Source organism: Plutella xylostella, chromosome 22, assembly GCF_932276165.1.
Source record: "Plutella xylostella chromosome 22, ilPluXylo3.1, whole genome shotgun sequence".
NCBI lineage: Eukaryota > Metazoa > Arthropoda > Insecta > Lepidoptera > Plutellidae > Plutella > Plutella xylostella.
The window spans coordinates 7,562,677-7,634,765 of record NC_064002.1 but is presented as its reverse complement, the minus strand read 5'-3'; the positions used below and the strand labels follow the sequence as shown (position 1 = coordinate 7,634,765).

At 39.2% G+C, this 72,089-nt stretch overlaps 3 protein-coding genes across 3 annotated transcripts; 2 read left to right on the top strand and 1 right to left on the bottom strand.

Moving 5' to 3' along the window:
- Window positions 1-4,795: 4,795 nt before the first annotated feature.
- LOC105382061 (formylglycine-generating enzyme) lies at window positions 4,796-8,119 on the top strand. Its single transcript, XM_011551885.3, has 4 exons — window positions 4,796-5,454; window positions 5,862-6,033; window positions 6,319-6,478; window positions 7,955-8,119. Exons 1-4 carry the CDS (start codon window positions 4,890-4,892, stop codon window positions 8,102-8,104), a joined length of 1,047 nt encoding a protein of 348 aa, XP_011550187.3. The 5' UTR covers window positions 4,796-4,889; the 3' UTR covers window positions 8,105-8,119.
- A 19,641-nt stretch (window positions 8,120-27,760) lies between these two features.
- On the bottom strand, window positions 27,761-64,972 carry LOC105382086. Its single transcript, XM_038105457.2, has 9 exons — window positions 64,763-64,972; window positions 53,718-53,949; window positions 41,083-41,291; window positions 38,407-38,542; window positions 35,109-35,242; window positions 33,979-34,311; window positions 31,415-31,538; window positions 28,535-28,601; window positions 27,761-28,096 (listed from the first exon to the last, which is right to left on the bottom strand). The coding sequence occupies exons 2-9, from the start codon at window positions 53,788-53,790 to the stop codon at window positions 28,078-28,080; spliced, it is 1,095 nt and encodes a 364-aa protein (XP_037961385.2). The 5' UTR covers window positions 53,791-53,949; window positions 64,763-64,972; the 3' UTR covers window positions 27,761-28,077.
- On the top strand, window positions 41,767-43,201 carry LOC125490261 (formin-binding protein 4-like). The gene is made up of 2 exons (XM_048628914.1): window positions 41,767-42,279; window positions 42,319-43,201. Exon 2 carries the CDS (start codon window positions 42,358-42,360, stop codon window positions 43,108-43,110), a length of 753 nt encoding a protein of 250 aa, XP_048484871.1. The 5' UTR covers window positions 41,767-42,279; window positions 42,319-42,357; the 3' UTR covers window positions 43,111-43,201.
- Window positions 64,973-72,089: the final 7,117 nt, after the last annotated feature.

Sequence of the window (72,089 nt, the reverse complement as noted above, 5' to 3'; positions counted from 1 at the left end):
TGCGCCAATTTGTTACAAAATATGTAAGCCATTGTCTCACATGTATATCAAGAAAAAGAGTCCCAAGGGCACCACACCAACCACTAACCTCATGGGACAAGCCTGATTCCCCATTTAATACTGTTCACGCTGATGTGTTAGGTCCATTACCACAATCAAATGGTTACAAATTTGTATTTGTATTGGTAGATGCTTTTACAAAATTTTGTTTACTGTATGCAATGTATAAACAAGATGTAACTGAGCTTAAACGAGTGTTCAATGATGTTATCTCACTCTTTGGAGTCCCAAAACTTCTTATAACTGACCGCGGGCGCATGTTTGAATCGTCCCAATTCGTAACTGTGATAACTGAGCTTGGCTGTGATATTCACTACATCACGCCTGAGATGCACCAGTCAAACGGTCAGGCCGAGAGGTACATTCGTACCGTTCTTAATATGATTAGAATAGAAACAAGCCAAAACAATTCCACATGGTCCAATGTTTTGTGGAAACTTCAGCTTGTTTTTAATATCACCAAGCAAAAAACCACTCAAGTATCACCGCTTAACCTACTAATTGGATCTGAAGGAACTACACCCGTGATTAGGTCCCTAGTTCGTGATGTGGCCGTGGAACGGTCACAACCTAACCGCGAAGCCCTCCGAGAAATGTGCAGGACTCGAGCTAATGAACTTTTGAAGAGGAATCAGGAGCGCCAGGACGCGTATGTCAATCGGGACCGTCGTCCACCACGGGTATACAAAATTAATGATTTGGTATTTGTAATCAAGTTTTCGCAGTCAACAGGAAAGCTTGACCCAGGCATGCGAGGCCCGTATAAAGTAACGAAGGTGCTGCCCAGCGATCGATACGAGCTGAAGCTGTTGAGTGGGGGCTATGGAAAGACCACGCAAGCTGCGGCAGAATACATGGTGCCGTGGCGTGGAGAGTGGTGCCCCGATACGTGCGCAGCATTCTTTGCGAGTGAGTATGAACAGTGAGCATTGTGTAAACTGCGGGATATACGTGCTCTGATCTAGCCTACTGCGGCACACTTTTGTCTATTGCTAAATGCGGCACGCTTTTGCCTAGTGCGAACTGCGGGACGTATCTACGCATATTATTATTTTTGAATAAGCTAACGGACTGCGGGACGATTTGCCTTATTAAAATGAGAAAATCACAGATTGTTAGAAAGTATTAATTACGGGGGAAACACTGAAGATTTACAATTTTGTTTATTTAAACGCGTGTTGATGTGTTGATGGACGTACGTGATGGTGATGTTTGCTAAAAGATGAATGAGTTGAGTTACAGATTAGTGTGAAAGAGTGAAAGAGGGCCTTGAAAGTTGAAGGCAGTGACGGTTATAGAAGGGTAATAGTTAACACTTAAAAATGCAAATTCTAATACTAAGTTGTTTTCAGATGATGCTAACGAGGGTGACAATGCGGGGCCACCACTTCAACCTGATGACAACTCTTCAGCTCCAGCAGGGCCATCATCGCGATCCGATGATTGCTCTTCGGCTCAAGCAGGGCATCCTCCGCGACCTGATGACAGCCCTTCGGCCCCAGCAGGGCCGCCACTACGACCTGATGACGGCTCTTCGGCTCAAGCAAGACATAAAACTCCCGAGGACGGGATAGCGTCAGGATAGGCCGTATAAGTGTAGGGAGTAGAATTTTTGTTAACGCTGTCCACCCTTTACGCGCTCGCCTATATAAACGCCCCGCGCCAGACGCTCGGGCTTACTTTTCGGCGGCTCTCGGTGCGTGCGGTACTCTTGGAGTGCATAACGGGTTGGCAGCGGTTCGGTATCGTTATTTTTTATTTTACTTACTTTTATTTTCATATCTTACTGTGTGAATAATATTGCTGTGCTTAATTTGTGTATATACGAATGGCTTTTTGATTGTGTGATTAACTTAATTATTAGGAAATAGATCTAAGGTTTTGTTTTTCAATAAATTGTAATTTGTTTTATTGCTGTTTCACTTCTGATTCTAATAATATCTTTTCATGTTTGTGTTAATCATATACGAGTACAATAATTTTAGTGTAAATATACGAATGTTGATGTTATTGTAGATGTTACTAAATTTAGCCACAAGAACGGATACTTATTCATTTTAGTTGATCAAAAGGATAGGATATACAATAATTTTCATATCCCGAGAGTTTATTGATTTTGCGTTTTGACATCTATGAGATATATTTAGTATATTGCAGATATTGCAACAGTGATGCTTCTGAGATTATAAAAGTGCCGATACCAGCGGGTGTGCTCGAGCTCGTTAAGCAGTTCTTGAATATAGGGCGTCGAGGTTGCAAGCTCCGCACAACTTTTGAAAGTCTGCGCACTTTTCTAAACTACTTGCCTACAACTTGTTTTTCAATGAATATAAAATGTGTATCAGAATGCTAAGCTTCTTTCAGCACTTGCTTTTAGGTTTATTATATTAGAACACCTTTTCATCTGCGAGTACCATGCGATATTCGGTCGGTTCAATTTACCGTTTTTACTGCTGTATGGAGAATATAGTTGAATATTCTCAATCATCTTGACTTTAGTTTTACGCAGCACAATAAAACCAAGTCATTTGGAGTATGAGCCGTCTATCGTCTGGTTATTGAAATAGCAAGCCATGGCTTTTATGAGAACATAAATATCTAGCATTGAGCCCCATTATTTCTTAGATGAAAACGCGTTACAAATTTATACGAAGTAGGTTTTTTATGTCGTGGGTTTATTCGGCATTACACAAATCATTCGATTGAACAAAAAAAATACCTCGATTCAACAATTATAGTTGTAGTATACAAGGTAGCTCTGGCGAGATCGAGTCGCTTCTCAATCAAGACATTCAGGTTCGAATCAGTTCGATAGTGCTCTTTGGGATATGACTGTACGCTGTACAGTGACAAGGGCCGTGACCGAAGATCATCAATATTAAGTAGTGGAGGCCAAGTCCATTCACACGTGCATGCAACATATTGACCATAGATATATTATATAACTTGAATGTAGATTATGGGAACAAAATAATTGGAAACTATTTTCTTAGGTGACGAATAAAGCCTAATAAAATTCATGTTTGCATCTCTATCGCTTGGTATTGTTTTATACAGGGTTATTGGTAAGTAGACCAGATCATTTCAGGAGGTGATAGAGGAAAGCATTTCCAGTCGATTGAACCCAATAATGCATTATCCAAAACTTAACCATTTCTAAGATATTTAATATTTAAGTTTTTTTTTTAATTTTTGCCTAAATTTTATATTTAAAACCGAAAATAAAAAAACTAGCAACATTTCAATATTTTTTTTGGTGGTTTTGCATAAGTAACACCTTAATAAACTAATTAAAATAATCAAATGTGCATTATTTTACTTAAATTAGACATAATACCTCAAAATAGTTGATCATTTTGAAAAAATATTCTAAAACGCAAAAACAAATAAATTAAATTAAAATAGAATTTCATATAAAAAAAATTGTGCACTTCAGTTTAAAAACATGGTTTAAAACATATTTTAATAAGTTTATTAAGGTGTTACTTATGCATAACAATAAAAAAAAAATGGAATGAGGCTAGTTTTTTTTATTTTCGGTTTTAAGCATAAAATTTTGGCAAAAGATTAAAAAAACCTTAAATATTAAATATCTTAGAAATGGTTAATTTTGGATAATAATAATAATAATAATATAATAATAATAAAATAAATATGTGGGGACATCTCACACACGGCCATCCGACCCCAAGCTAGGCAGAACCTGTGTTATGGGTGTCGGACAGCTGATATATCTACACAAATACATAGATAGATAGATACTAAATATAATTATGAACACCCAAGACCCAATAATGCATTATTGGGTTCAATCGATTGGAAATGCCTTCCTCTATCACCTCCTGAAAGGATCTGGTCTACTTACCAATAACCCTGTATATATTTAGGAAAACATATTACACAAAAGCTTTTAAGGGTATTATAAATTAAAAAAGATTACTTCCTTTATCCATATTAAATTAACCAAATAACATTTGCATCAAACCTTCTGTCTTTGCAACCCGTATTAAGACCTTTTGTCCCAAGTATAGGATCGTCCGATAAGCGTTTTTCGAACACGAGGTTTGGAGTTGTGTCGAAGTTGGACCGCCTTGCAGCTGCTGCTCTCTGGCAGTTGGCGGGACGTGCCACAGAGCAGCGAGTGGGCTTGTTGGCTGTTTAGTTTCAGACTGATCACGATGTTGTAAGCTACGCTCTACGTGGATTAGTGCTGAAGTTTCTTGTCTGCGGACTGTTGGGTTAGCCGCTTTGTTTCGTACGAAATCGCGGACTTTCCAATTTGAACAAAACACTTTCGTGTTAGTAAGTAGTAAGTACTTAAGTTATTTACTCTAGCTTAGCTAAAACACTTGGCTATTTATCTAAGTTTTGTTTTTCTTAATTGCCGTCGTCTTTTTCACCAGTTATGGCAACTATCAGAACTTAGCGCTGCATAATATTATTATAATGTTGCTAGGAAAATGAATTGCTCCTAAACCTCTTACAGCAAATATTAATTTATTAGATCCAATTAATAATATATTATTATCGTTCATACGAGTGACTCAGCATAGTCGATGTTGAATACAAATGTTATCAACAATACCTGATCGTGATTAGCGGCACTATCGACGTGTTAACACCTATCTCAGTGTAATCATGACTGACAATAATATACTATCTAAGGAAGTTTATAGATTATACAATATGAAGTAAATCATTTTCCAATACCACTGACCCACATGGTGTTAAAAAAAAAAGTACTTATCAAAGATAATAATAATTACGTCTCACAATCGGATTAAAATGTAATTTCGTATTAGTCGCACCTCATTAGTCTAAGTTACAAAATGTATTTTCATATTTTTAATATACTTTTACTGTTTCAAATATCACAGTTCGTGATAGCTGATGGGGATTGTGGGTGTGGAGTAGGTCGCGAACATGGCGGTGATAAAAGTGTTTTATCCTCAATGATAGATGAAGAATCCTGCTCACTAGCTAAGGAGGATGTAGACAAAGAGAATGAAGACCAGAAGACTGAAGAAAAGGAGACTAGTGTGACCAAACCCGGCTTAGAACGAATGATACTGGTCCCAGCCGGGGAGTACCAACTGGGAACCGACGACGTCCTCATAGAAGCGGACAACGAGGGCCCAATGAGATTTGTTCAACTGGAAAGTTTCTATTTAGACAAATATGAAGTTTCGAACAAAGATTTCAGTGAGTTTGTGGAGGCGACCGGCTACAAGTCCGACGCGGAGACGTTTGGGGATAGTTTTGTGTTCACGTTGTTTCTGAACGGTACGTTCAAGGAGCAGCTGCGGGACTTCCGCGTGGCGGCCGTGCCCTGGTGGTACAAGGTGGACGGCGCCAGCTGGAAGAACCCTGATGGACCCGACTCTGATATTGAAGGTTTGTATATATTTTATTCATTTATGCTGAAAACCTTTGCCAATTTAATAAAAATAAAGCTTTTAAGTGTGTTACACTACTAACCCGTTTCAATATTGCTAAGTATGTCGTATTGTTTACATAACCCATCAGTCAGGATAATTTTACAAACATCTACTCGAATAAACTGGATAGTGTAACTAAAATAACAATATGTAATAGTTAACTACTCTCAATATCAATTTTTGTATGAACTTGTATAAGTAGGTACCTAATACACTCACGAGCAATGAATATGTTCCACCTGCCATTGTCGTTCCATATTTCACTGTATTTTTTCATTGCCCGTTATATAGTGTAGGTACATTACCGACCAATCTAAGCTAGGTCTTTTACCTATCACTATGTAATGTGTCCATCCCTTACAGACAAGATGGACTACCCGGCGTCCCACATGTCGTGGAACGACGCGAAGGCGTACTGCACGTGGCGGGACGCCCGCCTGCCCACCGAGGCGGAGTGGGAGGCCGCCTGCCGCGGCGGCCGGCGTGGGACCACCTACCCGTGGGGCGACAAGCTGCTGCCGGATAGGAAGCATATGTATGTTTTAATTTGTGACTGTAACTTAGTTCTTGCCAATAATCCACTGCTGGGTATAGCTTGTTTCAAGCTTTCAAGGAGCTCAACTTTGTGTTCGGCTTTCCTCATCAAATCACTACCGATGGCTTGTCTAAAATCATCGATGCAGCGGGCTGGAGGGCCTATAGAACGATCAAATTACCATTCATATTCTAGGATCTACATTCTATATAGTCTCTCTGTTATAGAGCAAATGATTTATCATTATTGTCACAATAATACCTACCTACACGTTCATACTTCCAGGTCGAACATATTCCAAGGCTCGTTCCCGAGCTACAACTCGGCGAAGGACGGCTACATCGGCACGTGCCCCGTGGATGAGTTCCCGCCCAACGACCTCGGCTTCCACAACCTCATCGGCAACGTGTGGGAGTGGACCGAGGACAAGTGGGACGATGAAGTCGTAAGTTTACTTAAGCTGAGTTGAAGAAAGGAGCTTTAAGATAATATCGGCCTTTCTGTCCGTATACTGTCAATACAAGGCAGCAATACAGGGTGTTGCAAAAAGTGTATACTAAGCCGAAAGGGGGTAACTCAGGGGGTCATTCTGAGCGACTTTTGTTCTACAAGTTTTGAAAATTCACGAAAAAAATCCTTTCCGATAGAAATTTCGGTGGCGTGACGTGGTGATGTGACTTTTTACTATGGAGAACGAACTTTTATTTTTGCGAATTTCGGAAACTCGAAGGATAAAAGTTGTTCAGAATGACCACCTCAGTTGCTCCCTTTCCTTAGTATACCCTTTTTGCAACACCCTGTGTATTTCTACCTTACTTTGACAGTATACGGACAGAAAGACACCGACTTAGCTTTAATGCCGACATTTGCTTACTGCCAGTTTCTATCCCTCGATTTATCCATAACTGGTAGTTACTTTCATACGATTTTGACAGATTGTTACTTTTGATGGTATGTCAAAATCCTATGAAAGTAACTACCAGTAATGGATAGATAGAGTTTAGAAACTGGCAGTTAAAGTTCGTTTCTGAAACTCGGCATTATAATAACTATAGTAGGTATGTTATTTTGAGAATAAGCAAATAAACGCTTATTTGACTTTCGTGTAGGTAGATTAATTTCCGCTCAGGATTATCCAGTATATTTTTCTTCTGTAAGTTATGTATTTATTTTACGAAAGGAATATTAAATTGTTGAGTATGTTTGTGTGGGTTGGCAAGTTATTTATATGTATAAAATGTTTGCGGATACATAAATATCTTCCTGTCCATATCTAATTACCTACTGCATCATCGATCGGTAGCGGTCATGAGCTCAGATGAGTTCGGACTTCTGCGTGCCAATTTAAAAAATGGCAACCATTTTGAATATGGAAATGCATTTTACGCCGCCCACCCATAAAGTCGAATTTTGATTTGACACATGACAATGCAAAATTTTATAATTTGAGTATGGAAGTAATAAGTACGGTGGCCTGCGCCTAAAAGTATACAGGCGGAGTTTTTAAGATAGCGATCTCAAGCTCACATGCTGCTCAAGCACATCCATATAAACACCACTGCTACACATCACACACAACACATCCCTGGATTTATAACAGATGTAGCTGGTCCCTTCATCATCAGGGATCGCTATTTTAAAAACTACGAATTATTATTTCCATGTTTATACCATAATTTTGCCTTTAGACTTTAGAATCACTTCCATAACGTAATGATAACCATTTGCCTGAGACGTTTGGCCACCTATAGCGAACTTGTTTTGACAACGATTTTCAAATCCTACTAGTATACAATTTGACACTAATTACTCATAGAACAACACGGACTCGGGTGTACCCTCATATTCATACTCAATGCTAATTACTACATAAATGCTACTCCGTATTGACTTAACCATAACCCCTTTGTTTCTCTCCCAGCCCACTAAGCGCGTGAAGAAGGGCGGCTCGTACCTGTGCCACAGCACGTACTGCCTGCGGTACCGCTGCTCGGCGCGCTACCAGAACACGGAGGACAGCTCCGCCGGCAACCTCGGCTTCCGCTGCGCCAAGTCCACAGAACAACAATAAATACATAATCTCTTACCCAATGTGTTTTTTTTGCTTCCTTGAGGCCTTACCGTCAAAACATAGATACATGCTAAACTCTGACAGCGTTGGATGCCTTATAAATTTATGTATCAAATTTAGATTTAAACACAAATTAAACAAGGTTTTTTTTTAAGACTGAAGAAAATAAAATTGTTCTGTGGCACAATCCTCTACCGGGCTTTCATTGGATAATAAGGACCATTTTTCAATGAACTCCAACAATGAACTTGATTTAGATTTAAACCCACGGCCTTGAGCATCGGAAGCATTTTTTTTACCTCACCACAACCTTGAAATTATTTAAAAAAAAAACTCTTAAATCCCATAATCATAACAACAGACAGAATGAGTCCACCCATCGATCTTCATTTGGCTTATAAGATAAATAAACTGATAAGTAATTTATTATTGTCCGTAATGCATTGAATTTTCAAAGTCATTGTTTTAAAATATTACCTTAGTACTTCCATGTTTCTTATCATCTTATCACGCATGATAAGTAGGTAAATCGAATCTATTTGTGTCCATTTATACTTTTGAATAAGATTTAGGAAGTAAAAAAATCACGCAAAAATATTCCGTGAAAAGAAAAAAGAACTTGCAACTTCTTTTAATTTATTAAAAAAAAAAAAAAAAAAAACACGCACTCACGCCTTGTACTAATGTACTCCCTTGCGGGGTAGGCAGAGGTGCATTGCTGCACCCACTTTTCGCCAGAGAGTGTTATGATAGTCCCAATGTAATAGGGGGCGGGCCTACCCGAGAACAAATATCTGTGTTTAAACAAATATCTGCCCCAGCCGGGAATCGAACCCGGGACCAGGCTCAGTAGTCAGGGTCACTAACCACTACGCCATTCGGTTGTTGCGTTGTTGTTGCCATTAATTTATTATACCTTTTTTCACGAGGAAAGACAGCTGATACAAACAAAAACTTCCCTTATTCGAATGTAATAAGGGTCCTGACAGATGTCTTTCCTCGTGAAACAAGGTATAATGAATATGAATAAAATCTAAGTACCTAGTTTACAGATAGTTTTATAAAATCAATCTATCTATACCGATATTCTTATAAAATTACCATACATTTAATAGTGTCAGAACTCAGATGGTACCTACCCATTGGACCCAGGGCTCTTCATCCCTTGTTACCACCCCCGCTGCCTCGTCACTTCCTGGAAGCGCTACAAAAGACGACGGGGACGCTAAAGGTTACACAGCACATAGTTATGTCTGTTACAGATACATTTTAGCTTTTATTGTTTTCTTTGTTTGCTATCATTAGAAATAATGTTATATGTTTTAGTTCGTGCTTAGCTAGACAGATATATACTGTAAAGGCTTTATTCATCTATGAAAAGACAACCAGAAGCAAACCTATAAGACAAATTATAAAAAGGGGTTTCGATAAAACACTACCTTTTTAACAAATTTATAAATATTAAATAAAAAGCACAGTGGTGTGACGACACGCCGGCAAAGAGCCAACGAGTGCCGATCTCAGTGATAAAATAAAAATATAGTGCAAAACTATGTGGCACTCAGCTAAATTGTAATTGAAATTTTTATGACTTGAACTTTTGATGGCATAAAGTCTTAAGTTTCTTTGAGTCTAATTTATAAGACGTCCACCTGCTAGACCGGAGTGAAGTTCGCTCATTAAAACTTTAAAAGTATAACCTATTTGAGAAATTACTTCACATTAATGTTATAAATAGGTAGAGCAATGGTGCCTGCTTCTTCGTTTTCCTCGAAAGGGGGAAGTTGTTGGAGACTGGACTCGAGCAAATAAGGAGATAACGACACATAAACGCGACATCAAACTTTTTACGTTCCCAGTTTAATACTTCTCGCGATAAACTTTAATTTAAGATAGTGAATCGTTTGATTAACTTCTTGGCCGTCCGCTCCGGGAATGAGAGTAAATGGGCACGCCGTTTTAAAGTTTTTTTATTTATTAATTAATTTAATTTGATTTAAAATAGATCGCTAGGTATATTGTTAAATTACAATCTTCCGCTGTATATACTTACTCAAAATCTATTTAAGTATACTTACTACTTTCCATACCAGGGTGAAAGCTCCTAATAAAAACAGATGACACCAAAAATGATATCAATATAGCAATGCTACTAGGAGAAGATATGTAAGTAAAACTATATAATGTTTTGTGTTTATGTAATCTTAAACTCAATTTTATAAATCTTGCTGTGAAACCTGTGTATGTGTTGTGTTAAGTAAATAAATGACTTATATATCTATAATATAATATTTTAAACCATCGTCACTTATAAAGTTCAAATAGAATATCTAAGAATTTCGGTCTCCCTTCAAACTGGGAATCAAAGTTTCTTTAATTAAACAGAGTAGGCAAGGCAGTTTCTTTTCCTTGCGTCACTAATCACAAAAGTTCAACTGTATTTTCCAAATGATTTAGTAGAATCGTCCCTTTCTGCTAATTTGCATAAAGTTTGGAATGACTTCCTGATAGGGCCCGCTGACAAATAGGAGACGTTGACTTGTAACTAGTTCAATGTAATTATTTGAAAATAAGGAGCGCTGTTTGACTTCAGTTCATAATAAAATGATCCACACCAGTTCATAGGAAGTAGTCCCGGGTTCGATCCCACGGCACGGAAATGATCCAAACATGTCGAAATATACATTTGTACCCTTATGGAAATCTACACATTTTGAGTCTAGGTGAATATTTGGATATAATATAGTGCATTCATTCGAAAAGTCGGTTTGGTTTGTACATAACTTATCATGTGAGTGTCCATAAAAAAGCGTATAAAAGTCATGACATGAGCTTATTGTTATAGATGTACATAAATGTATGTAATAACAATAGCGCCTCCAGGCGACACACGAACGCGTGAAGTTAATATATTATTATCTGGGTCCTCCATCTGAAGGGACAGGTAATTACTAAGGCAGATAAATTATTCGGACTTCATCGGGTGATTCCACGCACACATCCATAACCCAAATCCCTACCTAATAGGATCGGTTTCCGATTCGTACCTTCGAAGCCGTCTCAAAGGAAATACTCGAAAAAGTATTATGTGAAATGTACCCTTTTATTCGTAAATTATTTCTTACCCAGATACCTTATTCTGTCACGGGTTCGACTGTATACAGTGCGGGATACATTGAGCGTGACACCTCTAACTTTTTACAGACCTTATTTAGTGTACCGTAAAGGTTAAACTTCAACTGCAACTGTTATGCAAAGGGTGAATAGCAACTTACTTTACTTTCACATAAAACATTCACGCGGGCAACGGATTTCGTTAAAGTTTTCAGTTGTTGTGCGACAGAATACGGAAATGATACTTGACTCGACTAATTATGCTCATGCGAATAATATTCAAATATCATTTGCATAAGTACAAACGGGACTTGCTCCTAAAATACAGCTCCTGTATATAATTGGCTCGGAAATAAGCAGCGCAAAGTTAGGTTCGGCAAAGACAGTCGGGGGAGCGGCGTTCAATATTCATCAGGGCCTGATGATAATGCATTCGGTACAACAAAATGATGTATGAGTGCTGCTAATGGTATTGAATGTGCTTCAAGGCGAATTGTTTTAGCTCAGTGCCCGTAATGATAGCCGAAATATTGAAGGTGTATTCCATAATATTTTTTCGCTGGATTTTCGTAGATAATATTAATGATGACATGTACAAACATATTGTTTGGGAATTGGTATACAGTCGCCATTGGATTTTTGGTGTGTTTTTTAATACATAATGAATGACGTAGGTACCACAAGTCCTGATACACCCTAGTCTAGCTCTCGTATTTATCACAGACATCTTCAAGCACCATAATTAACATTCACAGTCATAACATTAGAAGACATAAAAAATATACTTAATTATTATAAATTTTCACTTTAGAGGACGGATTCAATCCTTCTTCTGTAAGCAGAGCTCCCGTGCGCACGTGAAAATGAAAACACGAGACGATACCGCGAGGCGGCAAACTCCATAAAGCCTTATTTACACGAGACGAAAAGTCTTATACCGCATGAAAAATGTCATATAACTTTTTCTTTTGTCGGTGTCGGTTATTCGAGTATGTGCATTCGACTGCGGGGCTTAAAGAGTAAGCTAAACTGCTAAAGAGTAAGCAAAAATGTTGGTGACAATATGGAGCGTAGCCTGTTTACTCTGCCGACCATGAAATTGTAATTAAACTTACTGTTAAACGGAAACCGGAATTAAAATTATTATGTACCGAGGTTGACGCATTTTTTTTAAATAACAAAAATACTAACTTCGTCGCTCTAACAGGGTGTAAATGTACCTACATGTTTTATAAACTTTATTTTACTAAACGGCGAAAAATATTAAGATTCACCAAAAAATATACAGGATGTTGTAAAATAGGTATAGAAAGCCGTTGTATAGGCATAAGTACCTACGTTAAAAAAAATCCTTTGCCTTGTAACATCCACAGTCCGTGGGGAATTGCACTTTTCGCAATAGGCAGCTTCATTTTCAGCGTTTACTCAGAATTCCCAACTCCAACTCCCGTATAATTCGTCAATTTTAGTTGGATCTTCTTTATAAGCCTATACAGGATGTTGGAAAAGGGTTATTGTAAGCCGAATGGGGTTATCTCAAAAATACAACGTTTACTTCATGTAACTATAGTAATTGTTGTAATACGTGGACTCAGATGACATTAAGTTGTTTTACAACAAAACTAGACTCACGCTTAACATATTATTATGTTAACCTACATCAATAGATACAATGCATCTGTAAACCCATTTTGATCCCGTTAAACCTGATTGAAACTTATTGTTGTAATACATTTATAAGTTACTTACGAGTGCACGACCTGAGTTACCGAATCTGGCTTACAATACCGCTCTTGCATCACCTTGTATAGAGCATCTGCTGTAGCGTCGAAAAGCGCCTTAATCCGACCAACATTGGAAGCGAGTCTTAGGAAATGAGGGACGCCCGACACCGACATTCATTAGCGTTATCGGCATCGGACATGTTCGGTGGAAATACAGAGGGAACTAGACGTTTTCTTTATTATCATAAGCAATTTATTTACTATTTACAGTGAGTATGTCTTGTATTTAAGTACAATGTATACCATCGCTCTTACGGTGAAGGAAAACATCGTGAGGAAACTAGATAGATAGATAGATAATTCTTTATTGCACACAAACACAGAAATTACAATAGAATATGCACAACATAGACGGTACAAATGGCGGCCTTATTACTAAGAGTAATTTCTTCCAGACTACCTCGGAGGAGAGAAATTATACAAAAGAAAAGGGGAAAGTGCAAAAAATTACAAACATAACTTATAAAAGGAAAAATTAACAATTATATAAAATGATCAAAGTCAAAGTCAAAGTCAAAGTATTTATTTGTAAACATAGGTTAGTAATACAATGGTCTTAAATATAAATTGTTAGTTTCTCTATGTTTTGCCATACTTATGGCGTACAAATTTATTTACAAGCAATTTATAAATTGACAAATATTAGAAAAAAATGTACAGAAAATCACAATAATTTTAAAAAAATAATAAAAGATAAAATATCACACAAGTCAAAGGTTCATAAAATAGTATTCAATTAAAAAAAAAACAAAATAATAGGCTAGTCAAGATAAAAAGATGTCTGGTCATTGAGGTATTGTTGAATTGAATAATAACATTTAATTTGAAGGATTGATGTCAGTGTAGTTTTAAATTTAGTTATTTCAAGTTTTCTTATAGACTCTGGCAACTTATTATATATCTTAGGTCCTAGACAGATGAAGCTCTTTCGTAGCAAGGTGGTGTTAGATGGCTCCGTGTATAACCTATCCCTATCGCGGCCTTGCCTATTATTCACACATGTCATAGTTTTAAAAAGGTTTGGATTTGATTTAATAAACATTGTCATTTCAAGAATAAATAGACATGGTAGAGTTAAAAGTTTGTACTTAATAAAATATGGTTTACAAGAATCAGTTTGTTTGAGTCTAAACATCGATCTGAGGCATTTTTTTTGAGCTTTAAAACAAATGTCTTTGTTTGTAGAGTTTCCCCAGAATATAATGCCATAGCGAATTATGGAAGCTACATATCCGTGGTAGGCAATGATAACTGTACTTATATCAACTACTTGTGTTAGTTTCCGAAGAGCATAGGCAGACCGACTTAGTCTTTTACAGACATGCTCTATATGAGCCCTCCATGTTAAATTGCTATCAATCATCAAACCAAGGAAACGTGCAACATTTGTGGTTTCTATTGGTACTCCCAAGCAGGTAACATTTACTGGGGATGGTATTATTCTTTGATAAAAATGCATCAATTTAGTTTTTTCTGCGCTTAAAATAAGGGAATTTTTTTCCAGCCATTCACTAATCTTTTGTAGAGATTCATTTATATCTCTCTCGTATTTTTTTGAATCGTTGCCTTCTACTATGAGAGTGCTATCGTCGGCAAAGAGGACCATTGGATATTTTACGCAGGAGGGAAAATCGTTGATATAGAGCAGAAACAGAAGTGGGCCCAATGTACTACCTTGAGGCACCCCGCGATTAATAGTTCTTAGTTTAGACTGGTACTTTATTTCATGCTTTGTTTGCAAATCAATTTGTGTTACTTCCACCAGTTGGTTTCTGCCGCTTAGATAAGATTCTAGCAGTTTCAAAGTATTACCTCGTATTCCGTAAGCCTCAAGTTTATTCAGAAGAATTCTATGATCAACCAAATCGAACGCCTTTTTCATGTCCATTAAAACGGCGCAAGTGGTCTTTTTCTTGTCCATGTTGTAGAGGGTTTTTTGTAAAAATTTATAGAAAGCCATATTTATAGACACGTTCTTACGGAAACCGGTTTGCTCTTTAACTAAGATATTGAACTTTTCTAGGTATTTATAAAGTGAGTTGTAGTAGGTTTTTTCAAAAATCTTTGAGAATATACTTATTAGTGCTATTGGGCGATAATACTTCATCAACTCTTTATTTTCTTTTTTGTGTATAGGTTTTATAATCGTAGTTTTCAATTTAGTTGGGAAAGCTCCTTCTGTTATGCTTAAGTTGATAATATGACTCAGTGGAAATGATATGGCTTCGGCTACTACTTTAATTGCTGAGGTAGATATGTCATCATAACCTACGCTATTCGTGTTATTCAAGTTTTTTATTATTTTAAGTATGTCAGTGGGTAAGTTAGGTGCCATAAAGAAGGTATTTGGCCTACTGTCAAGTTTATAGTTTTCATGAATAGATTGAGATGTATTTAATTGCGGTTCATCAATGAAAAAATCATTGAAGGCATTGGCAATTCTATACGGATCTGTGATGATTTCCTGGTGGTGAAGAATATTTGTTATGTTTTCTTTTATATTGCTGGTTTTATACTTGTTTATGGTTTGCCATACTGCCCTTGATTTGCATTTAGCTGAGTTTATGTAATGGTTGTTTTGAGTCCTTTGAGTATATTGCACAACTTTCTTGAATCTTTTCGAATAGGATGTGAGGGTCATTTTGTTTTGTGTGGTGGGATGCGTTCGGTATGCCCATAAGTGTTTTCTTTTTATTTTACTACACTTTTTTATACCTTCAGAGATCCACTTCTGTTTTTTTCTAATAGAAATTTTTATTTTTCTCAACGGAAAACAAAGGTCATGGAAGAGTTTGAAGGTTTCAATAAATTTATTATAGGCAGTATTAGTGTCGTTAGAGTCGTAGACGTCACAAAAAGAAAGACTATCTATATATTTTTTAAATTTTTCTAAATTTTCATTGCAGTAGTCTCGACGTGTTATGTACCAAAACTTTAAAGTATAGGTTTTTTTTACTGGACATTTCAGAAGCTGGGCTGTATGATCGGACAGTCCATATTCGATTACTTCTCCCATACTGCCTTTAATGTTGTGTGCAAAGTTGTCAAGGCATGTTCTGCTGCTAATTCTTGTAGGTTCTCTAATTTCTAGTCTTAAGTTATACCTAAGGATCAGGTTTTCAAATTCGTGAGAGTGATTATTTTTTTTAAGAATATCGATATTGAAGTCACCGCACAATATAATTTTTGTGTTATTATTTTTTGTTAACTTTTGTAAAGTTAGATCTAATCTTTCAAAAAAAATACCTATCTTTTTTGAATTATTGGTGGGTGTCCTATAAATACATACAATGACAATATTATGCTCCAACAATTCAATGGCACAACACTCAAAAATATATTTAATCGAAAGACTATTAATCTCATTTAATACTTTGTAGTTATGGCCCTTCCTTATTAGTATACAACTCCCCCCTCGTTTTTTATCCCGACAATAGCTAGTGGTGAGTTTAAAATTTGGAATACACAAAAGTTTTTCATGTTCCGAAAGCATAAAATGCTCGGTGATGCATAAAATATCGATAAGTTTATTGTTTTCTTCTAATTCTTCGAGGTAGATTGATAGCACATCGCTTTTCTATACTTATATTTCATCGATACCTAATCTATACCTAGTAATAGGTAATATAGACTACATACAACATACTTATATACTTAAATATATACATACTTTTAAATATATAATATATTATAAATAAATATTATTCTGGCAAAGATAATAATTTATTGTAGTGCTTATTCAGCAGGGATTTAAATGATGCTAGCGAAGGCGCAAGTCTGATATGTGTGGGTAAATCATTCCACAACAATGTGGCCTGGACAGTAAAAGATTCGCTGTAGAATTTAGTTTTATGTTCAGGGATGTTCAGCCTGAGATTCTGCGATGAACGAAGGGTACAGCTGTGGGTAGAGCAACGCATCCCAAAACGCTCCTTCAGGTATGCTGGGGTACATGGATTGAACAGTACAGAGTAAAGAAGTGAAAGAATGTGGGTATTCCGGCGAAAGCGAATTGGGAGCCACTTGAGTTTAGTACGGTATTCGGAGATGTGGTCATATTTTCTTACGCCAAATATGAACCGTATACAAAAGTTTTGAAGACGCTCAAGTTTGTTTAGTTGCTCCTCGGTGAGATCAGGATAGCTGGCATCGGCGTAGTCAAGAACAGGGAGGAGAAGTGATTGTGCTAACGCAATCTTGGTGGAAGTAGGTAGAAAATTACGCAACCTTTTAAGTGAACCTGCTGACGCAAAAATCTTCCGGCTAACGGCCTCCATCTGAGGGCCCCATGTAAAAAACTTGTCCAATAAAATTCCAAGGTTTTTAACAGTATCACTGAACGGAATTTGAACTCCACCGAATAATATAGGTGGAATATTCTGCAAGTTGTTGTTGGAGATCAATCGTGAACTGCCTATAAGAATCACTTGGGTTTTGTTGGGGTTCACTTTGAGCCCATGATTTTTACTCCAGTTTGAAATTGCATTTAGGTCTATATTAATGGATGCAATAGCCTCTGGAAGCTCTGAAGGAGAAGCATGCTTATAAATTTGGAGATCGTCTGCGTAAAGGTGGTAAGAAGCTGAAATATTTTCAGAAATGGAGTTGATAAAAATTGCGAAGAGTAGTGGAGATAACACGCCGCCTTGTGGAACACCGGCCGAGATATCACACCACTGAGAATGTGACTCCTCAATATATAATACGCTGCCGGCGCCCATGCAGATAGCTGCGAAACCAGTCGATTACCGTTGGAGATATGTTAAGAGATCGAAGTATTCCAAGCAGGATGTCGAAGTCAACAGTATTAAAGGCATTACTGAAGTCTAACAATGAAAGGATAGTGATTTGACCTTTATCCATACTCTGGCGGATGTCATCAGTGATTTTTATAAGCGCTGTGACAGTGCTATGGCCAGGACGGAAGCCAGACTGGAAAGGATTCATCAGGTTATTATGGGTAAGGAAATTGGAAAGTTGGTAATGGACAAGGCGTTCAAGGACTTTGGATAGGAACGGTAGAATGGATATGGGACGGTATTCAGAAAATGAGGAGGGATTGGATTTTTTCGGGAGAGGAACCACTTCAGCCTCTTTCCAGGACGATGGGAATATACCAGTAGATATGGAGGAATTTAGGATGTGGGTGATGATGGGAAGGATGATATCTAAAATAGGTACTATCATGTTTCGACTTATACTGTCAGTGCCAATTGCATTGGAAGCGATAGACATAATGACCTTTTTAACATCACAATCGGTAAATTGACTTAGAAAAAACGAAGGAAAGTCAGGAGTAGGCAGAGCCGTGAGGCGACTAAGTGTACTAGTTTTTACAGCACTGTCAATGGCTGCTGATGAAGAGAAGTGAGAGTTCAAAGAATCAATGTCTAAATCTTTAGGTATGGAATCAGTACGTGACTTGCCCACTCCCAATGACCGTAGAAACTTCCAAACTTTAGCTGGATCTCCATTTTCAACTGATTGATAGATATGGCGGCGTTGAGCATCCCTACAAGCCTTGTTGCAGCGATTTCGTAAAGCAATGTATTTCTCCTTATTCAGTTCAGTTGAACGGCGTTTATATTTGGATTTGGCAGCATTCTTGACACGGATCAAAGTTTTTATCTCCTCAGTGAGCCAAGGCGCCGGAAGATGTTTCACTTTAATCAGTCGCAAAGGCGCATGCACGTCATACAGTTTGGTGAGCAAGGAATTGAATAAGGTGACCTGTTCATCAACACCAGATGCACTGAGAACAGGAGCCCAATCCGTATTTACTGCATCTAGATAATATGATGATGAATAGATTCTAGATATGTACCCTAAAAACATTGTACTCATTCAAAAACGGCGATACGGCTCGCGCCCTATCACGTGAGTAGAAACGTACAGCGAAAAGCGGGTGAGTCTTCTTGCGAGTCACCTCTGAGTACCTCTGAGACTGCTGACGGTCTGCCATTTTTAATCTGAAGTCGTTAATATTTATGAATGAGTTTTTGATTTAGATTAATTATTTGATGCTAACGCTCCTTGATTTCGTAAGCCCCTTCAGTTTAAATATTCGCACGAATAAGCTTTCCACAAGCGTAAATAATAACAATTTCTTTCGAGAACCTTCAATAATGGAAACATTATTATTACTTGAATGTAGACTAGATACCATCACGAAAATCCATGTACGTTTAGAACAATATCTCGTGCGCAGCTCGGCTCATGAGCGTGTTTATTTGTGGAGTGCAGGTTTCAAACGATTGTAAGCTTTAAAGCTGCGTACAGACCGGCCAAACGAACGCCAATGAACGGGTTTCGTTGACCTTCGTTGCTGCAATCTGCCCTGTATTATGTAAATATAAATATAAATAAATAAAATAAATATAAATATGTGGGGACATCTCACACACGGCCATCCGACCCCAAGCTAGGCAGAACCTGTGTTATGTGTGTATAATAAATATCCATCGTTGGGCGTTCGTTGGCCATTCGTTGGGCCGGTCTGTACGCAGCTTAAGCTAGGCCACTGGCCGATTCTCCGAAAACTCACTGTACAAGCTTGAATCTCCCTCTTTACTGTGTGTACCCTGCGCCACCCTGAGTGCACACTGAACAGCGAAACAAACGCTTCTTGCGAACCTGCTGCCTATGTACAGACAGAAAAAGAGATATGTATGCCATTTTAGCGCATTTTTTTCGTAGAGGCACGCTTTATCGTAAATGGTAGAAGACATATGAATCTAATAATACTAGGTAGGTTCATACATATATTTTCACGTATCAACTGTCAGTAAATCATAAAATTTAGTGTTGGCGCTAGGGACGATTATATGGGGTCATATAATATATTTGTATATGTACCTGTAATACGCTTCACGTCGCCCTCTTTTCCTGCCAAGCTCTACCTGTAGGGTTACTCTACAAAAAACTGTCATGCAATTGGTTCGTTACTGCAAAGAGACAGAGTTGAGGGCAGTGCATCTCCGCAAAACTTACCCCCAAATTCATAGAGCTTTTTGACACTTTACAAAAGGTTTAAAATTGACGTTGTGATATACGAATTTCATCTTTTTCACCGACGTAAAGAGTCGAAATTCGTGTGTTTCAATGTTAATTTTAACCCTATTGTAAATTTTAAATATGGTCTATGAATTTGAGGGTTAGTTTTTTGTAAGCTAGAGGTACCTCCTGCACAATGGGAAATTCGATTGATGTTAAGTAAATGTACTAGTTCAATTCTGTAATACATAGTAGGTATAGAAGTTATATAAACATCTTACCATAGTATCGTGGTAACAAACTAAGAACAAAACCTGTAGTTACATTACTAATTTATCTCTATTTAGGTTTTCTTTTTTTATATTCATTTCATTTGTTTTTCTCTTCAGTTTCAAGTTAAGATTTCATATAAATTTGAATAATATATCAAATCAGATATTAACTAAACTATTTATTACACACGTAATTAAGATCATAAATTTGTAAGCAAAATTTAGTGAAAGCTCTCAATCACTTCAAAACTCTTATGCTAATATTATTTGATTACTTAGGTACAAAGGTAAATTATTTATATTAGTATAAAAAATATTCTAATTTTGACTTCTAAGAATGCTTACAGGATGGGAGTTTTTACACTAAAACACCCTGAAGTAGAGGCTGAATAAAAACACTCACGAGCAATGAAAAAGTACCACCTGCCACCATGGATGCTTATTACTAGTCACTGAGTCAATGTAATGTCATTATGTCCCCAAGGTTTTGATCAATAAGGTATAGTGCCACAAACTTATCTGTTCCGGTGAGAGCGAACTAAATTGGTCCATACCTCATTACTTACTGTACTAATGAATTTCATATTGACATAGATTATATGGACCAATTTAGTTCGCTCTCACCGGAATAGATAAGTTTGTGGCACTATATGTTTTTTTTACACTCGCCAACATATACACTCGCAATGTAATATTTACATAGAAAAGTAAAATTATGTAAGTAAAATTGAACCCTATGTATACATCTTCTTCTGTCACATGGCAATGTATGGCTGCGAAAAGTCTCACAAATAAAACGGCCATTTTGCTTGCGCGGTTTCGGGGCGAGAGTCAAGTAGCATTACTTGTCTCATTTATCAGAACACTGCGGTTTCTCTTACATATAATTGAAGATAGTTTTAATCTAATTTCTCAGTTGAGTGGTAAATCAGTTTGGCGGAATAAGTTTTGCACATTTTCGCAACTAAGTATAAGATAGTTTTATTTGTTGGGATTGTACATAACTTAATTTTAGCTACCCTCTGTTTAAAGCTTTATTTAAAAAAGAAATTAGTAGGTATACGTATGATAATGGGGTTATTTACTAAATTAATTTTATAAGATTGGACTGTCGCTGATAATGATTGAATTCGCTTTATGATTCTCTCTGCGTTCTTAGAATTAGAATAGGTAGGTAGGTAGATAATTTAAGATTACAATTCTATTTCTTTTTCAATTTCCATGACACCCTGTAAGTATAATATAAATATATAAATAATAATGATCAACCGTCGAGGTTCTTATTTAGAACTAAAACAATTTTCATCTCGAGGCTCAACGATACTGTGACACAATCCCTTTGAAAAACTTTTCAAATGTTCATAAATTCTATCGAATTCAGAAGAATGAAATCTGTTTCATGAAAATAAAATAATGACATGTACTTAATAATATGGAAAAGTTGAGAATTTTAGTTAATTAGAATTAGATATAAAGTAAGAACGTACGGATTAATTAAAGTGATAGAATTGTGAAGTGTCTACAGATATTATACAGGCTGCTTAAATATCTGCACGGATAAAATTACACATTTCAACGACAGGAGATAGTTGTTACTGAGGTTTTAAAAAAGGGTGGTGGTGTGAACAGAAATATCCAACCAAAACTTTTAATAAATTAAGATTAAACATAAAATAAACTAACACGCAAATAAAAAATGACAAATGATGAGTACCAACTATGTAGATTCCATTTATGGCTATCAAAACCACTACGAACAAACGCCGTACAAGTTAATCACTTATTTGTTTATCTTTAGTAGCCACCTCACATGGATGCACTGCAATCTACGGTCTTCGTCGACGAAAGCTAAAGGCCAGGAGGGTCATACGATCGAATAAGATTGGTTACGGAATATGTACGTTAAATTCATTGCAATAGAGTCGTGGTTTGCTCCTAAACAGTTTTTCTATAGCTTCGGAGCGTTGCGTTAACCTCATCTCTATCTCGTTGTAATAAGAGTAAGTACCGATTGCGTTCGTTCGTTTTCCGTAAGCTGTATAGACCCCAGATATCTGCGCGCACAGAATCACAATTACTTTTAGTTGCGTTAGTTTAGCTTCGATGTCTAGGAACAATCAAAAAGGGAGATGATATTTTTATGAAGGTTACCTATTACAGTAAGCCGAAAGAGGGTGATAATCAAGGTAATTCTGAAAAAATTATAGATTAGATTAATTACCTATATTTATATCTCTTTGTATATGTAAATTACCTAATATTGCTGTCTAAGGCCTGGGTCTCCTATTTACGCCGCAGGACGCGTCCAGCGTCACACCGTAGGCCGCGTCACAATTGTCATTATGTCTACGCGCCAACGTCGGCGTGTGAGGGAGACCGCATCAGTACATTTCTATAGTGAGCATCGTGACGCGGCCTACAGCGTGACGCTGGACGCGATCTACGGCGTAAATAGGAGACCCGGGCCTAAGACAAATAAAGTTTTTCATTATTTTTTTCTATTTATGACTTATGAACATTTCCAATGTTCAATCGAGTAGAATTTCATTGATCTTTAAAACACGTTAAAATATAACTATTTGATGTTCTCAAGTTAACGGTGTTCATACAATAGGCTCCTATCCTAGGCTTTTTTATTAATCAATGACTTTATTCTCTATGGTATGAGCATCCCATAAAAAAAAACGTTTTGATACCGTAGTGAAAATTAATCCTGTTTTAAATGACAATGGGCGTTTTGGGACATTTGTCCAATAAAGATGAGACATACATCGTTGGATAGCTCTTTTCAAGTGAGCAAAAAAGTATTATGACGACAAATCCGTATAAGTTGTCCATTTTGAAATATATTCGTCGGAAGGAAGTATTTTTCTATGGCATTGCACTCTCTCTCCTGATGACAGTTAGGGCGTAATACACGTAAACACGTATTATTGAAATTGGAGAAATTACTTTCAACTGGTTTTATTTACTGAGATAATATAAACAAATATAATATTATATGAAATATGATCATTTTGTTATAAAAATTAAAAATGAATGTGAAAAACTAACAAAAACATTAATATTACAGAAATAAAATATAAAAACTTTCAAGGTACGATTATTCTAATTGGACAGTAAATCAAGACTAGCGCTTTCGTTATTCATATTCTGCAAAAAAATACCTTTTCAACGACGGATCACTCATTTCCATTGGTGCTGGTCCCAGCTTCCATATATTTGTGCTCATCATCATTTACATGATGTTCATTTAATTATGTTTATTAATCAAAAATTACCCTTCTTCCTTCGTCTTCTTCTGGTCTATCGCTGACGAAATTCCATGCTGTATAAGTAGGTACTCCACAGATAAAAAAAAACATAATGGATCCTAAATCATTATAGATCTTTCTTCTTTTTTAGTTGTGCTAAGGTACAAAGTGTATTTTATTAGGCTGCGGATGGTTACGGCCATTTTATTGTGAGGCCGAATTCGGTATAGCTATAAGCGTCCAAAGAAAATAAATTAGTGACAAATAAATTTCAGCCACAACAGATTTTATACAGGGTGTTGCAAAAAGGGTATACTAAGGCGAAACCTACATGGGCAGCATGGTATATCTAAGCCCGAAACTGAAATCAGAATTTCAAAATTCGCGAAAAAAAAAGTTCGGCTTAGTATACCCTTTTTGCAACACCCTGTATAGGCCTGAAATACGATTTTGCTTCAATTCGTATTGAAATTGATATCACAAAAAGAACTGTCTATAAAAAAATATCTGCCCCGGCCGGGAATAGAACCCGGGTTCATAGGCAGGAGAGTAGTTACTTTGCTTTCGCAAATGGCACGAATATTCGGTTCTAAATTCATTATTGTTTGTGTAAATCCTATAATGGATGATTTATTCACTGTACAAAAGCATATTTGCGCTTTTGCAACCAATGAGCGAGAATAATTTTAATGTTCAGGGAAATTGATAAAATCAATATAACATTGTCACGAAATGCTAATGTGCAGTTTATAGAATACAAATACATTTGAATAATAGAATAACAATTGTTTGTTATTAAATGTTTACCCACCGATCTGCTACTACAGCATATACCAATGTATAGGTAATGTATGAGCAACCCTTCGAGGCAACAGGACATTTAGAGATAAAATAAGCGTATAAAACTCATTTTTCAGTACCTAAAACATGTTTCAGTATAACATAAATTATGTAGTATTATATACTTTCTGTTAGATAAATATAATAAATATGACAGGCTCACACAGTCACGTCGATTGTCCAGCGCTCGGCAAGGGGGGCCCCCTCGAAGTAGAAATCCGAAGCAATCCTAATGAACACTCACAAAATTCACTTGTCTGTTTATAATATAGTAAACAATTATAATACCTAATGGCAGTTGGTAATATTTAACCGATATTTCCCAAATTAACTATTAAGTATTCCGATAATCGCGAATTACATAAGAAGAATAACCAGACGAAGACTGACATCTTGTCAAAGTAAAATTAACCTACCGTACAAAAGGACTATAGATTAATTTCAATCTACCCACATACAAATATTAAAGTATTCGACCGGTATCGGGCACTGACCTTTATGTACATCCTAACTAATATTAAAAATGCGAAAGTAACTGTGTCTGTCTGTCAGTCTGTTACTCTTTCACGCCAAAACTACTGAACGGATTTGAATGAAATTTGGTATACAGGTGGTCTAGAGTCTGGGAATGAACATAGGCTACTTTTTATCCCGGAATTACCACGGGAATACTTTTTAAGGTGAAGCGAAGCTCGCGGGAACAGCTAGTTAATAATAAAAGTCCAATAAAATCTCTGGATATGCATTGTTCATTGTTGAATACTAGTTAACTACTCTGCTGGTCAAGCTTAATACACGCATCACGACGTAGTAACAGTGTTCATTTAACAATCGCTCAATTAGCTTGCAGCTAACAATAAAATAACGCGACCCATTGTAGCATCAACTCATTAAAACCATTTTGTGCAGCGCTATCGGAAAATTAACGATTTGCCACTAAGTATTTATAAAGTCACTGAACTTTTGCACCTATAATATTCAGGATGACATCTAAGGGTGTTTCAAAAATGGTATAGTAGGTCAGCAAAAATGCTGTGACTCATCTCGTCATCCTGAACAACTTTCGTTCTACTTTGCGTACTTTTGGAAATTCTACTAAAATATTCAATACATACCTCAAACTTACACAGAAATAAGTCCCATCTTAGAAACTCTTTTTTATATTAGAGCTCTCTGGTCAAACTGAAAAAAATGTGGGCAGATTTAAATTTATCAGTGAATGTTACCGAAATAATGTCTAATGCAAATAACTCGGTACCTAACTGATACATTGGCCTGCCTTTGAATCGTGTACTTAATTATACAATTTTACCCTGTAAACAGCTCTATCACCAGCTAATATAGCCAGCCATACGGCAGATATATGGTTCATATTTCGGTGTTGCAACAAAAGTGAATAATTACATACATCCGTGCGGCGGGAGTGGACTAATCGCATTACAAGCCGTGGTGTCTGCGACCTACATCGTGTCCTCAAATTGACGTAAATTAGATTCTCTGCCTCACTCCTATTACATATTCGCGTACGGACATGTTGACTGTGATATAATTGCCTCCATTTGCATAAAGGGTTGGAGGTCGAAAGAGGAAATAATAAATGTTAAACCACGTAGTTAAGGTGCGGGTTGACTTGCATCTAGTTTTTATTTTGATATTTTGAATAGCAGATGATGACTGTGTGTCATCGAGCGTTACTTTACGTCGTCCGCTGCCAACTTAACATAGCATATTTGCATGAAAGGAAGCCGTATCATCTGTACTCTAGTGTACCCACACGCTAAGAAGTCCACAAACACGGTTTTTTATAAGTACGTATCTGATAAGTTCGTAAAGTAGTAAAACATATAAAATGATGACATTAACACTGAATACTGACAGATACTTCCTAGTAACAACCGTTATTACGTTACATACGATAAAAGTATGAAAGCCTCATTAAATATACTGCACTGTGTACAGTGTCAGATTATTCAGCGACGTCAAAAATCAAAATTCATTAAAAGCGCGCAACCCTTTATCCGCAATTTCCACGCAGATTTCGGGTCGCCATCAGCCACGACGCGGTCCGTGATATCACGTCACGTCTCGTCATGCGTCTCGCGACGTGACGACACGTGACGACACGCGACGAGCTGTCATCCCCGCGCGAGCGTGAACATTGAACGCGAAACTTGCACCTGCCCGCCCGTATTGTCTAAACAACGAATCTGTTGATAGTTACATTTGTATGTCAAACCCCAAACATACAAATAATTACATACAAATAGTACGTAGGTATAATTAATGAACGTTTTTTTTAAATTAATTAGCATAGAACGACGGGTGCCAAACATTGCCAAACATTAACTTATTAATGAATATTTCACTTCCCTTATTTTAAACCAATCTACGTGCGTTACGTTATACCGCCTTTTACATACTTCCCTGTATACTGCGGATTTGCAGTGGATGCTTTACCTTACATAATGCATATTGGCGTGGATATGCCTCGTGGCCAGTCGTAACCATCTATACAGCCTTAGACTAACAATATTCGAACGAGATGGTGTGTCACTTATAAAAAGCAAACGACTGTCGGCATTTTGTTTGCTATCAAACCGTTTTCAGTTCAACCTAATGATAACCATGGTAACAATGAACAAGGTCACACATCTTCCTACCGTACTGATTCAAAAGAAAAACTTAGTGGTAGAAGTAGAGTATTACTTGTCTATACGTTTCTTTTGCATTGACATTCCATCTTGTTGGTATATTGTAAATCTGAGTATACAGCACTGTGAAACTGAGCAATGATGCCTGCAGGCACTCCTCTAGTCTGCTGTACTTTAGCTTGATGAAGTTGCTGTGGCGGAAAATAGTAACAAATTATTAAGCCGAAAGTCGGTGACTCAGGGGCAGGCAGGCGGGTTGTGGGTTTGACATAATACAAAAGTATATGTCTTTCTGAAGATATATTATATAATTTTATTACAATTGGATAAAAAACTTGCTAATAATCTACTTACGAAGCTGACTGTACTATATATGTAATATGTACACCTTCAGAAAGTTTAAAATGACAAAAATTCAAACTTGTATTTAGACGGAGTTTTACTGTAAAAGTTTGAAACGAGGAAAAACTAACCCTATTCCCATGTGTTACAGGTTTCATGGGTATTATACTGTATGTAGAATGAAGTCTCACTTAGTAAGTTCAGTTTTTAACAGCGACTAGAGTTCAGCCATAAAGAGTTCCATCGTTCAACTATTATTATTATCGGATTGCGGATTATTTACATACGAAGTTAAATACAGAGTGATTCGAGAGCCGTGAGGATGATTAACTGTATACATACTCGTAAATGTCGTGTTAGTCCTGCTCACAGCTACCAAATCAACCTGTATATGAAAACACAAACATAAAAACAGAGAATTCCTTTATTTCATGAATCTTATGTCGTCATCAGTAACAATACGTACATCATAAAGTTCATCAAGCAAAACATTACTAGTTATTTCCTTTTACTAATACATCTATTATAAAACTAATTATTTACAGGTAAAAAATCGATCACTACGTCTGATTCACAAATCCCAATAACATTCCATTCAAGTATTCATCCTTATTGTTTTTCATTTACATTTCTCGTCACTCGACCAACGTGTCTAACACTGATTTTATTTATATGAAAGAAGGTTTACTTTATTTCCACTTATAATTACCACTAATGTGACGATCATCGGTGTTGAAAAGACCTGGGGACAAATAAAATATATCAATGTTTTGTTAGGCGATATTGTAATGATGTGCACACAAGACAAGTCATAGCAGCCATCCACGACAATAGTTTCATGTCACTTGCAAGCGAGCCACACGCTTTTAACTAGACACGAAATTAACTAACATATAATAATGTACTTAACATTAAATCTAATGCCAGTTATCTCTTATGGTGTTGGAAGAGATCCTTAATTAAAATAGGCCTATTATCATAATTAAATTTTGATCTTAATCTTCTGTCAGCAATAACTTTATTGGCTAGATAAGCCGTTTTGTACGACATTATACGAGCCAGAAATAGAACCTGGGGATCCATAGTAAGAAGCAGAAGAATATTTGTACAATAAAGAGTTAAATAAATAAATAAATATTTTTAATAAAATGTAAAATAGGGGACAGAACCAGCAACTTACCAATGAAAATAGAGAATGAAATTGAGGCCGAGCGAGATGGCTGTTTGCGACCGCGTGCTGTGCAACCCTGAAACAAACACACGCCGGTCAAATAACACCAGAGACCATGTATTTCAGCTGAAACGGCAAGGTGTACCAACATTAGGGCACTTTAATTCAAAAGATAGTGGCCAAAACCCGAGTTCGGGGTTCCACGGAGGGATTTCCTGAGTCACAAACAACAGTCCCTTCCGTTCAAATAAGTGGAAAGGAAAGTACAAACGAAATGTTTCAAAATAACTTTGTGCAGGTCTGTAGATACGCTCAAAGTGCTTTAATTATAAAGAAAATTTAGGATGAATAAGATAAAAGAGGTTAAAAAAACTTTGGACACGCAAAAGTTTGCGTTAAAAGCTTGTTAATTTAAATGAAAACGAGGCAAGGAGTGTGTTGGACACTGTGGAACTCTCTTACTCAAAATTATTTTATTCTGTGATCTTTTTTAATTTATTTTTAATAGTTAATTAACTATGTTAAATTTTCCGTCGTTACCTACTCACTGCCTCATCGTGCATTATCTAGAATAGTAGGATGGTATTTTTTTTCTTTTCGTTTTATACTTTTAGAATATAACATATCAGTTTTGTTAATTTATTCAATGCTCGATTTTATTCGATATGTTTGATATTTCTTTCCTATAGAGAAAACCAAGAATCACAAGACATTTTATCACACATTTTAATCAAATCAAATACTACGCATCACACGCCTACTCTACTGCTTCTTAGATACCTCAAGTGTATTTTTAAAACCGCAATTTCCAATTTCCGTAGTGTTGATTCCGAAGCAAAGACAGCCACAGAGCGACCCCATTACAAACACAATGAGACGAGAATGAACAGCGGCGACGGGCGCGCGCCCTGTGGGTGCACCAATCACCTGTCGTTTTCCAAATGTACCATCGGGGAATCCACCGATAGCCTACGCAAATGGCTGTGCCCGTAATAATCTATTTAAGTCTACGTAAGGTTGCCTGTAAGAGATCGCTCTTAGCGATAAAGCTATTGTTCCAATGAACAATAGCTTTATCGCTAAGAGCGATATCCTAGTTTATAAGTTTTCTGTGTACTTATGTTTTAATTTGTGGTGACCAATAAATATATATTCTATTATTTTCTATTTATTGCTGGACATGTGCTTCCTCAAAGATTAGAAGTTATTCGAAAGTTATGCGACTAAGGGGGTTTTCAAAGTTGGTTGAAAAGCTCATTGCCATGACCTCCACACTTGGCAGGTGTATTGCAGATATCACACAACATAAAAGAAAGAAAGAAAGAAAAAGGGATTTATTTCGTCCAACACACAAAACAGATAAATAAAACAAATAAAGATACACTAGGTTACAAAGTGTCTCAAACAAAATGGTCACCCTCTCAACATAATGTCACAGAAGCCGCTGACGCTGATTTTCATCAGGTGGCCGCGAGTCGTGCTCGGTGCAGTGTAAAAAATTATAATAATACTTAATTTATATTTTAGAATAAACAGGATGGTAAGCCATGACTGAACATTAACATTAAATCATCCAGGTATCTTTAAATAAATATCTGCCCCGGCCGGAAACCTGCATTCTCGCACGACCACTTTAGGACGGTATATTGCTTTTAAATCGGGACAGAATACATTTCCCCGATGGTACATCTCCCGCCAAAATCGTGTGTAGACTTGCGGTGGAACAATTCTGGCCATGGTGTTGCGAAATTTTGTTAACACAGGGCCGTGGCATGGTATGCAGATTAAGCTGAGATAACATTCTAATGATGTTACACTCGCTTTGTAGGTCGGATGATGTGAGCGAGCGAGACAGAGAACTGTTAAAAAAACTTTATTGTAACCAACGTATATGCATACTAAGCTTCATTACTGTAGTTGTATGTACCTATACTGCGATTTTTAATAAAAAAATATCTAATCAATAAATTAATTAAGTAACATTACTCGATTAATACATAAGCCGCACTTCTGAACAGATAATTTGAAATGCAAGTCATTCTTACTTATCATACTCGAGAAGTAGATATGTGTAGGTAATTAAAATTTATTATATTTGATACATAAACGCCCTGAAAAAAATACTTTAAAACATAGAAGTTTCCTTTACTTACTTTCCTTTAGGAAACCTTCTAATTTCGGGCGAAATTCGCAGTTATTTAAGGATTTAACTACTTACTTTTTTGTAAAATTGCCATGCCATTTGTGTTGCGGGCTTGCCGTTCGCAACTAGCTTCACATTCTCGGGCGTAAACTCCGTGTTTATACTCGAGGCTCGCTGACAAAGTTTCCCGATAATTTTATATGCGCAGGTGCGTACTTTCCTTATTGTTTGATTTTCGAGTTGAACCCAGTTTTAACGAATGCTATAAATTACCTTCAAAGTGTTTGTTTTGTCTAAGCTTTTCCCGTATTTCTTTAAAGTTATACTTTACTATACTTTTCTTCTTATTAATACTATACTTTTCTTTGCTATGTATAACTGAAATTCGTAAATTGTTTACAAGAGAAATATTATAATAGTCTATGCAGATGTTAAACAAATATAATAGGGTATAACAGCCACCAAAAATAGTGTCTCAGATAATGACTTCATAATCGTCTGTCATAAAAAAAACACTGGTATAAAATATCCATGATATTAACTAATATCAAAACTAAAAATTCTACGTATTTATGTCTGAACTCTATCAACTAACAATCGAAGGCTATCACGGGGCGCAATTGAGTCGTGACAAAAGTTCTCCGTTGCACTCGCTTTGAGGTTGCGCGATATGAGTGAGGGCGATGCAAAAATTTAGTCACGTTTTAAATGCGCTCTGTGCTAGCCCTTCTAAATCTTATATTTACCTGAGTTGGAGTCCCTGCTGCCCATGACGGGCGCTATCTGCGGGCGCTCCTCGTCCAGCAGCAGCACCCCGCTGCCAGACCACGCCGACAGCACGCGCGCCACGCACGTCACGTTCAGACGACCCTGGGTGCCAAGAAGTAAGGGTTATTTTTGAATGAGGATTAAGGACCTAAGTCTGCGGGTACGAAACTTGCGACGGGACGGGGGAGCGACGGCGGGGTGGCGCGACAGCCATACCATTATACCATATTACCATACAAAAACTATAAGCTTTGTTTAACAAGTGTTTAAAACTAAATTTGACAGCTCTAAAAATCTGTTAAACACTGTCTTAGTTTTTGCGGTAAGGCCCAAGCGTTGTGTACGAAACGGGCGGCGACGGCGGAACGGCGCGATCGAGCGCCGCACCGCCCCGCCCCGCCATCGCTCCACCCGTAGCAAGTTTCTTACCCGCAGACATAGCCCCAACCAACACTTGTTTATTTATACACACTTTATTTATTGTATACATAACATACATACACAAAATACATAGTAAGTAAATAAATGCGGGCTCATTGCCATATATTTTTTTCCCAGCCAACCCTTGATTGGTGGAGAACTACGGAAAATATACGAAATAAGTTGTGATGACCCTGTACACCAAGGTATAAGGATTGAGGACATTATTAGCCCCAAACAACACATCACGTTCAATGACGACCGTGAGGTAATTTTTGAATGTGGACTTAGGTCCTAAGAGGTCCTAAAATAATATCACGTTAAGTTGACCCTCTTCGTTAAGGTATAGGGGTCACTATTGAAGTTTTTGTGTTTTAGACGACGATGTTCGTAGATAATAATTTAACCTACGTATTTTTTAAGTTTCAGCGTTTTAGATGTCCCTTTGGATGAATAAATAATTCGCGATGAGACAACGTAGTTTAAATATGTACACACATACATAACCACACAAACACAAAGGCCACGAACAGGAAAGTGTACAGTGGGACGCTGACGCAGCCATAACCTTAGACAAATAGCAGGAGCTGATTGGTTCAAAGAGGCTGGAGAAGTTTTGAGTCAGACCCTGTAATAAGTCTACATCTATTGCAGATGATGATCATGTGTACTAAGCTACACGGTTTACAACACGTTGTTAAACAAAATTCATTTTTGTTCTATTGAAAGCTCCGATAGTCGAATATTCCCTTAGTTATGTTATGTTTGTTCAAAATCTGTCGACCCGTTTAAAAGTTATGAGTTTTATTGTTTTCAATTTCAGGGGATTTCATTTAATTTTAACTTGGTCGGGTTATTAGATTAAAACTTTTGCGTGTTTCGTATTTTATGGAACATTATGCGCAACCACGAGCATCGGGCATTCGCGCTATGTCATTGTGGGCTAGTTCTAATTAGTCGCTGGTTCGTTAATTGAAACCAAGTGTCAGTTTAGCACAATAGCAATAGTTCAGCGTCAATGATGAATTAGATAAATTAATCTGATTATGATTTAATCAGTGGTAAGTACTAATCAAGTGAAATCTTATTTTCTAAACGGTAATGTATGTAACGTGGACTGAAGGTATATGTAATATCTTACCCACTATACTTTTACATTGGAGCTTTATACAGAATAGAGGTTTATTTTCCCTTATTAATATTATTTATGTGCATTAGTTATAAGAAACGTTATAACTACGTATGTATTTACAAAAACAAAATTAATCTCTTCTGCTTAAGTAAGACTGAATTGACTTTCAGCTGTTTACGATTGCGGAATCACTTTACGATCATGGCATCAGAAATGAGTTATAATTTTAATAACACGTTATGTAATTAATAGCCTAGCAACATTGGTAGTGATTAAAATACGCAAATAATTACTGCCCAACTTAATTTAAACAACATGGTTGGTAATAGCTAGCTCATCTTATGTTAATTTAGTGACTAAATAGACAGAATTATCTAATAAAGTATGAGTACTTTCCACCCAGATACAGAGATTTTTACGACGTTATTTAATCCAATCTGAATTGCTGCGTGTTGATAAAAAAATATTATTTTACCGTTTCTAAGGGAACGCTATTTCAATTTAGTTCTTTAAGAAAATATCTAAGTAAAAGGATAAAAAGAAAAGTTATGAAGAAAGGTGGTGTTATTTTATTTCTTGTTACTAGAGCACAGTACTTGTAATGTGTGCCATGATCCTTACGCTTTGACAACCTTGCATGATTTTTGTATTTTTTGTGGCTTCATATTACCTATTATTTTATTGATACCGTACATGTTATAAATATATCAGATAGATTAAAAACTAATAATTGAGGCAGCGACAGATAACTTTATTACTCAATTATTAGTCATTTATATTTCATTCTATTCAATAAATTTGTTTCGGTCTATGGATATTATAATTTTATTTAGCCTTCCTTCCCTTTTTCTCATTACCTATAGCTCCTCAAAAAACATACATTTAATAACGTTAGATACATTATGTAGTATAAGTTAAGATTCACTGAGAAAAGTCTTTCGCTCACTCGCTTTAACACTCTAAGAAAGGATAAATGAGATTAAAACTTACCTTTGTAAAATGCGCCGCTTGCACCCTCACCACGAGTTGACTAAACGACGCCGACTTATTCGACTTTTCTTCCTCTGAGCTAATGTTCAATTTACTGACTACCAAGTCCGCCCTTTCGAGCTCCGCCCTCTCTTTCACCTTCCCACTGTCGTCCACCCCCAGGGCGTCCACGCTCCCTGGTATATCTACTTCTGTTACTGGCTCTTCGAACCCAGATATCGCGTCCCAAGGACTGAATATAATCCGATTGGCGTCTTCTAATGACGCGTCGGTAAACGCTGGCTTTCTTCTCTGAGGATACAGAGGCTCTTGCGGGATGTCCAAGCCTTTCACCTGTTGAAACAAGTTAGATAATTGTGATTATTTGTCGCTTTGTACACTGCCAACCAAAACATTGATTAAGCTAGCCTTAAGCGAAACGTCCGGGCTAAATCACAACATTATTCTCGCAGCATTCGAGTCGAAACGAGGACAACCCAATTCTAATTTCCTATTCCATTCGAGCAAATGTTCATTATTTCCGCATTGCCTAAGTCGCTCCTACTTAGTACGAGATCAGTTTACAAAAAGAAAAGGGTCATCTAATACAATTGTCTGTACAGAAATTAGTATTCCCTGTGCAATTAGGCGTTCCACAACTTGTTAGAAAGTCAATCGTTGCCGACAAGGGCAAGATAAGGGACCGCTTACACACCTTATTAGGTCGGAGGTCGTGTGGGCAGATTTCCGGAATTATTCATCGGGGGATTTATTACTTTAGGGGACATTTTCAAATGATTAATTTAGGTATGAGATAAGTAATTACTTAAGCTCAATGTAGGCCATCGCAGACACAATTTGAATTTTAATAAAATGTTAATCAAAAACAAGATCTCTGCGCTTATTACCTTAGTACGAAATCAGTTTACAAAAAGAAAAGACAAAAAATATATAAATGATATACATTCAGTAGCTAAGTAGCTGAATCCGTTAGCAAGCCAGGCGCTGCACATACCTACAAGCCGTTGGCCAGCCAAGTGCTGTACATACCTTTAAGCCGTTGGCCAGCCAATTGCTACATACCTGAAAGCCGTTGGCTATCCAGGCGCTGCACATACCTAAAAGCCGTTGGCCAGCCAATTGCTACATACCTGGAAGCCGTTGAGCAGCCAGGTGATGTTGGCGGGCGGGTTGGCGGGCGCGGCGCTGCAGTTGGCCCGCAGCATGTCTCCCGCCGAGTACCAACTCTTCTGAGCTCTCACCTCCGGCGGCGCGTCAGGGAGCTCTAGGGAGAAAATGTATGTTATATAGTGCTGTGAAAGTGGGTATGAATGACCGGAAAACAGGTGTGGAAGTAGGTCTTTTCGGCCATAGGGAGTTTTACTTTCTTGCAGTTGTCAAACTTTAATGTGAAGTGCCACGTCAGTTCGTAGCGAGGAGGTGTGCTACGCCGCTACGGCGTAGCTATCCATAGCATCGTCGCATAGATAAAAAAATAGGATTTCCAATCATTCATTTACATAATAGGTGATTCTATGGCCGATCTTCCTTTTAAAACTAACCGGATGCAAACACGTTGAATGTTAAATTGAGCAAATTATAAAAATTCTATATTAAATTAGAAAGGGAATGGGAGGGAATCAGACTTTTCAAAACATAAATTTCAACCAAAATGACAGAGTAGTCCAGCATGTCATCATGGCAATGTTAGGTAGAGTACCTAGAAATGTAGGTAATGGAACAAGCTGCACATTTTGATCTTGTTCTTCAATTATTGTCCTACCCATTAGGGTACACCGTATATTTTGTAGAACAGTGATTAAATTACATATAAATCGGAGAATAAAACCTACCACAGCAACATAAAGTTTTTCCTTTAGAAATTTTCGTAATTACTTTACTACGAATTAAACCTGTTCGTATAAAACGTCCATTAGCGTTATTTCAGAAAATCCTTTCGTAGAATTATTTCACAAAATTCTCGAATAGGTAAGATTTTATAGGTACCTACCTATATTTTTGCACCTAAATAATCCGTAATCTATGTATAATAGTAAAGTTCTCTATTCTGCTTATATTCTATCCAAATTTATGTTTTTAAAAGAGTATTTTTATTAACCTACCTGAATTTATGTCCGATTCAGCCATATTGTGTTGTAAACCTGTAAACTATTGTTACTCAGATAAACTCAGATGATGAAAACTAGGAATTATTGTTTTTTTTTAATAACCCACCACCCAAAAGCACAAAACACTTTCCTAAGTAGGTAAGATTAAATCTAAAAATGTAGAAAATAGAAACTGTATAAACTTCTACAACAAAACCACACTTCGTATTCTAAAGCAACTATGATATAGGTATATCTGCCGTTTCTGGGAACATCTCTGTGATCTGAGGGGGAGCGCAGAATTTCATAATTGGCGCTTAAAAGTCCCTTTAATACTGCCTAACCATGTAAACCGTCAAAGCATTGTCACCAAGTACTCCCGTGAGCCGCGCGACTAATTATTTTGTAGAGAGGAAGCGTAAACAAATTTTGAAAGCCGGTACAGGAAGAAAAATATAGTGTCGCGATAAATCACGGGGTGGCGCCACGTCCGCCGCGCGCGTTGCATATTCATCTCTCATACGCGTCCGTTTCATTTAAAGCCGCAGAAATACACGGGACGGTTCAAACGCCGAACGGACAAAATGGCGGTGGCGAAACTAAAACTCGCCTGCTTTTGTTTGCCCGCAGCGCCCCCTATCGCGGCAAAGCGCGGGAACTCCGCCGAGCAAAGTTTTAAGTGTTTACATTCCTGTTCTGTCGCTTTTTGCCAATTCTACTTAATGGGAACTCGGCGAGTTTCTCAGCACCTCGTTTAATTTGGCAGCTGAAGTATACTTAGGTATACTTTATTTGTGTTTGTTTAAATCGCGAAACTCGACCGAGACGCGTGGCCTCAATAAATAACCTTGTTTCAGAGGGTTATAACTGCATCATACATTACGCTGACATCAACAATACTTGAAAGATTTTATGGGTTTCATTCATTCCGCATTTAATAAAATGCAACATTGTAGAAGGCACAAATTAAATTTTAATGGAAATTTCTATGCGACGATGCTACGGATAGCTACGGCGTAGCGGCGTAGCACACTTCTTCGCTGCGAACTGACGTGGCACTTCACATTTTTATTACTTGCCTCCGCGAGGACTTAGAATGCTCAATTGTATCTTCCACTTGACGCTACGCAAGTCAGTTTAAACGGAAAGTTAACGGAATAAAACCCAGTATAATAGAAAATACTCAGGTACTAAAACCAATAAGTACTTAATTTACTAGTTCTGTGGTGTGTTATTTTTGTAGGAACTAACTCATTTCAACTTTAAGGGTCAAACTGTTTGCACTGAGGGTGGATCTATATCTTTAACTGAAACTCCTTAACATGCGTTCTTGTCTTAACAATAAAAGTCAACCGTTCGAAATTATCTAGTAATTTGTATCTAGATGAGGACATATTACCTACCATGTTATACAATCGCGATACAGAGAATCCTGACAAGCGTCGGTGATTGGATGGCTTGACACGCACTTACAGTCCATTCGTTCGGTAAAGGCCCGAGACCCGCCGTGAATGTATACCCAATATAGTTTCTATTGCAGTTCAGTAAGAGTCACGTGTGTAAATTATCAGTGTGATGAAAGAGGACGAGTGGCGGTGAATGATCAATGAATACGGCACGCAGGCCTGGCTCCACAATAACACTAAATTAAAGCAAGATAAAGCTTAATCAAACATCCCTTGTGTTCAATTCGGCTCGTTTATTGCGGTACAATATAGTTCTGATTTATGATTTAGGTTGGCGAACCTGCGCGCCGATTGTTTATATTATTTGCTCAACAATTGTTACCAACAGCACTAAAACAAAGTTGCCAGTTTAATAGCAAATCGATAGTCAATGTTAGTTTCAGATCAGAAGATATAAATTTAATATCCTTTCGCAGTTCGCTTGGAAATTTGGCGATTGAGAAATTTAATATTTGCTAATGTACTTGATATTACTTACTTAGTCGTTCCAAGATATGAATGTTTTTTTATCAACATTTTATACAGATCACCTTAACTATAATCAACAAAAAATAAAGGAAAATAAAGGTGTTGCTAAAGAGGTACGCGATGCCGAAAGGGTCACACAGAACAAGTTTTGTTCTACATATAATATATAGTTGGTCAAGTGACTTTTTACTAAGGTAAGACAAAAATATTTATAGCAAATTTGTAAAAGTCCTAGAACTAAAGTTGTTCAGAAGATCCCCTAAGTCACCCCTTTCAGCTGATAGTACATACTTATACCACTTTAGGTCTGTATTTTACTTTTATTATAACTGGATCATTATTAGTCCAGCCAAAGTTGGACATTGACTACTAGTGTAAATACTCGTATCACAATTAAACGTACTCACCCACAACGCGCATATAAGCGCTCTTGTAGACCGTGTGGAAGAACGGTGCGTCGGCGGAGACCTCGCAGCGGTAGCGCCCGCTGAGCGCCCACGTCGCACCACGTAGTACGACTTGCTGTGCGCCCGACCTTGATACCTGCCACCGTAGACATAAGGGATGTTATTAGTTTTGAGTGTTGTGAGTTTTTTAATCTCATTTACTAAATTTTCAGATTCTGAACGGTTCATCAACAGATGATTGTCGTTCTATTGGTGGGATAGTCAGCTCTTGATGAACCGTTCAGAATCTGTTAATCTAATAACTGAGATTAAAAAACAGACTTTACTGAGTGTCCAGCACCAGGGGGCCACTCTCTCTATATTACTAAAAACGAAGTTTCATAGCGCTGCTGCGCGAACCACGACTCATTGTAGTTAACGTGCCGATTGCACGACCGCCCCCGTTCATTAGTTTTTCGTCAGTGTAGAGTAACCCTCCAGCACCCGACCTTGACGCCTACCGCCATAGACAGAGCTCTTCATTAGTTGTACGTTTGGTCTACTCAGCGACTATGATGTTACAGCACCGAATGCTTACAACTTGACCTTGATAACTGCCATCATATTAGACAAAGGATCTGTTCTGTTTCAGTTATTTTGTCAGTTTCAGTTATTATAATTTAATTACTTGCAAACATAGTAACATAGTAATAGGTATGTAAATTGAAAAGCTATACTATCTTTATAAATCCCCGGATAAATATTCATTTATTCATGTAGAAAACGATCCAATAAAGTTTTTGCTCAGAAACAAGCTTAAGATATCAAATCAGTGTAATATATCAAAGGTCAAAGGATAAACATTCCCGGAGGGCGGCAGTTCTGCTGATCCGACGCGGAAGTGTACATAGATGCAGGACTTGAGGAAGGGTCAAGATATTCTAGCCACGCCCTCTGGAGTAAAACTACTATGGAGTATAGTAAACCCAAAGTAAGTTTGTATAAGATAAACTGGTCACACTAAAACATATTTGATACAACTATGTATTTGTATTTTTCAGCATGACCAGTTTTATATCTTATGCAGATTTATCCTGGGTTTACTATAGAGTAAAGTGAATACTTAGTTAATATTATACCTCATTTGACAGATGTGAAATACGTGGATACGATTTTGAGCTCTGAGGGAAAATCAGTGGAGGTCTCTCCCCCGCCTCAGTTTTAGATATTTTCATGAATAAACAACAATAATGATCCTAAGCCCTAAATAATTACGTTTAATTAACATAAACTATGGTATGATAAATACATTTGGATTTGTTAGATAGATAAGTAAGCTGATTAATTAATATTACCCGTAATACCTAGTAACTGAACTAATTTAACTTATCTTGTAGAAAATGGGGTTAAAATTTCATTGACCCAGATCCCTTTTCTTCCTCCGAGCTAAGCTGTTTAAAAAATAATCAACTGAAACACTTTTTAATTGGAAATTTAACTTTTATTTTATCATTGATGCTTTTGTTTGCACTTGTCGTTGCTTACAGTCTTTTAATTTTCATAACGAGTAGCTATTGGATATCGTATCACATAATCTGGGGAAAAGTCTTTCCAGCATAATCCGAAATACATTATTTAATCTTAACAAGTAAGTAGGTTAGGTTTGTATTAGCATCAAAACCGAATATCGAGACGAGTTCGCAATTTTAAGTAGGCTTGTAACAGATAACATGAGAGATCCCCCGAGAATATATTTGCATGAAAAGTAAGACGATATGTTTGATTGAAGACCTGCGTAGGTAAGCTTAGAAATATTGATACGAATGGCTGACGGTACCAATCTATCATTCGTTTAAGTAGCGGTCGAGGGACGCGTTCGAGTGTAATTCACACGTTAGAAGTAATCCTATTACAGCGATGGTGTGCACTCCAGCGTACAGAGTGAGAGCGAGCTAAAAGCTTCGATCCATCTTGGGGAAAGTCGGTCCATTTTGAGAAACCGCCGGGCTAAATCACGCCAGTTACTGACCCGCCGCGGGCCGCGTTCCTCCGCTGAGTGTAACTCATGTCGCGAGTCGCGATGCAAACTTGGAGTGTTCGTTATTCGCCGAAATGCTTTTTAATGTATTATTTTGGCACAATGTTATAACAGCCGTGGCCGGGTGCCAGCGGCTGAAGGTTTAACGTGCCCGCCGCTCAACGACATTCTTAAGTGATTTTTTGCATCGTGCACTCGCGAGCAAGATGTCGCCCGCTATTGACCCATATATAATCTCAGTTATGACGTTATTTATTATCTGCCTCTAAGTGCGCAGTTTTCTCCAAGTTTGATAATGTGTTTCTTATTATGGGGGAATATTATAATGGATAGTTGAGTGTAAATATTTTATAGTTTTTTCAGAAGAAGCTCACGAAACTTTTGCTAGACTTTCAGCAATAAATTATGCTACTCGTATGTTGTGTTGTTTAAAAAAGCAACATCTTATAGAAGGGTAGTAGGTAGTATATTCTTAGTATATCAATTATTATTTCAGAAAATTACTTGCATTGGTATAAGACACAACGTTCTTGTGTTACTAGTTATTATTCTGTGGTTCAGGTTAACACAGATCAAATTACCTCGGACACCACACAAAAAATAACTAACTAATCACGCTAAGCTCACACACACACATGTAACAACCAGTAAACACTTACATCAACACTAATTCCAGTCTGCGAGAACACCCTGGTATTGGGATGCTCTTTGGGCACGAATCTGAAGAACTCCTGAGCGCCGTGGTACCACTTGACGGTGTAGAGAGTCTCGCCCGTGTCCAGCGCCCAGCGACAGCCGAGAGTGGCGCTGGCGCCGAGACCCACCGCCTCGGGTACTGACAACTGCACGTCGCGGAGACCTAGCACGCCTGGAGGGAGATAAGAAATGTCAAATGTCTGGTGGGAGAAAGAGACAAGTTAGAGTGTGCGAGGGAGATGTTGAATTACTGCTAGATAGCATGCCTGGGGAGAGGAGAGGGGGTGAGTGAGATGGTGGGATGTCAAATGTCTGGTGGGAGAAAGAGACAAGTTTATGTGCGAGGGAGATGTCGACTGTCTGCTAGTTTTCACGGAGACATAGGGCGTCTGGTGGGAGAAAAAAATAAATTGATGTGTGTGGTGACTACCAGCTGGATGGAAAGAGAGGAGAGTGCCTGACTGAGATAGCTACCAGAATACTTGTCGTGTCTGGTGAAAGAATTTTAGTTTGCGTAGATGGTGAATGCTAATTGACTGATAAAAGCCTACTAAACATATTAACAACGTAATTATTCATGGAATAGGAAGAACTTGTTCAAGACTGTTTAGATTAGATGATTGATTTAATTGTTTATAATTATTTGTTTGTTTAAGTTTAATAAAGTTTATTTGGTTATGTCTATAGGTAGGTAGAGATCTAATAAAGTTATAGTTATTGTTTTTAGTTAGGTATAATGTTAGGTAATAGTTTGTAAATATACCTAGTATAAGTTGTTTATTAATAAATAAACTATGAGGCTTGTTAGGCGCGATAATAGATAGTAGATAGTACCAATGAGGGCGCTTATGGTGCAAAGCGCTCTGATTGGTCGACGCATTTCTTGCCCCGCCTCCCACCGCCCGCGCGGCGGAGAGCGCATTTAAATATAGGCGGTCCGGGCCGCCTCGATCATTCCGCTCGCAGCCTCCAAGAAGCAAAGAAGCCTCCAAATAATAGAAGAAAAAAGCCTTCTCATTTCAAGCACCTCCTGCCCAACAATAAGAAGAATCCCTGCTTGCTCTTCGATCAGCTTCACAAACGATTTTCACAAACGATTTTCGCAAACGATTTCTACAAACGATTTTAATGTGACGTGCTGTATCGAAGGGGTGCGTCACATTTTCTGGTCCATTCGAGCCGTATTGTGGACCAAGCACATTTTCTGGTCCATTCGAGCGCCGGATTGAAGATCAAGCATGGTGAACACAAGAAGCGCCTCCAAGTCAGCCTCGGTAGCCGGTGCCACGGACAGCACCGGTACTGAGGCCACCGCGACGACGGCAACCACGAGCAGCGGGGATACCTACACGTCGACGGGAGCATCCACGGACACATCGAACGAAGCATCAAGCACTGCGGCCGCCTCAGAAGTCACGGCGCCCGTCTCCGCTACAGCCCGTGTCCCTGCCCCCGCGCCCCCCGCGCCTACCCCTGCGACGCCGAAGCCCGTCAAGCCGCACACGCCACGTCGCGCATGTTCAAATGCGTCTTCAAAGGGTCGCCGCCGGGAGTTGCTGAAGGCCAAGGAAGAGCTTCTGAAGAAACAAATGGAGTTAGCCGCCGTACGGGTGGCCATGCTGGAAGAAGAAACGGACGATGAAGAAGAAGAAGACGACACCTCCACCATAAGGGGTGTCCGCATGTCCGAGTGGGTACAACAAAGTACTCTCGCGCTGACCATGCAACCACATCACGCCGTGCCGAGAGAAGACGCCGGAGCGACAGCGGGCCTCCCACGCCGGACATCGAAGCCAGTCCACCGGGAGCCGCACTGGAGAACGCCGCGCCGCCGTCTGCACGTCGTGAGCCGTGTCCCATGGGTGCCGACGAGCCGAGAGTACAGCTGCCACCGAACCCGTACACGTCAGAGCCGCACGTGTACGAGCCGTCGCGTCCGGTGCAGCATCGCTACGACCCACGACCGAGCGCCTTCGACTACAAGGAGCTAGCCGAAGCCATCGCCCTCGCTGCACGTGCGCTGCCGTCGCCGCCTCAACATGTCGCCGCGCCGCGCCATGTCAACGAGCTACCAACGTTCAGCGGGGCCACGAGTGATTGGCTGCCGTTCTAGGCGGCCTATGAAGAATCTGCGCAGTCCCTCACGGAGCAAGAGAACCTGTCTCGACTGCGCAGAGCCATCAAAGGAGCAGCGAAGGAGGCCGTCCACTGCCTGTTCATCGGGACGCCCTCTACGAAAGAAGTGATGGAGCTGCTGTCTGCGCAATTCGGGAGGCCGGACGCACTCATCATTCACGAGATGGAGAAGCTGCGCAGACTACCGAAGATCGTCGACACTCCAAAGGCCATCTGCGACTTCGCCGCGACGATGACCAACGCGACGGCCACAGTGGTGGCATTGAAGAAGGAGCAGTACCTACACAATGCGGAGATCGTCAACAACGTCGTGGAAAAGCTGCCGGCCACACTGCGCAACGAGTGCTACACCTACATCACCGAGCAGCCTGAAGACATCCCCGACCTAGTCAAGCTGACGCAGTTCGCCAAGCGGGCCGCGGCACGGTGCAGCCGTTTCGCGCCCATGGACATCGCAGCGAGTGACCGGCGGGAGCCCGCGCCAAAGAAGACTGCGCGCACGTACCACGTCGACACGACTACAGCTGCGAAGCCTGCGTGCCCCATCTGCGGCGAGAAGCATGAAGCTGCCGCCTGTCCACTGAAGCGAGCCGAAGTACCTGCGAGGTGGGACATAGCGAAGAAATACAAACTATGTTTCCGCTGCATGAAGATCCGCAAGTACCGACACTCCTGCAAGCCGAAGCAGTGCGACAAGGACGGGTGTACCTACATGCACCATCCGCTGCTGCATGGCGGTACCTACGCATCGACCACCAGTACGCAAGTCCTCCAAGAATCTGAAGCGGTAACAACAGCGCGAGAAGAAAGAAGTGCAACGGGGCTCCTGAAGATACTACAAGTACGAGTCACCGGGCCAAAGGGGTCGCTCGACACCTACGCGCTACTAGACGACGGGTCGACGTGCACACTCATCGAGTCAGCAGTCGCGCAGCAGATCGGAGCGACGAGACCGCCGTCACCCTTTTACATAGAAGGGGTGTCGGGCATGAAGATCGACGCCAGCGAGTCGCGCCGAGTCAACTTGAAGATCTGCGGGCGTAACACGAGCGAAGTCGACATCTGCGCGCGCACAGTGCCGGACATCGGTGTCTCGCCTCAGACGGTGCCTGCGGGGATCATCGAGAGCTGCCCACACCTGCAGGACATCAAAGAAGACATCCTCTACGAGCGAGGCGCCGCCACCATCCTGCTCGGGCAAGATAACTGGGAGTTGCTGCTCACGCACGCTTTCAAGTCGGGCGCGCGCGGACAACCTGTGGCGTCACTCACGACGCTCGGGTGGGTGCTACACGGCGTGCAGTACCGACAGCCGGCAGTGCAGCGCGTGCACCACCTCACGGTGCAGCCGCTTCAAGAAGAGACAATGGAAAAAATGATGCGGGACCACTTCGCACTCGAGTCGCTGTGCGTCGACAAGAAGAAGTCATACACAGAGGCCGAGCGACGCGCGCTTGCACAGCTAGAAGAAAACACGCGCGCACTACCGGCGGGAGGCTACGAGACATGCCTCCTGTGGAAAGAAGACGACCCTCGGCCACCAGACAACTACTCGAGTGCAATGAAACGACTCGAGTTACTCGAGAGGAAGCTGGACAAGAACGAAGCTATGAAGACGCGGTACAACGCACAAATGCAGGTGCTGCTCGACAGCGGCTACGCTGAGGAGGCGCCGCGTGAGAAGAACGAGAAGATCTGGTACCTGCCTCACTTCGCTGTCATCAACCCTCAGAAGCCGGAGAAACTGAGGATCGTCCACGACGCCGCCGCTCGAACGAGAGGGACAAGTCTCAACGACATGCTGCTGCCCGGCCCAGACCACCTGCAGTCACTCCCGGGGGTCCTCATGCGGTTCCGACAACATGCAGTGGCAGTGAGCGCGGACATAAAAGATATGTTCATGCGCGTTCACATCCGAGAAGAAGATCGCGACATGCAGCGCTTCCTATGGAGGGGAGATCGACGAGCAGGCCCGCCTACCGAGTATCGCATGAAGAGCGTTATATTCGGTGCGACTTCATCACCGTGTACGGCTATTTACGTGAAAAATAGCAACGCCGAGCGCTACAAGGACATCTACCCGGAGGCAGCCGAGGCCGTGGTGAGAAATCACTACGTGGACGACTATCTGGCGAGCTACGAAACAGAAGAAGAGGCGGTGCGCATCTCCACTGAAGTCAACAAGATAAATCACTTCGCGAACTACGACCTGCAGAAGTGGACGTCGAACAGCCGCGTCGTGCTCGCTCAGCTGTCGTCATCTGAAGCTGAAGACCCTAGACTGCTGCAACTGGACCCGGGGAAGCTGCTGGGCATGGTGTGGCACCCGGAGGACGACACACTCTCCTTCAACTTGAACAAACATCGCATCCCCGAGGCAATACTGAGCGGCGAGCGCACACCTACGAAGAGAGAAGCGCTGCGGACAGTCATGTCGATCTACGACCCGCTCGGACTCGCCACGCCGGTCACCGTGCAAGCGAAGCGCATCCTGCAGGACGTCTGGCGCTCCGGCATCGACTGGGACGCGCAACTCGAAGACAACGAAGCACGAGCATGGAGGAGCTGGATCGAGCACGCGCAACAGCTGCCACGCCTCGCCGTGCCGCGCTGCTACGCCTCATACAGCGGCGCGGCCACCCGCGAGCTCCACATCTTCGTCGACGCAAGTTCGTCTGCATATGCTGCTGTCGTCTACTGGAGGGTCATCGATCAAGAGGGAAACACACACCTGTCACTCGTCAGCGGAAAGGCAAGAGTCGCACAGCTCAACAAGGTGGTCTCCATCCCGCGACTCGAACTGCAAGCGGCCGTGCTGGGATGCCGCCTCGCACAAGCCGCCATCGAAGAACACGACTTGAAGCCGAGTCGTCGAGTGTACTGGTCGGACTCAAGAACAGTACTCACGTGGCTACGAAATGGCCCACGTACCTACAAGCCGTTCGTAGCACACCGCGTAGCCGAGATAAGCGACACTACGAAAACAAAGGAGTGGCGCTGGGTACCTACAAAGGAGAACACAGCCGACGACGCGACACGCGACACGCCCCCGGACTTCAACTCAAGTCACCGGTGGTACCGCGGCCCCGCCTTCCTATACCTACCGGAGGAGCACTGGCCGCGAGAAGAGAAGATCATCGAAGAAGACACGGGGGAAGAGCGAACACTCGTCACTGTCGCCGCCACACGCTTGTCTGAGGCCCTGCCAGACATAACTCGCTTCAGTAACTTCATGCGAGTTATTCGAGCGACGGCACGGGTACTACAATTCATCGAGCTACTACGTGCGAAGAAACAAACAGTGCTGCATAAGCGCACTAAGAAGAATGAAGAGGCCGACCCTGCGTGGACAAGTACTACGCCGAGAACAGCTACGCGGGCCGCTACGCCCGCCGTGAAGACAGCTGTGCGGAAGTACCTACTTCTCAGCGCTCGGCACATGCACTGCGCGCGTCAACTGTGGATACGCTCGCAACAACAAGAAAACTTCGCTGAAGAAATAGCTGCGCTACAGACAAGCGTCGCTATACCTACTACGAGTCGACTGCACAACTTATCAGTCATACTCGACGAAGAGAAGATCATCAGACTACGTTCAAGAATAGCGACTGCCGCCGACATCACCCCATCGCAACGTGAACCGGCAGTACTCGACGGCAATCATCGGTGGACCCGACTGTACATCGCTTGGGTACACAAACAGCTTCACCACGGCGGGTTCGAGACAACTGCGAATGAAGTCCGGCAACACTACTGGGTGCTGAGACTACGACACGCCGTGCGCAGCGAAGTGAAGCAATGCCTGGCCTGCCGCATACGGAAGGCCACACCTGCGCAGCCGTCGACGGGCAACCATCCACATACACGGCTCGCGCATCATCAGAGGCCGTTCACCTACACCGGACTCGACTACTTTGGCCCTCTCATGGTCACTGTGGGTCGTACGAAGCAGAAGAGGTACGGCGTGCTGTTCACGTGCCTCACCACTCGAGCAGTACACCTCGAGGTCGCCGGCAGCCTGAGCACGGACTCGGCTATCATGGCGCTGCGACGCTTCATCGCGCGGCGCAACTGTCCCTCCGAGCTTCACTCCGACAACGGGACCAACCTGCGGGGCGCTGACGTCGAGTTGAAGAAAGCAGCGCTGGCAGCCATGGAGGAGGAGGCGTCGGTGCGCTTCATCCAGTGGCGGTACATCCCTCCGAGCGCGCCATTCATGGGCGGCGCGTGGGAGCGGCTGGTGCGGAGCGTCAAGAACGCGCTGCAAGTCACACTGCACGAGCGCGCGCCGAAAGAAGAGGTCCTCGCTACACTACTGGTCGAGGCGGAGCACACCATCAACAGTCGGCCACTCACCCACGTGTCGACCTCTGCAGACGACGAGGAAGCCCTCACGCCGAACCACTTCCTGCTGGGCGCGCCGTCACGAGTGCCGCTGCCGGGAGTCTTCACCGAGGACGACGAGGCCAGCCGCAAGGACTGGAGGAAGAGTCAACGCCTGGCAGACATGTTCTGGGCGCGCTGGGTACGAGAATACCTACCGGAGCTGCAACACCGGCGGGAGCCCCGAGCCACCAACGGGGCCATCAAGAAGGACGACCTCGTGCTCATCGCGGACGGGACTCTACCACGGAACTGCTGGCCACGCGGAGTCGTCGTGTCTACCTACCCCGGTCCAGACGGCGAGGTGCGAGCAGTCGACGTGCGCACCAACAGAGGGGTACTCCGGCGGCCTACGAAGAAATTGGTCATCCTGCCAGTCAACACTTGAACACGCAAGATTCCAGCTACAAGAGCTGCGGCGGGAGAGATGTTCAAGACTGTTTAGATTAGATGATTGATTTAATTGTTTATAATTATTTGTTTGTTTAAGTTTAATAAAGTTTATTTGGTTATGTCTATAGGTAGGTAGAGATCTAATAAAGTTATAGTTATTGTTTTTAGTTAGGTATAATGTTAGGTAATAGTTTGTAAATATACCTAGTATAAGTTGTTTATTAATAAATAAACTATGAGGCTTGTTAGGCGCGATAATAGATAGTAGATAGTACCAATGAGGGCGCTTATGGTGCAAAGCGCTCTGATTGGTCGACGCATTTCTTGCCCCGCCTCCCACCGCCCGCGCGGCGGAGAGCGCATTTAAATATAGGCGGTCCGGGCCGCCTCGATCATTCCGCTCGCAGCCTCCAAGAAGCAAAGAAGCCTCCAAATAATAGAAGAAGAAAGCCTTCTCATTTCAAGCACCTCCTGCCCAACAATAAGAAGAATCCCTGCTTGCTCTTCGATCAGCTTCACAAACGATTTTCACAAACGATTTTCGCAAACGATTTCTACAAACGATTTTAATGTGACGTGCTGTATCGAAGGGGTGCGTCACAGAACTATATGTTTGATTTTTATCTTGGCACAATGAAATTGGTTTTCGCATGGCATTGACATATTTCAGATACGTTATTAAAATGTTATCCAATATCCAACCAATACATCCCGATTCACCGCTGCAAATCAATTAATTTTAAGAAGACTTTTATATTTTATTGGAAATTATAGGATAGAAATTATGAAAGTTAAGTTCAACTGGAATTTGTTTTACGTTTCCGTATCCCTAATATTGTGAGTATTGCCGATAAAAAACATTGAAAGTCACAACATATAAATAGGCAAATCATTAACTCCCATCCGATCAAGACAGGTACCTACAGTAAATTATACCATTTGTTAGTCGTATACCTCAAAATCAAAAAATCCTTGTAGCTTTTCACCTATTCGCATTTCGCCGCGATATCAAAATTTCTGAATAGATTTTTATTCTTGTAGTATAATTTTTGATCGCTACTGACAATGGACAACATTTCATTTTCTTTACCCTATATTTTTATTAGCTATTCGGAAAGTTTATAGAAAATTAGTGGACCCGTATTTTTTTATTTTGTATATACATTAATTTTTGCATGTTATTTTTAACTTTAAAGTTAATTATTTTAAAACCGGAAGTGACCTCACATATTAGGCTCAATTTTTATTTTTGTCTATTGCCGGAGTCTCGAAAAAAAACATGAATGACACTGACAAGTGACATTTAAACTTTGTTTACATGCCAACCAACAAATGGGTCATTTTCAAATGACATTGATATTTCTGATGATGGAAAGTAGGTACTTATCATGTAAAAAAATAAGCAGAAGCATTTTTTCAACTGTGTAGGCGGTGGCATGCTCTGGGACATATTATATAGAGGTCATCTCTTAATAATAAATAAAAAAAATAGTCAGAAAGTGTCAGAACAGAATTAATGAAAATGACCCAAATAAACAACAACGTCACGATAAAACGTCAACGTCAGTCTAAAATGAAAGTGACAGTTACTTTGTTTGTAAATCTATGGGCTTTGATCATCAAAATGCATCGCACCTGATGCATGACGTCATCAGCACTTTTTTACTATTTTATGATTTTCTCGAAAATGATACATCCAAAAAATACAAAAACATTTTTTTTGTGGCCTTTAGAGCTTAATCTCGAAATGGTTTTCGATTTATAGCAGCTTTAGTTTTTTGAAATGTTGTCCATTGTCTGAAAAAAATCATAGTAGATTTACTTTCCTGCCTGCCTTCACTGTAGTCGCTTTTCACCTTGATAGATATTTGTTTGTAATGCATTATTAGGTACATATCGCGATATTTCTTTTACACTACAACAATATGCGACCCAAATAAGATGCGACATAAAATACTTACTTGCTATTCAAAATATATGCAGCTTAATAAATAAGCTATTCATAATACATGCTACATAAAAATTTGCTACTGTTGTAAAAATCTGTTAAAAATATATGCTAGTAACAAAATATACTACCGATATTATACGCTACAACAAAAAACGCTATCAAGGTGAAAAGCTACAAGGATTTTTTGATTTCGAGGTATACGACTAACAAATGAATTATACGTGTAGTTACAGCCTTTTAGGAGTAAGGCAGCCAAGACTCCTCTCAAAGTTCTAAAATTTACGATGGAGTACAAAATTTACTCTGAGATAAAGTAATCAAATCTTGGCCTTGGGCAAAAACAAAAGGTATCCGGAATACATAAATCAAGTGAACGGAACGTGATCGCGTTCACCGAGCCCGATACAAATACCGTCGGTACCTCACGGTCGTCAACGTGGACATAACAACGTAACCAAATCAATTTACGGTCCGCCGCATCATATTCCATCCCAACCATCCGCGAATTTAATGTGCGATACAAATTCGATCCAGTCAAGTTGGCCTACCTTCGAAGAATAAATGTGTTTTGGCTCGCTGGGCCGAAATGTTTCAGGTTCAACTAATATAAATTGCGACCTCCTGGGAAAAGAATGTTCAGGAATTTTGAAATTATGTAATAGAGGGTTTAGCTAGAGAGGCGGACGGGGACGGCCCGCCGCGGGCTTTATCGTTCCCTGGCTCATTATTAGATGTGTTTTGTGCTACTCTTTGTTTGCATGAACATAAATCTTCATTAACCTAAAAATTAAGAGAATAATAACAATATAATTATGTTAAAAATAAAAACACTAAAGTTACTATTATAGTTTGCTAGTAGTGACAGTGTTCTATTCTATTCTCTATGCGGGGTGGAAGTATCTACACCGTCCTGGCTCTCGATAGTGCCAGTAATAACAAGGAGGTTGTTTAAATGGCTATGGCTTATACAATTTCTCAATATATTTAGCAATTCTAAGATTGATTTTTCAAAATGGGTACTGGGTACTGGATTAATATTATAAATCACTATAATATTACAAACAGCTTTCACCGGTTAACCCCACTATTCAAATATAATTAGAAATGTAATTAATACTTAACACCAATTAAAACCTATCAAAAATTTAAAATTATTACTGATTACTTATAAGAAATTTTGATTAAGTTTCGGCTGGCTCTCCTTAGATACAATTTATTATCCCACAAACTCAATTTGGGGCGAGGTAATTGAATTCCGTCTCTGTTTACCTTAAAATATGGTCTTTAATAATTGTGGATATTGTGCGAAAATACCTCCATAATTAAGTGTTTTAAAATTCTGAAGTAAGTAAGCTATTTTAGAAATTCTTTATTGAGATAACAATTGATACTTGTTATTTATTTTTCACTTAAAACTTCACTTCAATTTCTTATATTTTCTTTTAGATTAACTTAAGCTAATACTTCTAGAAACATATGGTAGGTACGTAGAATACAAATGGCATGTAATTTGTATGCTACATGCACACCCCCAAGGTAAAATATCAGCCTAAATCAGCCTGATTGAATTGGAATATATTTTTATCGACTTCCTAATAGGGTATTGATGTTGACGGGCCCAACCGAATGGTAGAGCTGTATTATATCACAGAACTTTTCCATTACATCTATTAATCTTGCAACCCTTCGAATAATAAATCTTTTCATAAAATAGGTTTATGGCGCAAAACAACCACGTCATCTAAAGTCGCTGACTTCATTTAAGTTGGGATTTGTAGCATATACAGGGTTAGGCAGAATGAGTATTGTAATTGTAATTCAAAAGGGGATTCTATCGCATTTGTAGCTTAACGAGTAGCGCGTTTGCTTCTCAGAAAAATATTTGAATACAGTTAGTTACCTATTCAACCAGCCAATGAGTTCTGAGGAATTTCTGCAGAACATAATTCGATTGCTGTACGATATTATTGCGGTGAATGAAATCATCCTGTTTAGCAATAAAAAACCATGTTGTGGAAAGTTTAAGCCCGTAGTGAACCCCCAAAAACTTATAACATACGGAGTGTAGTTATAGTTAAAGGAATATTACATGAACGTAATACACTAGGTAGAAGCTAATGCTATAAGCTAGACCTTCCTCCGTGCTCGTACTTGAGCCGGATGGATTATGCCCTAATATGACCTACCTTACTAGCTTCCAGTTTGAACTGACTCACTAGACGGGTTTGTGAACATTATTCTACAGGATTCTACAGGTTGAAAATAAATTAGACGTACGGTCAGCTACATAAGTAGCTATACACGTTTGTACCTTGTGAAACTACCTATTAAATAAAACGTCAATGTTTAAATGAATGAATAGGCAGTTTGTGAATTTATTAAGGTACAAAAGTGTATACCTACTTATGCAGCTGACTGTACTGTACATAAATAGTTATTCGAGTTCTACTAACTAGACAGTAAGTATACATAGTATACGACGGTGTTACTTATCGCAATCGTACCTAATAATAGCAAAAAAGACCCCCCAAGATTCATCCCGTCTACAGTCAGTAGGCGCACTAGGAAATATTTATTCTCAGCTCTCCACTCAGTACATCAAGATGGAAATCAGCGAGCTTGAAAATTGCTCTGATTATTCTGCTCGATGGCCGTACAAAAGACTAAGCTGTAGTTCGCGAGGAGGAGAAAGAAATGACGAGTTATTTATTCTAGGCTGGTGGCCAGAGAATGCGGGGGGGGAAGTAATAAATAAGTGTGGAACGTGCGTGCTTGCCTCGGCCGTGGCTCGCTTGCCTGGCTCCTGGGAGATTGGCACTTTACACAATTTTCGATATCTTCGGCCCCCTACATCTGCGGTAATCAGCTTTACTTAGCCGATTGGATTCCAAAACTCAATTGTATCCGGAGTGACTTTAATAATTCATCACTCCTCTAGTTACCCGGCTACGTGGATCTGCTTCGGAATCGAGAACGCGCCGAGAAATAGAATATATTGAGCTAGCGCAATAATATGAAATAATCGTAAAGAAACTGCAGACAGAAACCTTTTTTTATTGATACAAGCTTTTGTGAAAACATTTTTACGCACGAGCAAAGCTATCAATTCTGAGTTTTGACATTTTGACTGCGGTCATTCGTTATCCCAAACAGATAAACAATACGTAGTCGTATGACTTTGTAACTATTTTTACTTGTTTGCATATCAAATCGAAGTATATCAACTTTGTAACCAAAAACAAAAAAATTGTATTGCATGTTTTGAGCACGTCCAGGGTTAGTCACCGTACTGAAAGGTGCCAGTCTTTATCAGTATTAGCCAGTCATAGTAGCGTTAGTCCTTGAATGCCCAAGTAAAGGTAGGACGCAGAACGTATTTATGAAAGTAACAGTTGTTACATCACGTTGTTTTTTTTATATAAATGATTGTCACTCCACAGACTTTACCTTTTGAAGAGTGGTTATTTTTATAAGATCGTTTTTTTGTTCTTTTTGCTACTTACTACTCGGTAAAGAAGTTTAGGTCACTTAGTAGTTAGAAATTAAAATATTGGAGACATTTCTACCCGAGTTCTATGTTCTAGTTAAGTATTAAAACAGCTGCCATTTAAACCAGCCCAAAACACTGCAATTATCCAAAAATCCTAGATATATCGTAAAATTATAATTAAAGCGGTAATTCAAATTTTTAATGAAAATTAATAAATCAAAATGAGTCATCAACTCATCACTCACTTCCTCCAAGCCACAGCAAGACCGCGAACAGTGGCGGAGCCATGCCGCGCGCGCCCCCCCTCCCGCGCGTCATCGCCCCCGCCTCACCCCCTCCAACATATCCACCGACGATGGTTTTAAATCGGCAAACCAAATATTCCCTTTTCAGACATCGCGAAATTGAGTTATCCCATCAATGGTAGAGCTGATGCCAGCCCGCTTTGTGCCCTCCCATTTTGCAACCTCAGACAATCTGTAACAAAGAAAAAAGCTATTAGACATCGTATATTTTTTCTTGTTTGATCACATAGAATCGCGATCGGGACGACCTGTGATCGTGACCAAACGTTTTGGCAACGGATTACGGTGATTCTTGCTCTGTGTACACATCAAATAATTCTGCAGGTTAACGAACTGTCGATGTCGCTGATTCGTGAACGACTTCCTTATTCATTTCACTATTTATATCACAGGTGTAAGTTATAAACTCCCGAGTTTCATATGTGGAATAAAATGGAAACGTAGAATATACGCGGATTAAAACACTATGTTATAGTTATACTAGTTGAGGTTGCACATTGTATGTAAGGATTTTAAGCCAGATAAATCTGAATTTGGAGCTTTGGTTTAGTTCAGCATCGTGTGAAATAGTTTGGGGAGTGTCATTCATTCTCATTAAGGCTCGAGAGCCCAACAATACGCCGCTAACTGAATGCGCAATAACGCTTAGCTCAGCGATGGCTTAGGACAGCCGTTTATTACAATTTAGAAGGTATTGCTTTAGAATCGGACAAACGTTGCTTTCAATAGTAATAAAACAGAGAGCGGAAGGATCTTTTCATTAAACGTATCGAGGATGGCTCGGATTTATCGCCTCGTGAGACACTCCATTCACGGGGTTCGTTCGTTGTCCCGAGATCGATTGGCTCCGAATAAAATACATCTGGAATGGAGCGCGGGCGGCGGCGGCGGCGGCGGCGGCGGAGCGCGCGGCCTCACGGTGCTATGTTTCAGCGAAAGCGACACTTTTTCAGTGAGGCCGCGACTAATGGCCCGCGCGCCGCCCTCCGACTTTCAATAAATGCCCGCCTCTCGGCCCGGGCTAATCTATCGGACATTTTGCGAATATTTTTCCTGTTTCCGTCTAAATGGAAAGTTTAGACACCGACTTGACTGTATAATTTCGCTCTTCATGTAATGTGGCGTCGTTTACATACTTATGTGACGGATGTCTTGTTTATGTTTGCTCAAGTGCCCTCGTTTGTGCTTTATGGGAACGCTTATAAAAATTACAGACGGCAAGGCTTGTTGCTTACAACAAGAGGTGCCTTACTGTTAGTTATGTGACACAAATTTCAGGCAGAACATATTGTTGGTAGCTGCTGCCACGCCACATCGTAAGTAGGCAGTAAAGCTTCCGATATTCGCATAAGCTTCTAAATAAAAACAGAAACGAGGTTGGAATTTTAATTTTAAAAACTCCTAACCCGTTAGAATTCTTTGCGATTTTAAATTTTACCATAATGTGTGGGTGGTAGGGTTTAATGTGATTTTTTTGTTTGGGCAAAGGCAAGCAGGTGCCGAGCGGGTTATCCATTCATGGAGATTGCGAGCGGCTCCGGCAAACATCCAAGGAACGGCTTGCTTACTAGCAAAGTGCAGAGAAGCCACAGATAGTCGAATCCCTATTTATTGATTGTTGTTTTAACGTGCTAATCAAAAATGGAAACGTTTTCTTGGAGGATTGAGGAGCAAGAAGAAGTATAAATTAAAGAAAAATAAAAATAAAAACTTTCGGCTTGTTTTTTGGAATGTTAAAGATAATTAAACGTCTAAACATTGTTCACATCATTGAAAACTACCTGTAAATTTTTGAAAAGTATTCTCATAACTTTTAATCATCTTTTTACGCAGCAGCAGTGCTGAGTGTCGTCATCATTAGCATATAGATGGCGAACTATGTTTATAATGTCTATACCATCTAAAATTCCACCGCTTCACACAATTTAGTAAAGACTAAACACCTTATTAAACCAGTTTATAACTAGGTATTGAATCATTAATTAATTTACGACACCTAACCTAGCCTATAATAAGTCTGTTAAATACCTTTCAAACAGAGTTATATAACACTGTCTACTAAACACCTGAAGGCTGTCGCGGCTTGCGGTGCCGTACCTCTGCTACAGCGCAGTGTTTGGCAAGCTATCTAACTAATTGGCGAGGCACGGGGCCGCATGTTTGTGCACCTCAGCAGCCTGCAGCTTCCAACTCCCGAGCACTAATGCGGCGCCTCAAGAACTCGCTAATACTTCCGCTTTGCTAATAGCTAGCTTCAATACTATATGCCATAATGCACGTGACGTATACATAAATATGTACCTAGAATCCTAGGTGCTAGAAGTTCTTTGTTTAATGTATTTAACACCTGTGTAAAACTTATGGATGCAATAAATGATTCAGTGTTGAGAATACAGTCGTAGATGCAGATGTGATAAGTTATTTATATTCAATGTGACCAATTAAATCTTCAGAAATTATGTAAGTGCAATGAACCTATGTATATTAGCAATATTACCTAAGGTAAAAAGAACATCGCGAGGAGACCTGCACGCCAAGGAATCCGAGATACGTAAGAACCCGCCCGCAGTGGACCAGTGAGGTGGAAAATGGTCCAAGATTAGGAAGTGAGTTTAGACTCTAAACACACTTACCACATACCCCTTATGCTCTAAACTTTAGAGCATAAGGGGTATGCACAATGATTCCAATCAAAGGAGCCCGGCAAAATTTCCTGTTAGAGAAAGCAAAGTATGATGAATTAGTTGCATACTTACTACTCATGCAATTTCATCCAATTTTACTAAACAGTCGAACCCTTGATATATACACTTTTGAAACTTTATAAGCTCGTAAGTTTTACTAAGCCAAAGCTTTCAAGGACATTATGTGCTTTAAAGTTAATTACTTTGAGGATAGGAAAACTTTACACTGTTACTTGTTTAATGTTGCTACAGGACTTAAATGCTGCCATGTGTAAACTATCTGGTACACATGCTGGGTAAATGTATAAAGCAAGACTGCATTATTCAATCTGTTACTTAATGTGCTTACGCATAAAAAAATACTAGAACACCTATAACTTTTAGTTTGTATCTTGATATTTTATCTTCCATACCGCGTATTTACTTAATCGTTTGAAATCCTACATAAAATTTTTAAAACGCTCAGATTGTTTTGTCAATCTTGGTTTACCTACGTAATGTTAATGAAATTTATACGTACGTACTATAGTTAGGTATTAAACAACTATACCTAAACTATTACGCCATTCATGACCGTTAAAAGTAAGTGTAAAATAAAACCAAGTGACCGTGTTACTCCACATTAAGGAGGTACTAAAAAGGAGGTTTACAAACAAGAAGTTGTGGCGCTAGGTGTGTGTCTCCGGACTATAGTGGCTCTTTATAGCGTCCTACATCGCGAAACTTTGCCTCTCGCCGACTTATATGGGAGTTGGCCACCACTCTAACTGGCTAAATTGTACACTCTTTGTCTCAGCTCGCTAGTTTCACCACAAAAACTGTTGATCATTAATAAATCTGCAAGTTATCTTTTTGTTTTACTTGACGCCATTATTTCCTATTTATCTACAAAAACATTGTTATTTCACTTCTTAGAACTTTCCAGCAATTCCTTTGTGTTCAAAGGAACATTAATGACAACATTAAATCCGGCACTACATTTCAGTTCAAAAACAAATTCGCGTTCAAAACGCCATAAAGGTGAACTAAACATTCCAGTACCTGGGCTTCCGTAAGTTTCCCAATCGCACTGAGCTATTAGTCAAGGCAATAGTGTGAGCGAGGTCCTTCTGCCGACAGGAGAAGATACCGGCGCGTCTATCCACACTGGCTGTTCATAAAGTTCATTTTGGCTCGCCAGCGAGTCGGCTTCCTGCACGTTCCAAACTTATCCCTGTCGATGTGTTGGAAAAATAGTCGGCGCCCGCGACCCGCCCGCGCCGCCGATACGTCACCGCCGACAGCCAGCGCTGTGCCAATATTCCCGTGACACTTTATTTTATTACTTGTTCATTCAGACGACACCACCCGCCTTCAAAGCTGACAATCGACCGTATCTTCCGCATAAGAATTATTGTTGCTGTACGGGCGTGCGCGGGCCAAAAAGCAGAAAGGGTTAATAGTTGTAATTTCGTCAGCAAATCGACGCGCGTCCTGCGTTCGCTCGTTTTCGTTATATGAAACTTTTTGCACAGCTTTGGTTTTATATTGGCTGGTGTTTTTTTATTTTATTGAAAGGTCTGTAGGTATGGGTTTCATGTGTTGAGAGTATAGTATGAGTATGTATTGCTTTTAACAAAAAGTAAATATGCAGGATTACCTACTATGTATGTTGTATAAATGTTTTCGTTGATTACTTCTGTTGATGTGAAATTAAAGTTGTGTCGGTTGGCTCGGTCGGTATTCGACATCCCTACGCAGCTGTAGCGGTCGGGTGTCCAACTTTATTTTATTACAAGTTAAACTTAACTTCGGCGTTTCTTGAAACGTTTCCTTTCCCAAGTTTGGACATGTTCGACACATCTGCTGAGGGAAGTTGCAGTACAAGCAATACATATACGGTTCATACAATAAATACAGTACAAACACAATTTGCGCTTTCGAGTGTGTAAGTTGGAAAACAAGTCTGAAATGATGAAAGTAAATAATAACTGGTAGCTGAAGCTTCATTCCCGCTGAAAGTAGTTTCGTGTGTGGCTTGCAGCCAACATGTCAGTCGCTTACACTGACAAATGTTATGTGAAGACTGGAGCGTGGCCCGCGGTGCGTCGCGGGGAAATGGAATTGGCTTATAATGACTCAAAACTAAAGCTAGTATTATATTATGTGAAAAATATAATTAACTATAAATAACATTAATTTTGAAGACAAAAAACCATACTTTCATGGTGCCGTGTGTATTGAACGTGTTTTACTTTGGTTTTAAGTTATCGCTAGTAACTCACTCTAACTATCTCAGAATATTAATTTAAAATAACTGTACCTATATCCAAATATACTCTGATTGTACCATATAATCAATTGACCGAAACTCTGCCCTTATGTACAAGTTACAACCCTTAGGGCAACGAACCCGAACGAAACTTTTCCAACAGATTAGTCTGTCTCGCGCACCTATCGCCACGTATTGCTAAGGGCGGGCGCAAAGAAATAATACCTTTATTACGTTCTGTCTTCATTTTCGCCCACGGACAAGTAGAGTACGTGATACAAATAGCAATCCGTCGACAAACGACCGTCGCCGCGGTGGATCGTCGCGAGACCATTAGCTCGCCGCAAAAACGTCTTGGGTTTCTGAACCGTACATTTGCGCGGTGTCCATGTTACAACACTTATTGCTTTTCCGAACGAGATCGGAAAAGACAAGGGAAATGGAATTTAGAGGCAACAGTCATAGTGCAGTTTTATGCAGCCAGTCCCGTTGTCTGGATTCTTCTAGGTTGCAGTTCTGAAATTATGTCTACGCGTTGATGGTGTTTGCCGCATAGACAAACAATCTATGTATCTATTATCTGCACATGTAACACAAAATATCTAGGCCAAAAGCTTTTATAACAATGATCACCTTTCCAAAACCACCCACCCCTACAAAAAGGTAAATAATGAAGCACACATTCGGGAATAAGAAGATAACCATTTACTGCGAAGTGCCGAAGTATAGTCAACACTAGCATAGATTGATGATATTCGCCCGAGTCACATCAACTCTCCTGCCGAATGATATATTCGTTGGATTGGAACATGTCAATTTATGGAAAGGTACATGTCATGTAGGCTCCATTTCGTCCTCCTATATGTAAACTTAATAGAATATGTATGTTCATTGTACATACTAGGATGAGTACATATGTAGTAGAGAATGCAGCCAGCAACGCATTGTATAAGGACTAACTCAATCAAATTTCCTAACTGAAACTCAGGGTTCAATCTTACAAGTGGAATTGGTTTTCTATAGTTTGACGTCGAAATTAGAACAAGTTAGGCAAGTTTGAGTTGTAAATAAGTGACATGACTACCTATAAATCATGTTTTTGGTTTGGTCCTGTTTATGTATTATTATTTGACTTGCGAACTTAGGGTTTTTTCTATGTTAATGCATTTATTTTTTATATCTTTCTTAACATCGTGGGGTGGTTGGTCACCTTTTATCCTTTCGAATTCAAAACATCCTATCCAGAGGAAGTTCAGATAGTCACATGTCAGTAGACATTTTTTTATTAAACTTTTAAAAACAAAGTTATTTACTAGATAAGTATATTAATAATTACATCAAATATAAGTGTGTAAAAGTGCTGTGAAATAATATTACGATGTCGAGCTTGGCAACGCTGTTACAACGCAAAATCTCCTACAATTCAATATTAAGGATGACTTGCATAAAATCATGGTAAAGCGAAATATATCTACATAAAAATACCTAAATTTCTAAAGATATCACATAAATAGCGGATTTCAAAGAAATATTATAAAAATATACAACTGGAGGTTAAATTAAGTACACGGGTCATTGCGTGATACAAAAAATTGTATAAAGATAAAAGAAGCCATATTTTTTTCAAAATGCATTGTAAGTATGTAGAAAAAAGAGCAGATAAAAAAACCAAAACTCACAGCAATTAGCAAAAGCAATTAGGTAGTACCTACATTACAATTTTAGAATAAAAAAACTCTTCAAAATATATATAATTATGTTCCGTTATTTCAGTTTTCATAGACGATTCGTTACTAAACTGATGTCAGTTTAGTAACTATGTCTTAGTTTTTTTAAATTTCAGGTTCCGTTACGGTAAATATATTCTGCATTTCACCTTATTTTATTTACTTCTATGGGTTTACACGCTTATAGTAGGCTCGCTTGGAGTCCGCTCGTACTATAAAGTCTGCTATAATTACAAATGGTGCCCCAATGGGTAATGTTCCACACAAGTAATTATATACATGTTCGTATGTTACCTTTCTCTCTGTCGATTTACGTGGGGCTGTGAGGGTGTCGCCGCGGCATGTTTATTTAGATTACATTATTAAGTAACCGTCACCCACATCTCCGTTCTGTTTGATCCGTGTCGTGACTTGATTACCATCCCTTTATTATATTATTTAATAAACAACTAACCACTATGCCATTCGGTCGTCCGAATGGCGTAGTGGTTAGTGACCCTGACTACTGAGCCGAAGGTCCCGGGTTCGATTCCCGGCTGGGACAGATATTTGTTTAAACACAGATATTTGTTCTCGGGTCTTGGATGTGCCCGTAAAATGGCAATAGGCCCGCCCCCTATTACATTCGGACTAACATAACACTCTGGCGAAAAGTGGGTGCAGCAATGCACCTCTGCCTACCCCGAAAGGGAGTACAAGGCACAAGGTATTAGTACAAGGCGTGAACATGTGTGTGTGTGTGTTAATAAACAATTCATATCTTTTCTAAACATAAACGTAAACATTTTATTGCTAGCTCAAGAAGAGGCTATTTTATTTATGTAACTTTATTCATAGAATTCTATACCTCCTGAGTTACTTAAAACATTGGCTATTTATATCCCGGAACTCCCACGTGAAACCTTGTTAAAGTAAGATCGTGAGCAAAAGCTATTTTATTTTATATATCTCTTACTTTCCAGTGCCTAGGTAGAAATAAACAATAATTGAATGGCGCACCCAAGCAATTTTACAATACGCGTAAATGTTTGCTCTATCGTTTCCCATGGACCCTACAAATTAGAATATTAAATTACTTAAACACATTAGCACGGCATGTTTCGGTCCTTACATGACATAATTACGAAAGATATTTGCTGGAAACTTGGGGACAACAGTGACAATTAATGTAAGGGTCGTGAAATCATGTTCCAAAATACAATAGTTTTAAGGCAATCTGTTAAATCATTAGGACGCATCGAAATACCCATACTTTAATAAATAATATCGGTCATTGCATTGTATTGCAGTTACCTATAAATAAAATGAAAATTATAAACGCACTTGAACCATATTTAAGGCAAGTCGTAAAGACAAACAATGTGATTTAAAAAAATTATATATTTAATTATAGTTAAAATCATACACAAACCTTAGGTATTCATGCAACACTATATAAATACTGCCTTTGATATTGTTGGTATTTCCACTATTTAAAAATCCTTTAAAAAAACTACCTTAATTTTTTTCTATCTATATACTAAGTAAAAATAAAAATAGAATAATTCAGCCGTCGCCGTCGTTAATAACGTAGACCTCTACCATTCCACAGAACCCATCAATTTACTTTATGATTCAATCTATCTTACATTTACTTGCAGAATAATAAATAACTACAATTGCCATTAAATCCACGTTCACTGTTAATTGAAAAGTTAAGTTAGGCAGTTCTCCAGAAAAATAAAATAAGAACATTGTTATTCTTGTAATAAATCTTCATTAGTTAAAGACAGAATATCTTGGAAGTTGTTGATGTAACGATATTTCTTTAGCAAATAAGGCAAGATGTAGTTAACAACTTTATGTAAGAAAGAAGAAAATTGTGTACCAATTTATGTGTACTTATGCTATTAATCGTATATTACACTCGTAAGCAAAGAAAAAGTTCCACCCTGGAGCAGTTGAACCCTGCTTCCAGCTATGTTTTTGTTATTTCATACTGTCACACCGCATATACCAACGTGGCACCCACACCCAGTACTCAGTCACCCACGACACGCCTCACACGCGTGGCTCTAGGAAGGAGTTCAAATAGTCACATATCTGTGTCCGTTTGAATACACAATTTAGTATTCCCGTCAAACGGCGAGAAGCATTGAGACCGTAGTCACTCTAGCTTACGAAGAACTAAATTTCTGAGTGCTGCTGCACTAACCACGACTCTAGATCGTTGCATTAAGCGTACCGATTGCATGGCAGCTCTGGTCGGTTCGTTTGTTATGAAGGTAGAGTAACCCGCTCGCTACCAGCACGTTTCGCGCCATGCCGTTGCACACTTCATTCTGGTCAAATCTCATAAGCCGACCAATGCCATTATTGCTATGACAATCATGTACATGTATGCGGTGGCGGCATATTTCGAAGTTTTATTTGTGGCAAGCATATGACAGCTTCATTTTACAGTCAGTAACCTCATTATTCATAAATAACTTAAGTCAATCAGTCGTGGAATATTCTTAATCGTACATAAGTGAGTAACGAGTAGCATATGGATATTATGAATGTTAATTTCAAGTGCATGAAAGGACTTCTCCCAACTGATGTTTTTCATAAAGACTTTAAAATGACTAGCACATAAATAATGTCTTACTTTTTAATAAAATCTCAGAAGCTTGATAATCATAGTTAATTTATGGACATATACCAACTTAATATGCTTTTGATATTTTAGACAAGCTTAATTCAAACACAGCTATTTAAAAATAAATTACAAATAGGTACATTATAATAAGATCAACCACTAATAATAATCACATAACGTATGATATTCAGTATATATATATATATATATATATATATATATATATATATACTGATTTGATATGACTAATTTTCGAAATTGCACAGTTATATATATATATATATATATATATAACTGTGCAATTTCGAAAATTGTAAAACGATAATAAAAAAAACTTTTATAAACTGTTGCAAAATAATACCTACCTATGTTTACAGTGTGTTTAGCAAACAATCTGAAATATAACTTAATTGGTTTAGCCAAAATTCTACGAAATGGAAGAGGGTTTTCTCAGAAAAACAATATTTTCTGTTTGATAAACGATTGGCCAATCACAGACCTTTTATTAAGAACGATAAATTGTTCCAAGAAAACATTACTAGTAGAGGAAAGATAGGTCTCTTGTTTCAAAATATCTGCTTGGTAAAACCTTGTTTGTTTCATACCTATCATAAAAAAGAAATACAATAGTAAATACTTTGTAGAGTGTCAACACTCATACTGCAGTATTATTCCTTTTAAAATAAAGAAACGTTTCCTTTCAGGTTTTATTTATTCATTCAAAACTTTATTGGAACAGGTGATACTCAACAAGGCTCTTTTTATGCACTCCTAAGATTTTATTATTATGACCTATCTACAGATTAAATATAGCAGCTATTTCTATTAAAACTTATCAACAGTTGACTTATTAACTACTCCGAATATCAAAATCAAACAGGTATTGTTTTATGAAAATATCTGACAGCAATACTAAGAAATGTTATTTAAATTCCCATTATTGACTACGGGAGTTAAATTATTGCAGCTGGTGATTTCAACAGATAATGAGAGGAAAATCTATTCATTCTAAACAATAGATTTGGCGAGCTGTGCTTGTTATTATGTGATTAAAACCAGAACGTTATTTATTATTAATGCACATTGATTTTAGTCTATAAAGTCATGCTATATTATTATTTTTATTATTTTTGGGTTTAAACTTATCGATAAATTATCTCCAACTTAATCTCCATGCTTGGCAGGAGAAGCATGGAGATTAAGAAAAAAACACTCCAGTCTTGAAAGAGGATCCTGTCCTACAGCAAACTATTAAAGAGGGCAGTGTGTGTGTTTTTATATAGTTTATCAAATTTTATTCTTATCCACCTTGGAAAAGCAGATCTTTCAGTGAGTCTAGAACGGAGCAGACTGTGTGCTGACACAATAGCAGCGATAAACATCCAGACAATGAACAACGGACCGCCCGGAATCGAACTCAGATACCTCAGTTGATTACACTCACCTTCATCTAGTAACAAATGAACATTCACTGGAACAAATGAACGCTAACATTAGCTTCCAAATTTATTATTATTGTTACTATCGGAATTAATGAGCCTTTTTTGTTATTTACTTTGTTTTTTTTTAAATACAGCTATTAATTTGTCTTGGTACTTATACTGAAATAGAAACTACTTCAAACTTATTTATTACTATAATAAGAAATTGTCCTTTAAATCTAAAAGAAATCAAATCATAAAATAAATTAATATCCAACTTACCAAACACAAGTATATCCATAAAAGGTCACTCGCAAAACAAAACACGATCAAACAAAAGTTAGACCACCAAATAGTTTTTCACTTGAACCAATGAACAGACACTGTAGAGTTCCGTCGTAGGCGTTACTACGAGCTACGCGCTACGAGCTACGACGCTACGGCGTAGGCCTCCGCTCGCTACGACGCGCTGCCACCAACTAACATACAGGCGTCGTATTGCAACGCCGCGTCTTGCGCCGAATGCACAATCCCGTTATTATAAAATCAGCCTCATGAATAATTTATCAACGAATAATGACGTTTTCTTTAGAAACCTCGAGGCAATATTATTGCCTTTAATATGCTCCCTCAACATTGTTAATGTTACTCGTAAAAGTCGCGAGTCTTCGGTTACGAATTCGTTATTTATACATGTGCAAATGGTTCTCTGCTCTCCCGAAATCCAATAGGGGTTTTTTAAACGTCTCACTTAATATTCTCTCCGGCGAATGAGCGGGTAAAGGAGGTCAGTGGCCGTCCCCTGTCATTTTTCACATCGACATTCTCATTGTCGAAGTCGGAGTCCTTTATAGATAGTCACGTGACCTGCCCGAGGATTCCTATTGTGAGAGAGCCGGTCGCCCTCCGTGCAGGAGGCGCTATATTGTCATATCCTTGTTGTGCTGCGCTCCTCTTTGTCGAACAACAGTCCAATAAAGCAACTATTTGCATCACTTTAAAAGGAAAATGTTTCTCATCGCACCCGTCACGGGGTATTGAACCGCAAGACAAATGAAATTCTTTAACGATATTGAAGGAAATCCCGAAAGCTGCCGGTGGCTTTATGAAAGAATTTTATAATAAGAAGCAGAATATTATTCAATTTTCCTCTGAAAACGAAGGTGGAGCCGAAAGAAATCGTCTCCCCCCACCTGGAGCTAGTCGAATTTATTAGCATTCAAATGATTTATAACTAGCAAACGGCAGCTGAATATTTTCTGATTCGTCTTAAATTAAATTCTTTCATTCCTTTGACGGGATTTCATTAAGGGTAACGAAATGCGCGGGCGGATGTGCCGGGCCGCGGGAGCAGCCTCCGCAGCACACATACTTAGTATTGTGTTTTTCGGTGCCTAAGTATTGTGGTTGACGATATTTTAGTTATTAGGGCAGTTATCATTAACTATTATATAGTGAAAATATTACAATGATTAGCATACTTAATGTACATTTTTACACGTCTGTAATATTCCAATTTCATTTTGTGATGAAACATTATAGAGTGAAGGCGCTAGTTAGAGCTAGAGAAAAATATTTATCCATATGTAAGGGCATCATATGCAGGGCACACCGTGATGAAGGAATTGCGTGGTGTACTTTATTTTATACTTTAATATTACCTACTATTGTTTTTTTTTTAATGTTAAATAAGGATAGTTCAATTATAAATAATGAACGAAGCGTACTTATAAATAAATAATATGTATCAAACAAAATAAATAGCTGCTAACTTTTGCTGGTTCGCCGGTCTTATGGAGGGCGCTGCACTATTAAATTTCACTTTGTGTTTCAATTCTCCATCAAGAGTGAAGCCGGATGACCGCCGTCTTTTTCCAAATCTGGTATTTTTAAATGTACAGGTATTTATACTACGTCATATCCAGTCAAGCACTAGAGATCTCGGCCCGACTGAAATCAGGACAACTCACAAGGGTGCGGTAAAATAATAATACCAACGAAATTTAAGCACAGTGAGAAGTAATGGTTACATACACACACGGCTTAAAGAACGGCCATTCTTTGCGCGTCACCGCTAGGCGTCTCTATGGTATTATTAAAATATTTAACGAGCGCCAGTGAAACAAAAGCCGCAGATTATATCGTCATATACGGTGGCCTGTGTTTAGCGCCAGCTGTCCGCTATTGTTCAAACCTTAAGTCATTAAATTTCGTCGCTTTTCTGAGTCCCACTTCGTTAAAAATGAAACAGGCTGCACTTACGAAGCGCAGGGTTTACAGTATGTGTGTGTGTGTTTTTTTTTTTAATTTAATCAGCACCTTTAATGGCCCTACGTTTTATCCGTTGACTATTATATATTTTATTAGATTACAGATTAATGAAAAAAAAACATTTAAAAATTCCTGCATATAATACATAATAAATGTAAAGCAAACAATGTTCAAGAATATTCTGACTAATTTAATATTGATTCGAACTTTAGCTCAAACATCCGTTTGAAACTGAATATGTACCTAAGTATTTAAACCGTAGATACCTAATAATACCTAGTAATATTTTTATAAATGTAGTTATTACGTAAATGAATTAAAATTTAAAAAAATATTAGTAATGTTATACAATAATAATATACACATAAATTCTTGTTTCAAGTACCTACAAAATCAATTACACATTGTATCGATAAAACCCAAAACGTTTTAGCTATTGAGTACACACGTGTAAGTAGAAGTATAAGAAAATTAATCACGCGTTCAACCAAACAGGAGCTCTCCACAACGACCACGCGTTTTCATAACCTCTTTATAACCAACGACACGTGTTGAGGAGACTGTTTTCAGGTAATAGCTTCCTGAAATTGTTTCAGGCAACAACGTAATTCCAACAGGGATTGAGAATAGTGTTGCATAGACTGGATGGTAAAGCGGTTAGTAACTGTCCCAGATTTGAATGTTGGGTAGGTTCGATTTTGGCCCAAAGATGGTAATATTTAATTTGGACTAACATTGGGTACATCCTATTGTGTCTATCGTTGTTGCAGCCGCGACAAAATTAATTGCACAATGTGTTGATGGAAACAAATACCCAACTATATTAGAAGTAAATACTAAAGAGAGAAGTCCATGAGACGTGGCCCAAACTCCTACCTAAAATGATTAAATATTGACAGAAAATTCCATCCACCGAAAAATATAATTATAAATTGTAGGAATACAATTTCTATTTAATTTACGAATTCCACAACCTTGTGAAGTTCTGATTTGGGAAACCCCATAATTACTAGCCACGACATACAAACAAGCCGTAACACCAACACCTATACTAAGATACTCGAACAGCTTGCCACGGAACATTAGACAAGTAGCGACACAAGGAGTGGTGGTGAAGAGGCGATGCCATTGAATGGTGTTGTATGTTACAGAGGCAACAAGCGGCCTAATTACACAGTGGTGGGCCCTCCAGCCCGGCCTGCCGCAGGACTTGCATTTACTAAGATACAGATATGGCATAAGATAAGAAGTTTGCGTTTAAGTTTCGAAATCTTCATGTGGAAATAATTTTAATTCACTTTTTATCCGGTAGGTAACTGGTAACTCATAGATATGTGGTAACTGTTACTGTCTAAGGGTCAATTTATACTGGGGCAGAGTCGAAGCGCAGCGAAGCGTCAATTCAATACTGAACATTACAAATACAACATTAACCCCACAGCATAACGCACACATTGCTACTGAGATTTTAAAAAGTGGCGCGCATTCTTCGCGATTCGCGCGTCTACGCGTGACCAACGCAACCAACCATTCGTGCGGCTTTGCTTTAGTTGTGAAGAATTTGTCGCTTCGCTGCGCTTCGACTCTGCCCCAGTATAAATTGACCCTAAGGAAGGGCTGAGCTTTCCTCTTCCAACCACTACAGGCTACCATTACCAGTTTTGGCTTGTCAAATGTTTTATCAATTTAATGCTGTGCTCTACATCTTTGATTTAAAATTTATGAAAAACTATAAAAAAAACGGATTTAGAATGATCTATGATTGTGACGTAGGTATGCAAGGATTTTCACAAATTAGTTTTTGTTCGATTCCCGTTTAGTTTTAGTTTGGTTGGTAAAATCTTATGCGTAATTTTTTCATCAAATTACTATAAATAATGAAACCATAAACGATGGCACTATCAGATATTCGTAGTTGCACAGCATCGGTCGGCTAATGAGGCGCAGGCACTGACAAGCCGCTCGCTGCACTCCAGCGACGAATGTCAATGTGACGTTCAAACTTTAATGACGTCATCATTGACTTATAGATGTACCACGTACATACAGTATACGTTACTTTTTCTACACATCCATGATCGATACTTTAAAAACTATAGTGAAATGAGCTGAGTTACTATTTTGTGTGTTTAGAATGAAAATCTTCTGTCTCTGTCACTTGGCGGAAAATTAAAAGAAAAACATTACCCTCCTCCTTCGGCAGTCGGGTAAAAATAGACACAGATGCAAAAGCCAAGACCATTAATAATAATAATAACAACAGCTCAAAATTGAGCTACTACTGTACATAAATATAGCAAAAAAAAATTAATGCAGCATTTTATACACACACACACACACACGCACTCACGCCTTGTACTAATGTACTCCCTTGCGGGGTAGGCAGAGGTGCATTGTTGCACCCACTTTTTATATTAAAGCTTTTAATGAGCATCGAATTCAATAAAAGCAGAAACAATGCCCCGTGTGTGGTCGCGTATTGTGGCCTTTGTCTGCAGCTGAGCGGAGTCATTAAAAAAATCACGAAATATCGTCTAATGAGAAAACTGAAAGGGGTGTGGGGCGGTCAACCTATTCACAAGTTTTACCTAAGATCGAAAAAGAAGGGACTTATTTTATGCAACGACGCGTGTATTTTTATTTCCTTCTACATAGTTTTATTTACATAGTTCGTAAGTCTTCAGTGTTCGATTGTTTTGTTCACAAGTTATCAATCACGCATCGGAACCTTGATTAACAATAAAGATATTTTTTGAAAGTTACATTTTTTGGCTATAGATTCTTAGTGATTGTAGCGTGCCAGATAGTGATGAAGGGAATTTGATTGACGAATACCCAGTTGACTTTTAATTGGAAACGGACTTTATTTAAGATTGTACATACCTACACCTATTGTCAAATAAAAAGCTGAATCAGAATATGATTCACGTTCAACGTGTCACGCAGTACGTATTTAAATTGTTTATATCCTGTTAAACCATACTTGTCTGCTTTAATACCGTGCCGTATACCCGTTAAGTCCTTTTGATGAGTCCCATTTCTTTTGTATCTGTAATATAAAAGAAAAGTTTATTAGCAATTCCAGCTCGGTCTAACTGGTTCATTTTTATACGCTGGCCTTTTCATGGAATGTACTTTATTTTCCCTTGGCAGTCCAGACAACATAGGTCATTCAATTATTATATAGATGGAAATATAAGAGACTGAGCTTCGCTGGATTTTGGTTCCATCTGAGTTTCCCCTTTGACATCTGCGGGTGAAGGAGTGGCGGGGGGCAGGGGAGGCCCGCTTACAGAATGTACGGAAACGAATTCGGGAGGTCAGCTAAGCAATAAGTGCCAGCAGATGCGGGCTACTACGAATCTTTTTTTCTTCATAGAGAAGACTGATGAAATTTGGTTAAGCCTTTTCTGCTTTTCCATTTGTTTCTTGAGTAAGATTTGATTGCTTGTTATTATTTAATAGCGTTTACTCAAAGCGTGCTGCTTATAACATGTTTACGCGTTACAAATAGAAGTCTACGGTGACTCTGTAATGTCTATAGCATATAATATTATGTATTTATACGATTAATAAATCTTCATATTTGTCGAATCATAACGGAGGTTACATATGGGCCAGCAACTTCAAAATTGTCTCAAAACATTCGCTTCCCACACTGTCCATTCATTTTGAAGCAACTTACTGTTTACGGTTACCACATACGAACTCACATATTAAACTTATATCACCCCTTTTTGCGTACAGGGGTAAAATACCAGCTCTCAAAACGAGTGTCCATGGTACCAGGGCAGCATAGGTCGCGAGGTCCGTCGGACGGCAGCGGAAATAATGGCTGCCGCTCTGTAATTGGGACGGAACGCTGCACAGACGCCGCTGCACACTCTACCTACACGCTCCCTCCTGCTGCATTATGTTATGCCAGCCCTTACCCGCACAACTTTGCTTCTTTAAATTGAAAATTTCGTCATTAAAAATGCGGCTTTTCTTTACTAAAAGTGCTTCTTTATCTACCGAGATGGAGATGTAAATATACGCTTCTGGTGATTATTATGAGTATACATTCGCTCTAGATATTACTGCCTATTATGTAATATCTTATCATGAGCCGATTCAGCCGATCAGACAGGCATCTCCTAAGAGTCTTTTGCATCCGGCCCCCACGGACCCAGCGTCTCTACGCCGAAAGGCACAAACATGTAGCCTTGTCCTAGGGCTGCATACTTGCGCCTTTTAGCCGCCTCAGCCGTCGCTGCCGCCGCACCTGCCTTGGTCGCGGTCGCTGGTAGGTGTGACTGTGCCAAAGTGTCAACGCATGTGGCATCCCATACCAGCGGCCGCCCATTCTTCCAAGGAAATATATTGAATTTGACACTAATTACTTCGTAAATATTATCTCGTTTTAACTTCGCGATAGGGCCACTGAATACCATGTCTCTATGTAATGAAAGAATGCGCAGTGTGCATAATGACACGGGCACGTATCAAGTGCAGCGCGGGGCGCGGGGCATGCGCGCTCACATTCAGTTACAAAACGCAGATTGTCCCCGGGACCGCCCCGTCTAATGTTAACGTCTCTGTTGCATAATACACGTGTTCTTGTATAGAACATTTTATATACTTATGTAAAGGTACATATTACACTTGCATATTCGTGGACTCGACAGAAAATTTGGGTTTTGGACTTAGTTCACTTAACTCACTTACTTAGATCACTCTTATGTTTCCCGTTTAGTTCGCAAAGGTGCAACATCATATAAAAATAATAATATCCGGGCTATCCTTTGCTGTACCCATCTTTATTTATACTAGGTATGGTTGGATACAGCAAGATTGAAGTTAGGAGAGACCTGGCTTTGACCAAAATGGTATTTATGGTGTTTAGAGGATGGTTGTGCAATCCCACTGTGCTGGAGAGCATCGGGCTCGCGGTGCCGGCGGGCGGGCGCGGGCTGCGGCGGCGCGCGGGCCGGCTGCTCGCGGTGCCCACCGCCCGCACCAACCTGCTACATGACGCTCCACTCACTAGGGCTATTAGGCTAATCAACAAGGCATCTGAGAGGACTGACATTCTCACATGTTCTTTGGGTGAGTTCGCAAAGGTTATGTTTCATATGTTATGTGTTGATTAGTTTATTGTTTTTTTATTTTTAGTTGTTTGTGTCTTTTTAAGAAAGTTTTTTGTTGTGTTTGTTATTTTTCTTTATTATTGTGTTAGGTTTATCCTGTAAGATAATATAAGTAGTTAATAAATAAATAAAAAAATAAATAAATAATATTAATTTCATTTCATTCTAAAATTTCTAAAACGTAACTATATGTATTCTTGATCTCTTGA

Bases quoted from the DNA above. Each gene is read 5' to 3' on its own strand.
- LOC105382061 (XM_011551885.3), top strand. From the start codon at position 4,890: ATGTATTTTCATATTTTTAATATACTTTTACTGTTTCAAATATCACAG. The intron at 5,455-5,861 runs GTTTGTATATAT...CATCCCTTACAG, and splicing joins ACCCGACTCTGATATTGAAG to ACAAGATGGACTACCCGGCG. The intron at 6,479-7,954 runs GTAAGTTTACTT...TTTCTCTCCCAG, and splicing joins ACAAGTGGGACGATGAAGTC to CCCACTAAGCGCGTGAAGAA.
- LOC105382086 (XM_038105457.2), bottom strand. From the start codon at position 53,790: ATGACGCGCGGGAGGGGGGGCGCGCGCGGCATGGCTCCGCCACTGTTC. The intron at 38,543-41,082 runs GTAAGTGTTTAC...CTACGGTGGCAG, and splicing joins AGACTGGAATTAGTGTTGAT to GTATCAAGGTCGGGCGCACA. The intron at 28,602-31,414 runs GTAAATATAAGA...TGTTTGTTTCAG, and splicing joins CAGCAGGGACTCCAACTCAG to GGTTGCACAGCACGCGGTCG.
- LOC125490261 (XM_048628914.1), top strand. From the start codon at position 42,358: ATGGTGAACACAAGAAGCGCCTCCAAGTCAGCCTCGGTAGCCGGTGCC.